This window comes from Pristiophorus japonicus, chromosome 20 (genome assembly GCF_044704955.1).
Source record: "Pristiophorus japonicus isolate sPriJap1 chromosome 20, sPriJap1.hap1, whole genome shotgun sequence".
Classification (NCBI taxonomy): Eukaryota; Metazoa; Chordata; class Chondrichthyes; family Pristiophoridae; genus Pristiophorus; species Pristiophorus japonicus.
Genome location: NC_091996.1, coordinates 31,003,089 through 31,075,177, shown reverse-complemented (window position 1 = coordinate 31,075,177; position 72,089 = coordinate 31,003,089). Strand labels below are relative to the sequence as shown.

The window sequence follows — 72,089 nt, the reverse complement described above, 5'->3', positions numbered from 1 at the left end:
TTTTGTTTTGCAACTCCACTGTGGGTTTTTGTCCTGTTTTTCTGCTCGCTTGATCGACCGTTCAATGGTGGCTAATTATTCAAATGTCGCTTCCAGATAGTTTGACTTACTCTTATAGCGCTTTCCAGTATGAGCACTGGCATATAGACTGTCAGGACATATCAGATTGCATGCCTTCTTCATGTGGTTCCGCTTACCAGCAAAGCTGCATCCCATGTCCCATATGCTCAGCCCCTGTGATATATTTACCTTACATTTGTTGGCTTCGATTCAATAACCAAGTGTTGTCGGACTGTTAATAAAAACAGCACACTGAACTGTTTCATAGAATGGGCGCTGCTTTATATCTCGTCCTGGACAAGAGATCTGGTGAAATCCATGCGAAAATAAAGGCACCTTATGCTTACTGCGATCTGCTGTGATTATTTTATCCTAAATTATGAAATGGGGATGGGTAAAGTTTTAAATGTAGCCACACAGAGCGCTGAAATAACATGTTTATAAAAACATACTGAGTTTCCCTTCCATTGTTTAACACAAATCATAAGACTTCGTTTAATGGACACACAATTGTCTGTTGTTACTGTATTTTATAACATTTTGGGATATTAAGAAATTTGTAATTGTTAAGAGCCAAGTATGATACCTAATGTTGTACTATTGGATATAAAACAAGCTGAAGCTAAAATAGTAGCGAAATTTGGATATATACAAGCTAAGACTAGATTGTGGACACTTGATTTAGTTGACAAGTTTATAAAAAGTCTTTCAAAGAGGACATCATCCTGTTGCAAACTCCTCTGAATTTGCACTCTGGTTTTGTAATAGCCCTAGTCTAACTCCATGTTAATGTGTTACTAAACCGAAATTATAAGCCTATGTATGTTTCGTACCATTAAGAAATTCTAAAATAACCTGAACACTATGAGAACATTTCACTCTTCCCAGTGGGATATTCAGTTTCACTCACAATAACACTCAGCGGTGTTGGTTAAGCTAGTTGGAATAAACAAAACGGACTATTCACATTAACTTTATGACATCCTACAGGATAATTTACATAAAGTAAAACAGAAATTAAACGTCTGTTTTCTTTCTTGATGTAAGTTAGACATCAGTCAAGCGATACAACTGCTTACAGGTTGCGGGCTATGTAACGGACAAATGTGTTAATTTCACGGATTATTGGATAACATTGCAGGCCTGGAAAGGCAGAACGAATCCAGGGCAGTTTGTGTCCAGTCCCTTCTCACAATGTGTCACAGACTAGGGCGATCGTTAATTTGATATACAAGTCAAGTGCACGTTCAGATAATTGGCTTTATATTCACTGCAGTACTAACTTTCTCCCGCATGCTCAGTTTCTGCAAATACCAGTCCATCATTCAATGCAAGTTTGGAATCAAGGGCCAAATTGACAAGTTAGAAGCGCGTTTGTCAGGTTTTCATCATATATTAGTTGTCATTGAACATTACACTAGATCACCGTATCTGCCCTCCCAGCGTATTTTCAATGATCATTACAAAGGTGTTTTTGTAGATTAAAATGCCATGATATCCCGTCTGTCCTCCAGAATTACAAAATACAGGAAGCCAAGAGGTGTACCTATCTCTGGCACCTTCAGTAGAAGGTTGGTACACGTTTAGGGTGTGGGTTGATTTCAGTCTCCAGTTTGTTGCATGAAATGGACATAAGCATCACAATCCTACTGATGGACAATGCTTCTTGTAAACGATTACAATAAGAGGTTTGAAATATACTGGATGCAAGAAGGCCTGTTTACTAGGTAGCTAACCCAAACTGCAGATTGATCCATAGACTTAATTAATGAATGAAGTGTGGAATTTATCGATGTCACAACTAAAGTGTACGGTATAGATCATATTTTCAGACAGTATAAGACATATCAATTGCTGACAGCTTACACTCGCGTTTTGATGGATTGGAAAGACATTATTCAACGTCATGAATTAACAAATATGATTGTAAAGCAGTTAATCAGCCAGAAGGTTGGCCTTCGTGCTGTAAACCTCTCCACCGAGTAATGGTTTAATTGTTGTATTGATATAAAGCGATAGTCAGTGAAGGGCTATTGGTTTTGGCTATGTACCAGATAGTCTGAATGTAACATTCCGCCTCTTCCCACAGCATCACAAAAACAAATATTTCACACGTGCTTTTACATTTTAGTGGGTTATGAGCATTACCAAGCAGACTAATCTAACAAAATAATCTAACAGGGGCCCAGCGATTGCCATAAGCACCAATACCAACATATCACCACAATCAGGAATGGTAAGAACATTGGATATATGACGATTTAAAAAGCTGGTGCTGAATCGCATCACACAACATTTACAGGTCTAAATATTGAGAAAGTAACTTTTAATTTGAATTAGTATTGAGTTTACTTGCCAAAGGGGCGAAAAGCCGCGGAACGTAGTAAGTGACACGTTTTACCAGAACAAGTGACAGCAGGTGTAGCGCACTAGGTGTCTTAAAGTAAATTACGGAGCACAATGTTTATAAAACTATTTCCATTCCTGAGTACTTTTCGAACTCAACGTTCGCCAGTTTTTAGTATTTGATAAAAGGGTTATCCCGTCAATCTGCAATTGAAGAGTTGGCTTCTAAATATTTATTCCTTTCCCCTCAATGTTTGCTATAAAATTAAATCGAGATTTATATCTTTTTTTAAATTGAAACGATCCAGATCTAGTTTAAATTGCAATGTTATTTCATCCATTGCAATGAATGTATTGAGTTTTGCACAAATCCCTCGTGTCTAATCCCATGGTCTACCTATAGCTTCCCATTGGCTAGCATCCAAACTTAAATCTATCATTGGCACAGTTGTGTTCGGTACAGTTGACCCCATATCACCCTCGCAATGTTAACAGACAGTATTAATTATTCTGGTTTACTGGGTATTAATGGCTTGACCGGTCAGGTCTACTCAATTGATTAACTAAAGTAACTAATGATTGTAAAGTCCAATATGCTTGAACTGTTTTATCAGCCCAGTCGCCTTGTTAGGGTAGAGAGGTAACAACTGGTCAACAGATGTCAGTCAGGCTGAATTAATGATTAATCTGTTGTACAACAGGGACCAGTTACTACAACAGACTGTGTTCACATCCAGGATCAGACGTCGTCAGCTGACCAGACATCTCCCAACACATAATGCAGCTGAGAACAGGGTCTGTCCGTGCTCCCTGTAACATCTATTTCTGCCTTAAACGGATATTTGAGCGGTCTAAATGAACCATTGGATTGACGTCGCGACCATAAAAAAATGAGTTGCGTTCCAAACAGCGGCTTGCAGTAAAAGTCACAGTGCAAATTTCACAGTGCACGTGGTCAGAGGTGTGAACAAGTCAATTTAAGAGATTGATTCCTGCGGTGGGTGTGCTTGTTTCAACTTCTTATTGAGCAAAATGAATAAACACGAGTCAGAAGTTTCTTGTACAAACAAGGGGCGATCCTAGTCTTTTCGAATGGTTTTCTAATGAAAAGAAATAACTTGAGCTGCTAAGCTGTCTCCCTGCAGTGAGGTATATTTATAATCCGTGAAATGAAAGCAGCATACTTTAATTTACAAAGAACTTAAAGTTCCAATGATGTTTAAACTTTCTCAAGCCCGAGAGATTCACCGCCCCAATAAATCTACAAATATGTCAGATTTCAGAACTATGCTTTAAATTGTGATGTCATCTAGAAAGACCCAGATTCTTTGTTTGATAATATAAAGTTGATTAAATTATATACTGTACTGAAGATATTTCAATTAATAGTTTAATCTAAAGAATAAGAATAAAAAGTTGGGCCTCGATAAATTTTCTCGAGATGATTGTTACCCAGTGTGTCTTGTGAGATGAAATACATCGCCCACCCTGGTTTATTAAAATAATTAACTTCAAAGCTATTCTTATAATTCGACTTATACAGCACAGCAAACATAACTTTTTCGCTAAACTGAAATATGACCTGAGAGTAGCGATAAGACATCTTTCGAAATAATCTGTCACCTTGTATTGGTGTAAAATGGATCAGCCCAAATGAAAATAACTACAGTTATGGAATATATGATTCGTCTCTTATCAGACTTGCATATTTTACCAGGTCTCATAAAAGTATGGCCGTCTCAGGTTAAAAAGTCTTTGATTTCAATCCTTCTAAGTTTAAACTTTTTTTCGCTGAGGTAAGTACATTGTGCTACACTTTATCCTGTTGAAATACTTATCAGCTCCACTCTAAATTGGCTCAGACATTTCTGCTAGCAACAGGATTCCTGTCCCAACAGCCCTTGTCAGTTTCATGAAATTTAACCAACCAGCAATTCACTGAAAGTCTCGCTAAAAAAAATTAGACACGAATTAAGAACGCCTCTGGTTGAATTTGTGAAACTGACAAAATCCTTCCATTTTAACACTCCCTGGTACTATATAAACAACACTTAAATGGTGTTGGAACGTGTGGCGAAGATGGGGAGTACTAAAATGGTCATAATCACAATCAACTCGTTTAACTGACCTTTCACCTTTTTATGTTTGACCTGACACTTAATTCATCTGCTTTCCTGTGGAAGATGTTGATTTGTTTGGGGATAAAAATTATTCTCGTCAAAGTAGCAAGATATATATTTAAAACGGAGTATCAGTCATTTGCCGCACTCCCTTTCTAGGTGTGAGAATTATTGAGTAAGTCTATATTCTTTCCACCTCTTCCTGCAATGGGGTGTAATAGCCTGTTCTCAGTAACATCTACCGGGAATGGTTAATTAATGAAACGACCAGCTAATTGCTACTTGAGTTGATGCGCAAAGATGTTAAAGCGCGTTTGGAATAAGGCCGGTTCAATGTGTGAAGTGTACTTTTTAATTTTGTTTGAAAGCGTTTATGTGTGTGGATCCTTGGACATTTTGGCTGTCTTCTCCCGATCATGAGGCAAGCGCGACATTTAAGTGTTCAATTGAGTTTAAATTAATGGCACGATTTAGTTTGACACGGAAGCTTTTATTTTCTGCAGGTGGCTAAATGTAATGAGAAGTGGGAGAATGAACCAGAGAGCGGTTAAAAAACCAAATACATTCAAAATAGGAATGGACAACTATGAAAAAGACACCAATTTCAACATGGGTGTATGAGATAAACATCACTACTGAAAAGAATGAAGGCATTTTAGAGGTTTATCTAACCTTTGCTGCCCTACATGTGTCGAAATCAGTTGCAGTAAACAATGATGAATGTTGAATGACCATTTTTACATTCTATTCCCTTACTTCACTGAACGTCTCATGGCGTTATAGAATTAATCGGACACATCTTGACGCTGTAATGAGTGCCAGTTATTTCTTTCTTTCAGATTTAAACCTTGATTTCATCATGCAGTTGCTAACTAGCTCAGCTATACATGAACACACACAATCGCATGTATAACAATATACGTGTCAATTTCATTTGGTCTATTTATTTTCCTGACCTGATCACAAAGTTTCAAATACTTTCAAATATTTGATCGGTAAAAGCATATTCTCAAAAAGTGTGCATTTAGTATTTAAAGCAATGTTTAGACCCGTGAAACAATTTATAGTGAAATCCCATTATATATGTAACTGTTTGGGACGGAAACAAGTGCCATGCAGTCTGCTGTGTATATTACCGCATTGACTATCCATTTGTGATGATACAAAAAGCGAAACTGAAACTCGGGGAAATGTGTCCACACAGCTCCAGGAATCTGACTTAATCGGGAATGAATAGATTCGGATCCGACTGAATCCTCAGACTGCAGTTTTAATTTATAACATTTGAAAATGTTTCATACCAAACAATGGGATCGAGGAATTGTGGCTCCCATTCTCATTAACTGGCATCAGTGCGTTTTTCAAACAGGGTGAAAATACAGACAACAGCAACATTCCGGGATGGAAAGGAAATAATATAATTTTGCTGTTCGTTGTTTTTTTTTTACAAAATAAAGCTGGTCTCCTGAGCTGGAAGCCGGGCCTGTGGAGTAATCAGATACTGTTGTTGTGCTGTTTTAACTAAAAATGCGGATACATCGAGCATTCCAGCAACACTTCTGCGTCTAAAAATTTCATTTGTAGACAGATTTCCCGCAGACGAATACCCCCTGCAGCTAACCTCATAACTCCGCTCATAAAAAAGGAAAAAGTGCAGAAACACATCAAATAAAAAGGGATTCTTTACTTAAAGAGCGACATAATATTTCCTTGAGAGGATACATTAAGCATCTTGCATCCTTTTGATGTGGAAAGGAAATTCTGAAATAGTCCACGTCTTATTAGGAGTTTCTTGCAGCCTACTGTAAACTCAACTTAAAGTTTAAAAAAAAATAAGTCTGCTCATTGTAGAAATGTAGTAAATCCCAGCTGAATATATCTCAGCAAGGATTAGATGGAAAGAATTGGATCGGCGTGAAACTGAGTACAGTTCGGAGGCTTGTTATGTGAACAGTTGGTCTGTGCTGCAAACATTCCGCAGTTACTCTTACAAATCTCCCAAACTGCATTTCTCAAATGAATTCAACGATTTTACTTTGTTGTTGCGACGGTTTCTTTTTAACGCTGCGTTTTTAGTTGCAAGGCTGACGCTGAGAAGAATTCGGCTCCCCTGATTAACCAAATTGCCCAGTTAGGACAAATCGTCACTGTCCAGATCATAACATTCGCATCTAATTAAATCAGACTGGGCGTTCTTTATTTTCCTGGCGCATGATAATTTTGAAGGCAGACTGTTAAATACCAGGGAGAGCTGAGGGGGGAGGGGTAGCAGGGTATTCGATCCAGTAAGATAGTGTCCCCAATGAATACACACACACACACACACACAGGCAGAGTTATATCGTATTCGGATACTCACGAAGTTGTAAACAATCGGGAGGAAACGGTTCGCCAAAACACATTAAAGTGACACGATAGCGCTTTAAACATGTAGACAGCATGTTTTCTAAAACATGTTTATCGCGACAGGAATCCTAGCGATGGGATACATAGGACATATAATTACAATCACCCAGCTTTCATTGTGAAACACGCAGTGCTCGGCAGAAATCTTTTATTTCCGACTATAAAGAAGCAGTTACAGGGGAATGGTTTGTGGAGAATAGGTTGGTACAGTATTGTCGGATTAGTGCAGTTATATAGCTGTGGTAGACAAGTGTAGTAAAACTCTGGCTGATTTGGCACAGGCCGAGAAATCAACGCCCATGAATCAATTCCATCACCACATTGAGAAAATGAGTTCACTGAACACTAAAATCGGGAATTGTGGTGATGAGAAGTTTCTGCCAACCGTTTATTAATACGTCCTTTACAAAATACCATAAATTACTCATTATTCAAGTCACTGACAAAGTTTGACCTGGCATATTCATGCTCAATGGAATCTATGTACCTGTACATGTGCGTTCAGAACACTGATGGAGACCCCGATCACTATTGCAAACTCATTGAGTTCTAGCTTAACACAAAGCACAGGAAAGTGGGACACAACTGAACTGAGATCTTCCATTCAAGACACATGGTCACATAGTCTTTAGTATAAAGTATTTCCATTTATAGTTAGTGATAAAAAGGAAATGCTTTATGGTTTATATTAATGTTTCATTTTGTATTTACATATGATATTGAGATCGTGGCGTATTGTACACTGTCACGTAGAGCTCCCATAACACGCGTTCCTCACGTCTTGGGATGCAGCTTCTGAAATGAAATATAGGCGCTGAAACCATGACAAATGAAGTTGTCAGTAGGCAGTAACTCTGTTCAATTAAAGCAGGTAGGTTTTACGCCCCTCCCATACATATCCCGACATCCACACGTTGTCTAATTTAAATTATGACGCTGAAGTTTACCAGGAGAGTACAGTCCAAAGTGTTTGTTTTTGCGGTTGCACAGTTTAAAAAAAAACTCCTCTCACATTTCTCTGGGATCACGAGGTCAAATGCTTACATAAGCCAAATTTCAACTCGAGACATTTGTATGAGAACTGGAACAGTTCTTAATTGTCTGGTGGAAGTGCTTTGGTCCCGCTCGCATGATGCATCCTTTGTTGGTCTCTGCAAGTTTGTGAGCGCCTCCTGCTGACTAACTTGAACGCTTCCTTACACTAGACATGGAAGGTGATGGAGAAGTGGGGAACTGTACGAGTGAACAGCGACTGCGTGAAGGCAGAAGGCCTCAGAGGTTCAGGACTCTGCGTTAGAAAATCATTTTGAGTTGCCCTCTCCCTCCCCTCTCCGATTATTAAATAAATTAAAACTGTGAATGAAATGGTGCCGAAGTGCTTTAAGGATGTTTCGGCGACATTATCACGTTGTTAAACTTTAGCCGTTTAGTCGACAGACATGTTTTGTGATACACACTAGAGTGAAATCTTTTACTCCTTTTCAGTGTTAGCATTCCTCTCCTCTCTCCTCCTGTGTATTTAAATTCAAACATACATATTCACTTTAAGTTTCCATTACTGGTAATCACGAACAGCTTTTTCCACAGGAAAATGTTAAGCAAAATAAAATGCAACTGAGCTTAACTAACCCATACATAGGAACAGGGAATTAGACAGAGCAAGAAACCCAAATAGTATTTACAAGCGTTTTCAGTCATCGAAATGTGGCACCAACGCACCATTAAATTACTAGTGTAAGCATATTTGTAATTTAATCTAATATCTTATCTTTTCATTTGGAAAAAAAACACACGAAAATAAAACGCCTGATTATTGTACTCCAGAAAATTACTGATGAGGGTTTCAAAATAAACCCATAGTTACAAGGGCAGTAACGATGATTAATTACAGCATGTCAATCACAGTGCATGAAGATATAAAACCAACATCAAGCAATATATTAGGCGCCTAGAGCAATTACAGGTTTTAATTCACAGTTCAATTTATATCAAATTAAGTACTTGCATTTTCTATTCAGATAAAATCATTTAAGTAGGGAGGAATATAGTGATAGTTATGTCACCCAATAATATCAAGAGATTTGCTAGATAATGGTAACTAATCTACAACCTGTCAGTTATCTGTGCAAACCTCGGTCCCGTCGATTAAGCAGTCTGCGATTTGAATTCTATTGTTAGGAGTTAGTCACGGTTGCTGGCTGGAAGCTGGTACCTTTGTGTGTTAGTGTGGTAGGCCGGCTGACAGCAGATGGTACTAGAGATGGTGACGTTTACATAGAGAGGCTGTTTCTCGCAGCTCCGGGCCCACGATTTGTTCACCTGTCACCTTTTACCCGGCGCAGGAAATCCAACCTGCATCCAGAATCTATACTATCTACATCAACTACCAACACACGCACGCACATACACACACACACTCCTGCTTTACCAGGATAGCCGAAGAGTAGCTTGATGACAATCCTTTTAATTAATACATTTCAACTGATTGTAATCTACCGGACCTGGTCTAGTTTAAATCTGATCCTTCTTTATGAGAACACGTAGGGGAAGAAGGGAATGCAGACCATACTTTTAATGCCATCAAATTACAAATATTAACGTTAGAAAGGTCTATTCCCTCAATTGGAAAACAGTGAGAATCCCCACCCACAGTTAGCGCTGTGGATTAAGTGACTGCAGAACACTGCCAAGGCCTGTCTATACACGTGGATTCCATGTAACCCTGACCTTGCAAATTGGCAGAGGCAGAACCATGGACAAATACGATTTGCAGGATAAATGCACATATACAGTATATACATTTTTGACTCCCTGAATTAGATCTGGCGCTGGATTGACTTTGCCTTTTGTCTGAGTTACATCTGTATCCAGTATGGCCCCCGGCTTCTTTGTAATCGTTGCGGAAAGCCTTGATTTCCAAGTTTAATCTTGTTCTGATTGGACACGCTCTTTTCCCCGGACTAACATGATTATTTCTGTTTTCTAAGGCGATCTGGTTGTAGTCTGTGTCAGACAAGGTACCCGACACCAGCCGTGCGTTATGTTTAAAGGTTTGGCGCTAACAGCTATATTTGCAATACATGTCGTGTGAATATTCCGATAGGAATTATTTTAATTACAATGCAAAAAAAAAGAAAGTTCAGACGTCACGCCTGGGATCCACGTACTGGGGATTTAATGATAACATGGCATGTGGCCAACGTTTGACTCATTTCACAGTTACCGTAGGATACAAAATCCTGACTGTGGTGGGAAATCACCGTATGAACGTATATGTTTATATCCTATTTGACGCTTTAAAATTGTAATTACTGCATACTTCAAAGACATTATTTCTACTGCGAGTGTTTAAAAACAATATCTAGTCCAGGATGTACTGCACAGGCACTGGGTAGGGAGGGAGATGATGCTACAAGAAGGACTCTCATCTGCACAAACTACAGCACATTCATTTGCCTCAGTTTAGCCCTGCGACGTATTTAAAGCTGCCCCACAGGCGCACACCAGCCCTTTGTCACAAACAGGGAATAAACTTTCATCTATCAGAAATGGAGGTTTACAACGGAAGCACATGTAAGTAGAAAAGTAATATACCGCCCGTTTATCTTTGGATTATTGAAACATGCTTTAACAACTTTTATAAATCACTTGTTTAATGACGAAATGTCTCTGCATTTATATTACGCGCATAGACTATAACCGCTGTGCACTACAGGTATTTGCATTTTAAGTTCGCAATATGTGGTCCCCGCCAATGACACACACACAGACACATATACACCTAGTCTTAAGTTATAGATGCAATAATTCAATTTGTTAATCTACGAACTGCTTTCCAATTGCAGTGAGAATCTTCTGAACTTTCCATATCTACAAACTGCCCCCTGGTTTTGCACTCAGAAAAGGAAACGATTACCAATTCAGAGGCTGTCAGCAAGCCATTGTAATTAGGACACCCTGTTGTATACGGGCAAAGGATTTGTTTTAACGGTTTTATAAAGCGGCTAATCGAGTAGTGCAGTTTTAACTCTGCAATGAAGCAAAATGCACAGGAAGGCCCTGAATAATCACTGCACGGTGTCTTCGAAATAGAGTGTGCTTTATGTGTTTTACTAGACTGTGTGCTGTCACATCACCATGAGTTTGTAAACTGCTCAATATTAAAGCAATACGATCATACAGACACACTTTCTCTCTCCGTGTCTCTTCCCCTCTCTCTCATACACACAGAATAGATATATAATGTTTGCTATGACGCACTGTATGTGTGTGTATATCTGTATACTGTTACTAGTCACAGATCTCTCGCTTCTTGGTCTTAACTAAAGCTTCATCACAATCCGTGGAGAGCTCAGAGTTGGACAATAATACCCCTACATTAAAAGAATAAACCCTCATGACCTCGTTCTCTTTCTTAATATATCATGTACACATACACACACACACATATATATATATAAAACATATAAACATGCAGTTAGTCTAGTTGGTTTTCTTGATTCTATGAGCTCAAATGATTGACTTGTCCAATACATGGCAATCAAACACCAGCATGCTCCCGGCTATTCGAAGCCGCATTTATCACAATCCATGAACCTTATGTACAAGACAAGCCGCCACCTGAAGTGGACCGTCCCTCTCGGGTGTTTGCGACCCAGAGTTGCATGTGAGCCTGCCGACCTTGACACCAGTGGGGTAAAGCCCATCTGTAGAAGCGGACCATCCATAGAGGTTTGTATTGTATTCATGGAGCTTCACAACTGAATGTGAATATAATTGTTCTTTGGAAAAAGAATCACGCGATATCCATTGGAATCACTATTAAATATATTTTAAGTATATAGCCAACCAATTAGTTACAACTTTTAATGAATACATCCCATAGTATAGCATTGATTAGTAGCCAGACTATATATTTTCCCTGCAATCATTTACATTTCTGACCATTTAACTCGTACTAAAATCGCTATTAATGTAGACAAGAGTTGTCAAGAAGACCTTTGCAAAAACAAATCTAGAAAATAGATTCAAGTAGTCTGGTATTTTAAATTGCTGCCATTTACAGAGTTTAAAATGTCCACAAAACTGCACGAATCATTAAAATGAAACAGTTGTATGCTGGGGCGTATTTGGTATAAAGTCTTCTCGTTGGGGTTAAAACGGCGCTGTGCGGGTTGTTTTATATCGGACACTGGCCATCTGAAATGTTGTCCTTAACCAATAGCAAACGACACTGGCCATATTTTGATGAAACTTTTATCTACTTTTCTTCAATTTGCCACCGTGGTCAAAAAATTGCTGACAGAAAATTGCGATATAAATACAGTTTATAACGTATACGATGCATATCCTCTTTCGGTGGTGAATATATGTCACTTGTCATAGGATATGTGTATTAAGTCAGCGGAATAAAACTGCAATGATAATGTGGATCTTCCTATTCAGCCCTATTGTAATGTGCTATCTTTTTAAAGGGAGACCCTGACAATGCGATAGCAGAGTGGGATTGGCTTTTGCAAAGGGACACTGAGCAGCGGATACGCCTGCCTTTGCTTGCCTCACTCATCGTGTTGAATTCACATATTGTGCCATTCTAATCCAATTTAAAGCAATTGATAATCGATAATTGTGTGTAAATCCCGGTTCTGTTCCGTACATTGTCAGCAAATGTGCAATCGATGTAAACTATTGCAAATGACATGATCTCCACAGCTCATGAAGGCTCTGCAAACACAGTTTCTGTTTATTATATATCACTTTCTTAAGTGATATAGTAGTAAAATGTATCTTTGGAAAGTAGCTATCTGGTGAAGTGGAGTTGCCCAGGGTAGTTCCTGCAATGAGCCGATCGAGTGTGGTATGTTTGAGATTGATTTAAAGGACAACAATGAGACTGACTAATTATGGCACTGCGCCTTTAAGTCTGTAAAAAAAAATGTTGAACTCTTAAAATGTTTTTTTTCATGGAACCTTAGCAGTCTCCCTTTAAATGCGAAAGCCCTCAGCACGCGCTGCTATAATAGGAAGGAGGCGACGTGCAGACAGCCAATGGAGAGGCGGGGAGGCGCCGACGTACGGTCCCGGTAGAAAAGGCGCGGAGTCCGCGCCGCTCAGAGCTGTCAATCAAAGAGAGAAAGAAAAAGCTTTGCAAGTCAGTGGCGTTAAAGGATTACACTAAATGCAGAGCGAACTCCTCCTCCCCAATTACTCACACAAGGCTTTGCTTTGCAGAAGAGTAACTTACTAAAAACAACAAGCCTTCAAGTCTGCAGCTTTTTGCATCGAGATCAGACATTGCAAAAAAAACCTGTATTTTTTTTCTCTCCATGTGATCAACTAGGCGACAACACATCTTGATGGGAGCTGTTTAAAGAGAACGGGTTCCCCCCACCCCCAAAAAACAACGGTTCCAAGAGACGCGATTGTTTTTTTTTGTTATTTTCTTATCCTTTTTAAGACCGAACCTGTGGTTTGACCTCGCTCTTTTTTTTATTGAGGGAGAGACTGAAAGAACTGTGGCTAAATGCATGGGTTAGGTCTGCGTCTTATGGAAGTTCTGGGCTCGAAACCTGAACAAGACACGTGTAATTTCCGTCAGTCAGCGATGCTTTTCCATGGAATCTCGGGGGGTGAGATGCAGGGAGTTATGGAAGAGATGGAGAGACGTTCCAAGAGCGAGCAAGCCATCAGTTCGGGGATAGACATGGGGGAGAGAGAAACGGTAGGCAATATAGCTTTAAAACAATCTATAGACGGCTGCGCTGGGATTAGGCAATTGTTATTTAAAAAAAAATATTTTATGCATCTACGCCTCACGAAGTAAGTTCTGTATTTTTTTATTCGTATTTGTATTAAGTATCTGTATAATTGAGAGCATATTACTGCAAAGATACCAACATGTCTACATTGAAACTAAAGTCAGTGATGAAGTCTTACCCATATCATCTGGAGTATTTATCAGATTTGTATGATTTAATGAGGCATTAAAATTAATCAGATTTTAAATGAAGATGTACTGGGGGATACAGCAACTTTCGAGAATGCTAACGAGTCTTACAAACTCTACCTAGCAGCAGATCCGACCAGTTTTGGAATATAAACAGGTTCCGACGTGTTTTTTAAATATTGCTCTCACAAAACAAACAAAAAACTTAATAACAATTCAAGGATAAGACGAGTCGGCGTTTCATTTGATAAAGTTTTATTTTTAAATTGAAGCAGCGATTAAGACCGATGGGCACGCCCAGCTTTAGTAGAAATAACTGAATAAAATCACAACACGGCTACAGAAGATAATGAATGTATTTGGCTTATATTCGAGCTTTTCTAGCAAACGGAAAGATAAAGTGGCCTGGTTTAATTTGGTAAAATGTATCAATTGAATCTGTTTGAAAGAAGTGTAACAAAACACAGTCGACAGCTAAATCGATCGAATGCAGTTTAAAGCGTTTCGCAGGAGGTGCGAGTATACACATATCTGATTTGACTTTATTCAGACGGGTTTATTTCACATCGCCGCTGTCTAGATTACCAGGAATTGTCCGTAATGGGCTGGTTCAATAGGTTGCTTAGACTTCAGGCTGACTGCAGCTCAGGATAGGCCTGTATCATAAATAATAGCACATGTCATAAAATAGCGACTTTAAGCGTGACAGTTATTACAACAGAATATGATTAATAGTTTGGGAAAGGAACTCCGATCCCTATATGTAAAATAAATCTGTCCGTTCCATAAAGTGAAATTGGTAGCAGGAATATTCTGCACTTCAGTGCTGACGAGATGTTTGAAACTGCAGTCACAGTGATGGATGTAAGCAGGGCTCTTTGTGTATAACGGAGCAGGTAGACCAGACTTACTTGTGCAATTGTTCCTTTGAACGCGTGTGAAAATTTGAAGTTAGGAGTGTATCAAGGACCGGCACAAAAAGTGTAATTTTTAACATGCGGAAAAGTGAGAGAATGAAAGGATTATTTGCAAATATGCCAAACTGCGTATATTAGCCATTTAGTTTACTCGTAATTTGATGTTAAACAGCACAGCTTCCGTTAGAACAGTCCCTAAAACTTTTAAATGCTGTGTATATATATTATTTGCAAAAAAAACAAAAAGTTGCAGTGGAATTTACTCCACCAAACTGGCGGCATAAACCCATGCATTATAATCATTTGAAAAATTATTTGCTACATGGTTGGTTTAATGGATAGTGTTCGCTCTTTCTCTAGCTGATGAGATGTAACCCTATATCTGGTGTGTTGCAAAGTGGGTGCTAATGGGGTGTATCCTGCTGGTGTTTTTCCAGACTATGCCGTCCATTAGTAGCGAGAGACCAGCTCTGTGTGCAGGCTGTGGGGGGAAGATCTCAGACCGCTATTATCTGCTGGCTGTGGACAAGCAGTGGCACATGCGCTGCCTCAAGTGCTGTGAATGTAAACTGGCCCTGGAATCGGAACTAACCTGCTTCGCTAAGGATGGCAGCATCTACTGCAAAGAGGATTACTACAGGTACCCAGACATGTTAAAACACACAATCAGAATGTCAACTGCAAGCTGCAGCAAAACAGAGGGCGACTATACTGCATGCAGTAAACAAGGCAGACTTTTACAATAACTAAGTGGAATAGTAGGACTTGGACTGATTAAACCGATAACTAACGTTAAACATTACTGCCATCCTTATCTGAACCCATGTGCGCGAATTAAATACTTTTTACAAGAAGTACTTCAGAATAAAACCATATTTGTTAACCTATTGAAGCCGAGGCAAAGTGGGAGCATTTCTTTCAGATGACGAAATGGGCTGGAATAATTTATTCAGGATCTTTACTTTAAATGTTTTACGCAATGAGATATCAAGGTTCAAGATGCATTTGCAGTCCTGTTACAATGCTCAGGTGTATAGTCGCAAAACAGAGTGAGGGGATTATTTACCTATAGGATTTTAAAAAATGACTCCGAACACTTAATACAAGCACCCAATTAAATTGTTTTAGGCAAGGCCGGAGTTGCTTGTAACCAGCTACTGGAGGCACTTAGCATATAACAAAATCAAAACATTGGCACTTAACACGCCGAAAGCAGAGTACAATGGAAACAATAAAATGGGACTTCTGCTAATATTCTAATTATGCCTAATTGTGTTCTAATTGTGTTAAATAAAATTTTATGCCAGCAACAATGATTCGTGCAGTTAAACATAATCGAACGAACAGCGTCCAGTCGAGAAAAGTCTGTTGGAATAACCTGGCAGAACACAGAATAAATTCCCAATGCATTGGGACGACAATAAAGAAAGGTAGCTGTTTTAGCAGGTTACAAGCAGGGACAAATCTGCGGTTAGCCAGTTTAATTCTAGTGTGCCGTTTTATGTATTTGAATGGACTTGGGGTATTCCTTAACTATTGTCTGAATTTAACATATGGCGAATGCAGAGCGATCTGCGCTGTTTTTGGAGCCTTAACCATTCACGCTGTGAGTTTTTCCAGCTACTGGTATTGGGTAGGAACAGAGAGAGAAAATAAACTCCTCTAAACTGGGGGCGGATCATACACGGGAGAGTTCAGCACAAGTTGCTATTGCCCATTACGGTGTTTCAAAATTGTTTTTCCGTATTTTTATTGCAACGCAATGAAATACTAGATGTTCCCGCATTAAAAGGCGAATAGTGGGAAGCCCAAGACCTTTCGAAAGTTGAGAAACACGGAAGTCTCTGGGTGAGAATATGGAAAAATGATCTAATCGACAAAATCCACATCCCGCGCGAATTAAGTGAACTCTTAGAGTAAGATGATACTAGTGATAAACCACCCCAAACGATCAGGACTGTTTAATCGAGATTTCACGCGTAACAGCCAGATTGCCCCGTGTGACATTTCTGCAGAATCCTCTTTTATTTACATAGTTCATTTAAATAGTTAATTTTTTAATGATGCGGTTTTGCACCGAGCGTAATGTTTTATGCATGATCTTCTAATTAAAGGACCGCGCCACGCAATTTAAAGCAACTCGCCAAATTAAAACACTGGTGTTTATTTCAGCATGCATGTCCTTTTACAGCAGGCACAGCATTAGCCAAAGATGTTTGACATGTCACACGAAACAGAATCAAATGCGCAGTGTTCATACATTTTATGGAAAATGGAAAGGAGTCACACATATTTTCAAGCTAAATACAGTGAGTGCGATGAAAGCTACTCACAACAATGCCATTAAATTATCACAGTCTTTAGCGGAAAAAGTTAAAGTTTGTGGGATATTGTGGAGAGCTCGGAGTTTTCCATTGGTACATTATATATACATTAGATTTCTACCTATTTTGATGGAAATCTTGTTTCGTTAGTTAACGAAAGTGCAACTGCAGTGCACTGAAAGGTTCGGGCGGTATAAGCCGAATCTGTACTTTAAACTAAACGTTATGTTCCCAGTGGGCTCCAGCAAGTACTTCAACTTTGAACTCTAAATAGGAGCGACTCATTATCGAAATAACAACGGATTGTAAAACCCTGCGTGGAATTGCGTTTCAATAATAATTAGATTTTTTAAAACAATAAAATGCTTATAAAAAGAATTACATAATCAGACATGTTCTTATGTAGGCGCCAGAGTGAAGCTGGTTTCGACAATATTTAGCATCCCACTTAACGCCAGTCAGAACTCCATAGATCAGGGTGGAATTACAGACCCAACCATGATTGGATATGATTTTTAAAATGAAATTTCAGACGGACAATTTAACATTCTGAAAATCGCCTCCACCGGACGATCACAGTTAATTCTGTCAATATATTATTACAAGTGTAAATAACAAGTGGCAAACTCCACACCGCCGCTGGTAGTAACTTTTAGCAACCAAAAAGCGACCTGGTGAGTGTCGGGCTTTGCTAGATGAAAAACCTGAGGGGGGATGGGGGCGTGCGCTGGTATCAGCGATATCCTATATGGATTCAAAAATAACCTGTTTATGATATTGTTACACACGGCACCAAAACATTCATAGTGACCCTAAAAAGCAGATGAGACTTTACAGGCACCGACATGTTTTAACGGTAATATTTGCCCCTTTTTTCCCGTCCCTGCCGCAGGAGATTCTCCGTGCAGAGGTGCGCCAGATGTCACCTCGGGATCTCGGCATCAGAAATGGTGATGAGAGCAAGAGACTTGGTCTATCACTTGAACTGTTTCACATGCACAACTTGCAACAAAATGCTGGCAACCGGGGATCACTTTGGCATGAAGGACAGCCTGGTGTACTGCAGGATTCACTTCGAGACTCTGATTCAGGGAGAATTCCAGGCTCACTTCCATCACTCGGACGTAGGCTCCAAGAGTGGCGCCGCACTGGGGCTGCCATTCTATAACGGGATGGGCACTGTGCAGAAGGGCCGGCCCCGCAAGAGGAAGAGCCCGGGACCCGGGGCTGATCTAGCAGCTTACAACGCAGGTAGGACTTCCTAAACTTTCACCAAGCACAACTAGCACTATAGTTGGTTACAGTGGCTCCTGATGGCACCAGTTGGCGTTTGTACTGATGCAGTGTCTTCATTTTTGGCCTGCCGACTTACAAACAAAACCATCACTTTTACAACTATGAAGCCAATACCCTGGAGATAGAACCTTTTTTTTCTTTAGAAATAGCATACAGTGCCATCAACTTTCGTGGTGACACTGTTGCTTTAACTCGCTAAGACATTGTTGTAATTGTGATGTACCCACTAATGAAAAACGTGGTTAATAACCGAGTCACTAACTCCTGTGTTTGGGCCGAGGGTATGTGGCTGAGAATTAATGACAAATGTAAGTAGAGAATGGTGTCTTTGGCCATTGTCAGACCCAGTGTTCCTTTTCCAATAACAGGATCACTGTCTGTTTGCCATCTGGAACACGGTGGCGTCCTCCCAATGAAGCTTTGGAACTTGCGGTATTTTTTTCCGCTGTTAGGTTTTGCACCCTCCAAATTCCAGAAACATCAGTTCACGTCTTGTTTACTGAAATTTGTTATTATTCTTAAAGAGACGCGTTCCCAGTTGAGGCTGGAACTCCGCAGCAAACCAAACATGCTAATGTTACGCTTGAAGAGATCTTCCTGTAGGCCAAGAGCGCTCTGGGAATGCAAGTTATTGGTGCCACATACACAAAACAGAAGCACCAACATCAAAAATCGTGTTAAAAACAAAACGGGACGCAGTTATTTGTAAAGGAGCCAGTGTATTTGGAAGTATTGGATGCAGGAATGATGGCGAGCCGATTGCAGTGGCCCATACCCTTTCTATCTTTCCCCTTCAGCCCCATTCAAACTGAGAAGGAACTGTTGATATGAAATGTGGATTTTAATGATTGGGTTTCACACACGATATTGGCATTTAAACAATAGGCGAAGTCCTTTCGTTTTGGAGGGGGCATTCATTTTATTGATTCCCAATAAGCAAGATGCGGCCCAGCTCGGTGCGTGCGGAAAGTTACAGAGTATGTTTTCATTCAATAATGGTGAAAAGGAGGTTTGGGAAACATTTCTGGAATGTAAACATGATTTCGTCCCCTCCCCCCCCGCTCCCTCCTCCCAGCACTTTGATTATTTTAACACGAATGGCAGAAACCTGTGAAAATATTGTATGTAGAAAACCCCTCGGCTTCCCTCTCCTGGGGCACGTGTTACTTTGATTCTCAATTGTGTCAGAAAGAACATTATAAAAGTTAGTTGAAGATGTGGCGCGATATTATGAATGAGAAAAAAAAGGGGTTCATACAAAAAAAGTGCATCTCCAAAATTGAAGGGAATTGGGATCCGACCAGAATGGTTGATGTGTTTGGGTTAGTGACTGCGGCGGTTTACCCTTGCTTTTTTGGTAAGAAATGCAAAGATGTAGGCGGCGCGGGTGTATCTTTATTTAGGGTTGCATGTATGTCTTAAATCCTGGGAACTGGTGGCGAACAGGACGGGCGAACAGAAAAGGCTGACCTTATGATTGACTCTTTTTAGGAGCCTTACAATGGGAAAACTTCCTACTCCCCCTCTCGTATTCTCTCCCCCAATAATTAAATGTTCTAGAAACACACAGTGCTGCTTAAAAACTTTGAAAAATGGGTTTGCCGCCAGTAAACCCTTAGGTATTTTATTCCCATTTTGTATTAGGTTCCAACAATGATCTGATTGGACGATTTGTAGTTTAGTTTAGTGAACTGTAATATCTACAGGTCTTGTATATTTTTGAAGTTTGCAGGAATCCGTGTTAAATCATACTGAGCACAAGAACACAAGAATGTCTTTAAATGCACACTTTGAAGCCTTGCGCTTAGTGGAAATGAAAAATAGCATGTATTTTTGTTACCTGAACATATAATTATTACAAGTGCATCCTCATTATACTGTGTACGGAATCGGCCCAATTGAATGGAAATCCTTGCATTAATTGCATCAGAACCCTTCACTGCTCTAAACGGCACCAATTCCCCTTCAAAGACTCTGGGAGTTTATTTGAGACTTTTACCACATTAAGCTTTAGTCTTTAGAGGGTTGCGGTTGAGGGGGGGTGGGGCGGGGGGTGGGTGGGGGGAGTCTGGCAGGACTTGGCAGATTTTAGACGAAGATGAAGGTTGACAAGTGGAAAGCAACCCAGATGGATGCCGGAACTTCAAACGCCTACTTTGCCAAAGTTCTTCTTTTATACTTTCATTTTTTTTTGCCCATCAGTGGGGGGCGGGGGTAGGGGTTGCATTTTCTGAGGGCTTTCCGGGAGGCCTACAGTGTTTGTGGGTCAGTAAATCAATGGGTGAAACCTTGTGGAACAAGCTTTTAGTTCAGAACTGAACACCTGCACAAAACTGCAATCCCTCGGTGGCTTCCCAGCAAATAAAAAACACACGAATTCCTAAAGAGCATCAGATTGGCTAGAACTCCATTGCAACGTTTGAAGAACATCTCTGATAAGATCCTTTTCATCTTTATGATAGCGTCACCAGTACGTCATTCCCCCAGCAAATCTGGACCCAACTGATTAAGATTTTAAGGAATTAGAATTAATGTATTCAAAATTCCATAACCAATTATTTATCAAATAATTATTTTGTGTCGAGTATGTAAGGCCCATTAAAAGCTGCCTCGATCACTGCACATTTAAACACTTTCAAGAGTAACCATTGGGGAAAGATTAGTGTTACAGAGAACGCAGATGCATTCGTTTCATGAACTATTAAAACGTCAACAAACATACTTAATAATAATTTTTCTAGTAGTCTGCAAGTTGCAAAAGTCATTAATAGTCATTTGCATGGTGCAGATAATCATATTCCCCGCACCACACCAGCCAGACACAATTTATTTTGCAGTAAGTGAACTAAGCATGTAACAGATCTTGGAGTCACTGTGTGTACTCACCGCCTCCCCCAAATCACCGCATCTAATTATTAGCTCCCGAAATCCTGGCCCCAGTTTAAATAGATGCCTGTTCCAGGTACATATATTTGTAGAGCCGCTATCCGTGGAGAAACTCTTTGTATATTGGTTTGTAAATATGCCATTTACAATTAGCTTCGTGGTTCTGGAATATCTTTTACCATTTTGTATAATGCTTCATTATCCTTTCATATTTAAAAACCTTTTTTTTTACTAAGCAGCGGTTTTCTGTAAATTTGTCAATATATTCATGCTTAACTCATTACCCAATCCACTCCTTCCCAGTAACAGGCTTCAATTATGCTAATTAAAGCCTATTGCCTAATAATTACGTATTTCCATCACTAAACACCTTGTTGGTACACATAAAACGGGGTATTACAATTCTGCAAAAAAAAGAGAAAAAAAACACCAGTTGGTTGGTTTAATACAGGGGAGAAACACTTTCAGCAAAGGGTTCGGAGAGATAATGACGAACAAGGTTGGTTAAGCTGATTTCCTCATAGGAATTTAATATTTAACAAACAGATGGGATTTTGGGGGGCTTGGCAGAAAATATGAAACGTGCGAGTATTGGGTTAGTGATTCCAATGAAATAGACGGAAAAGTTTGAAGAGTTGTAGTTGATGACATTAGTATTAGATTCCACAGGCGTTTCAAGCCCTGGCACACTGTTCGGGTTTCTCTCCTTACTTTACGGCGGTGATATATTTACATCTATTCCCCAATGCCGCAGTACAGAGCTAACTTTGGTTAGTTGATTTTAATTGAAGGAAACTGATCTGAAGTGGAGGAACAGATCTTGGGCAAAGGGAAAAGTGCTTTCCCCCCCCAAAATCTGTTAAATATTTATCCACATCAAGTCCACCCTCACGGTTACAGAATCTGGTTATGTATTTCTTTGTTTGTTAAAAAAATAATCCAGTTAATTTATTCTCAATTTTTAATGTGTTGCATTTACAATTCTGTTTTGCCATTGCACTGATTGGGTGTTAACAATGAACGAATTTCACCCCAAACACGCATTCTGTGCAATATTCGATCATGTCAGGCTCGGGAAGTCTAAAACCTGTGACATGAACCATTGCTTTTTAATTGTACTCACATTGCGGCGCCAAATCAACGCAAAGCGCGTTTCGAGCAAAAACCTAAATTTCGAAGAATGTAAGTAATACCTGCTGTGTTCAGCTTTAATGTAACTGAGCGGGCGACACCCGGGAGATTAGAGTTTAGCAATTAAAGGTTGCAATACTCTTGCCAGTTGTTCGAAAGGAAATGCAGTAGTAATAAAACGGTTAAGCAGAATATTGTTTCGTGTACAGCAGTAAAACTAATAAATATCCTGGTATTTTCCATAATTTGGGGGAAATGTAATTATAGATTGGCTGTCGGTATGATGTAGTGAATAATTCAGAAGTGGATTAGTGTAACCAGATTCTCCTAATTCAGCATTGTTAGTCGAGTTCGGGAGCTCTTAACCCTTTGAACTTTTCTAATTGAAAGGAAACCCCTAGATCACAGCGGTCCAAACACCTCCACTTGCTTTCTAACAGCAGGCTGTAAATTGCAAGATCATTATGTGGTGAACCGTGATTAATTTTTAAATGCTCGATCGATAATTGAACAGCAAAACTAGTTTTATATAGAGGTGCATCAAAAATGCAGAGCAATTCCTCAAAGCGGGGCCGTGAGAATCTGACAGCGATCGTTTATTAACTGTACACAGGGACTTTAGTATTGCGTTTTTATTTTGCCGCTACCTCACAATTGCAGCGAAGCTTTTAAATTCTTTCTTTCATTAATGTTTCCAATGGAAAGTTAGTGAAAGCAGGGCAGGAATCTGAAAGCGGCCACCGACCCTGGAACACTATCTCCCCCTTGAGGCTTTTCGAGTACCACTGCTGCCAGCCTCGTAGGACACTCACTCACTCACTTGCTCAGGCAGCAGACTGCGATTCAGTAACAAAATAGCATTTTCAAAATGTGGTTCCATTTCACTTTTTCCAACCAAAAAAAACCTCCGGCCCTTTTCAGCCTTAAAAATGAAGACTTGATAAGTCATAAGAAAGCGGATTGCTTTTGTGGTCCCTGATTAAAAAGACTGGTGAAGTTGCAAGAAATTTCTAAACAAGGCTCTGTGTAATGATGTGATCAGTTATGTTATGAGGTCAATATTATAATCTGGAATTGCAACACAATGCTTCTGCTGCCGTCCACTTTCCTTCCCTGGGAGTTTCTATCAGAGCAGATTGTTTGTAGCTGTGTTTGGAATAGACCTGCCTGACAACCCCTCAGTGTATAATTTCTATCTAAGAAGATTTGGGACTTGTTGAATACCGGGAGATACATATGAGAAGTGGGAAAACAATTGATTACAGTGATGTTTTAATTTCTGAAATGATGTAATGCTATTAAATTGTATTATTTGTTCTACATTTAAAAATAGGGTAATTATACCGTGAATAGCAAATGCAAGTGCATCACTTCTCCCTTAGAACCATTTGCCCTTATGAACGTTCTTCAGAACTGTGCTACATTATGTCTTCTCAAGTACAATGCAGCCCATCCTTGGGGCATGCTTGTGTCTCCTTGCTTTGTCCAATGACAGAATCTTTTTGAATCATGTCATTGCTTGTCATTGCACATGACGCAGAAATGAATGCCAGCAAATAAGAATGATGTAATATGTACACCACTTCTGATGAGTCACAGTCACTTTCCTAAAGCTGCGGTGCCCCAGGTTGACAAAATAACACTGGACATTGAAACAGCAGCGAGTATTCCCACAGAGTGGAGTGGTGCAAGTTTGAGCTCTCACTTGCCTGAGTTCCTGATCTCAGTGGTACTGCATTAGGACAATAAATTGGAAGGAGTATCATCGTGGTTATCACATGACCACTGGACCAAGCCTGCTGGCGGTGGCCTGCAAGCAGGTGGTCCATCATGGCTGTAGAGGCATGTTGCCTGGAGATGAACGTACCAGAGGGGAACATGGATAAAAGAATATTCACCAGAGGGTAATGTACTCTCAAAAACAGCCACGGTAATTACAATGCTTTTTTCCCATGTTATACCTTGGAATCAGGAATCTGACCAATCCAAAATATTGTTACCAGTGCATTTTGCTCCAAAGAAATTCACAATGTTGTAATAGACGTCAGTTTCAGAAAAGTTTGGCTTATGTATTCGTTTCATTGATCTTAATTTCTTACCTCTGGGTTCTGGCTCTGATTGGCAGGAACATAAGGGTGAAGAGTGGAGAGTGGAGATCGGTGTTATGACGATATAAACCATGACTTTCTGAAACTAAAACCCTCGCACAAACATAATAGGAAGCATATTTTTCAATAGGTTGCTTTTCTTAGTTCCTTACGATACACTGGGGTAAAATATGATGACTATGCATCTTTAGGAAATGCTTTTCCTTCAGTTCAAAAGTCATTATGGTCAGAAAAATCTCCACTGATTTCAGAGTAAACTTGAACTTGCAAAATGGAAAGGAATCACTTAAACCAGTAGCATCTAATGAAGATATAGTCTTATTGTTGAATTCTATTCATTTTCAAATTAATAAACTAAAAAAATTAGTTGTAATTTGTACTGGAGAACCACAGAAACAGGCCGTTCAGTCAACTAGCCCATGTTGTTTTTATCCTTCACACGAGCAGTAATCCTAATCTCATGTGTCCACCTTGTTCCCATAACCCTTTATCACTCTTTCCTTCAACCACCTATCTATCCTATTCTTAAATGTTGACATGGCCTCTGATTCAGTCACTCACTGTCATAGTGCATTCTGCAGCCTCACAACCCTCTGTGAAGAAAAGTTCTCCTGGTCTCGGTCCTAAATCTCTTACATTTAATTTAATCTCTATGTTTCCCTGTTCTAGACCCCCCAACCACCGAAAACCATTTGTTTCTGTCTATCCTGTCCCATCCCTTCAAATTCTAAACACATCTATTAAATCACTCCATAATCTCCTCTGTTCTGATGGTATTTTACAATATTGGACAAGTATTTGACCTCTTGAACAATTAACTCCCTACCTTGCATCATGTCCATCTTTGTAAGAAAGAAAGACTTACATTTATATATCACCTTTCACGATCACTGGACGTCTCAAATCGCTTTACAGCCAATGAAGTAATTGTGATACACTACCACCCACTTTTGAAATAGCGTGGATCTTAATTAATATTATTTTGTATGGGAATTGAAAGAAGGCTTTGAGACAGTGGATAAAACATGTTGCATAGTGGGCTTTAATTTGGAAATTTGTGAAATGGTTCAAGCAGAACAATGTATGTTGCTGACTGCACAGGATTAGAATGCATTCAAATTCTGCTGGAAAGGAAGGCTTCACGGAGGCTGCAATTTGAAGGTCTAAAGGCTTCAAAAATATATGTCTCTGAGAGCTAAAAGATTAAAGATAGGATCCGTGACTGGACATTTTAGGCCAAAAGACATAGTGTACAAGAGTTGATTTCCATTCAGGGTACCAGATTATGAAGATTTATTTTTGAAGTATTGATAAGTATTTTCTTTTAACACAAATATACAGATATTAAATATGGCAATATACAAGTGAGACAAATTCATTGCAAAGGTTTTCTGTTAACACAGCAGAAAGTTATAAAATTATGGAATTTCTATTAACACTTGATGTTATTAAAATAAAACAAACACGTTTTAGCAAAATATGTTCAATAACTAAAAATACAAATCTAAGCTGGCCACAATGCTTTGCTGCTTCATGGCACTGTATGGCAGAGAGGATGTTTCCGTTGATGGGGGAGACTGGAACTAGAGGGCACGATCTTAGAATAAAGGGCCGCCCATTTAAAACAGAGTTGAGGAAAAATTTCTTCTCTCAGAGGGTTGTAAATCTGTGGAATTTGCTGCCTCAGAGAGCTGTGGAAGCTGAGACATTGAATACATTTAAGACAGAAATAGACAGTTTCTTAAACGATAAGCGGATAAGGGGTTATGGGGATCAGGCGGGGAAGTGGAGCTGAGTCCATGATCAGATCAGCCATGATCTTATTGAATGGTGGAGCAGGCTCGATGGGCCGTATGGCCTACTCCTGCTCCTATTTCTTATGTTCTTATGTTCTTATGTAGTGATGGAAAGTGGCACTTTTCTAATCTCAGGTAAGACATTGGGAGGAGATATTGAATAGAGACATTACTGCAGGGAGGGAGGAAGCATAGGGAAAATGGAACGGCATGCCATCGCCCGGTGCTGCCTTGTACCAGAGTGACATTGGCAAAATCTTGGGTTTGCCTGCTCTCTTAACTGGGGAGCGCTGGGCAATGGTGTTGGGAATCTAAAATAGACTGTTTTTATGAATAGTTCCTTTCAGTCCCACTGTCGGATATTAATTGTGTCACTGTTACCTATTTGTCCAGTTCAAGTTCCTGAGAACTGGTTACAGCAAAATATTGTTGACATCTGTGTTTAGAAAAAGTTCCCGATTTATTACAATTTATTAGCAATCTTAAATACATTTATGTATTTCTGTGACGGTTCAGTTGTCAGGTCTTGAATTCAGCAAAATTCAATCACAGACATCAGACAGATTTTCTCTCTGTGCTCACTTAATTCATTGCAGTCATTCTTTAGAAAGTATTGTTGATATTGTCATCAATTTAAGTTTTGATATCTGGAAACTATCTTATGTAGTATTATAATGATAATTTAACAGAAAATTTAGATTCATAGTTTATGAATTTTTATTTATGAAATATTTGTTTACATTTGCACCATTTGTAATAGAATAAAGGGAAAGAACATAAAACCTTGTGTTCTCAGTTGTCTTGGTTCCTCATACACTTGTTAAAGATTTTTACATCTAAGTTGTAGATTAGCGAAAGCTTTCAACGTCAAAGTATCAACCGTCATTAAAAAATTGGAATCTGCAAAAATGTTAGCAGTTAAACAAGAAATAATCAAATTGGATAGAAATATTGTCAAGTAATGGAGACCTTGTTGTTGTTTTCGCATCTTCACACTCCTCCCTTAGAGATTAGTGTGAAGTAGTGCAAGGATTCACAGCTTGACAGGCCGTGATATGGATGTAATTTTACATCAGCCGGTAGGGTGGTTAATCCTACATGGCAGTCTCCCACAACCCATACAATGAGGAAGGGCTACCCACAACCACTGCACGTGTTTCCCACCGAATGTCAACCCAGCATTCAGAGCCAGAGTACCGGTTTCCACAGGACTCTCTGCAGTGGAGTTTGAATCCTGCACCATCTGACCAATGTTCCCCCTAAGGTCAATCGGGTGGTCCTGCATCGGCCGCTCACAAGCTGTTGGCACTGGAAAATATCACGCATGCAAATTTAAAGGGACAGCGGCAAGAAAAAAAATTAGAGGGAGCATTCTGACTCAAAGGCGAAAATGCTACCACTAAGCCAAAGGCTTGCTCCTATGGAGACTTCATAATTCATAATAAGTTGAAATTAAATATAATTATTTTCAATAGCAGTTGCGATTGCATTTTGAAATGATCTCTTCATCGTCAGAGATCTCTGTGATGATATTAAAGGGGAAGCCATTCCATGAAAAAAATGCTTTGCAAATTCTTTCTGTTTTGTTTATAAACAAACGCACAATTCCGTGATGTAAAATCTGTAATGTAATGTAATGTAATGTGTGCTATAATGTAAAACCTCATCCAGTTATGATGAAAATGATGCGGGGTTGTTCTGGCTCTTCTCTCTCCCCAAATGAAAGATGTGTCCAGTGATAATTTGGTGACGACAGTATTCCTTTAGTTGAGGAGATCACATTCGATGTTACAATAAACAGCTAGGCTGAACGAGAGAGCATACAAACCATGCCATTAGTAATTGCGCCTCTCAAATAAAATAACATACTTCCATTCTTTAATACTTTTAGACTTGATTCAACAGAAATACTATAGTGAGGCTCCTGGAGATGCATAGCTCTGATAATGATTTTATGGAAGCATGGCCTTTTGTTAGCATCTTGTTGTAATGGGATATGCAAAAGAAGGCCCTGCCTTTTTTTGGGGGGGGGGGGGAGTGGGTGAGGAGCATATCATTTTTATAGTAATATGGATTTTGCGTTTCCACAGAAGTAGGGTTTAAAATGAATGTAGAGATCAAAATTGCTGCTTCTTGTACTTTTAACATTTTATAAATGATACTTCCTTACTCTATTCTAATGTTTATTGTGGCTTATATCTTTGGAGGAACGTAAAAATAGTCATATTGCAATGTTACGACCACCAAAAAGATAATAATGATTCCTGTCTGTAGTTTGATGGGGCAATGTTTCGATCAAGCTCTAACTTGCTAAAAGTATAAGATCCAGCAGATTGAGGCACAATATGTATAATACTTAGAAAATAATTTTAGAAATAACAAATTCATTAATTTTATTCATATCTGATTTTTAAGGTGATATGACCATGATGATTAACCTGTGTGATATATTGTAATTTTACTGTTCAAGCATGGTGTTATATTAACAAATCAGCATGATGGGTGAGGACAGCTGTTATGTTCCTTGAGGTAGAATATTCGACTGACACTCAGGGAGAAATTCAACTTATTTTCACTCGTTTCTCAGGCCTAAAATGGTGGCGGGGCCTGCAAATTTTGGGTGACGGCCCCCTGCACCTGATCTCCCTTTTAGTTGTGTAGGGCACTCACCTGAAATAGGGACCTAACCCATTTGTAGGATCCCAATGTAAAATTCTGCTTAAAAATAGGCAGAGCTGGTGCTATGCAAGCTCCGCCTAGTTGTACCAGGTCTTAACTGGCTTAACCCAGCGATCCTGAAAGGGGTCATTACGGATCTTTCAAGAAATGGCCACAAAACGTTTTAAAAGTTACATTTCTGTTGAGCCAGAAGGATCAGGAGAGCTTCACCTGGTTCCACAAAATTACTGCGGACTGCTGCTGGCCCAGACTCGCTCTCCCTCCAACTTCTAATGTCCTTTAGGGAAGGAAATCTACACGGTCTGGCCTATTTGTGATTCCAGACCCACAGCAACATGGTTGACTCTTAACTGCCCTCTGAAATTACCTAGCAAGCCACTCAGTTGTACCAAACTGCTACGACAAAGTCAGCACTGTGGGAGTACCTTCAGCTCACGGACTGCAGCGGTTCAAGTAGGCCTACTCACCACCACCATCTTCTCAAGGGGCAATTAGGGATGGGCAATAAATGTCAGCCTTGCCAGCGACGTCCACATCCTGTGAACGAATAAATTTAAAAAATACTTTGCTTGACACCTCTTCCTCACAATGCCCCCCTGCCCCCCGGACCTACCCGTGGGCCGGCCCGAGCTCGCTTCCACTTCACTTCACCCGCCCTTCCACCCGCCTCCAGCTCCGGATCTACCCGTGGGCCGGCCCAGATTCGGAGCCAGCCAGTGTTTGTCAGGCCCTAGCTGACAAGCTGCATGGGGACAAACAATTGGTGCCTGCAGCCTGCTGGTTTTACTCAAATGAGGCTCGCAGACGAATTTGGCTTGGGTCTCAGGCCAGCACAGACTGGCATGTGGAGCAATCGCTTCACCAACTTTCTGCCTGTTTTGGACGCAAGTCCAATGTCTCGCCCTCAATGACTAGACTCAGACATGAAGCACTTGGGTGAGGTGTTGATGGGTAGCGAGTGCATTTCAGGCAGGAGAGGAGGGGAGGAAAATTAGACGGTCGAAATCATTGTGATATCTTTTACGTAATTATTTGGTTTCAATTTCATACAACTACTAAAATTTAATTTGCAACAAACTCTAAACCAGCCCATTCCTTTCATTTCAGAAACAGTGTGTCAGCGTAACGTTTGATAAATCAGACGAGTGTCCAAAGTCAAAGCTAATCACAAACCAAATGCATTTTAAGCAAACATTAGGACTTTAAATGAGTCAATGATGCAAAGAACAAAGTTTTTATGAAATCAGCAGTGGAATATATTTTTAGGCAGTAATCACATTTATTCAAAATTTCTTCTTAAATTTACAGTATATCTTCATAATATTTTGTAGCGTTAAGTTGTAATGAAAATGACGGTGACCACATGGACAGAGAGCAGCAGTATCCTCCCACTCAGAAGACAAAGCGCATGCGCACCTCTTTCAAACACCACCAGCTGAGGACCATGAAGTCTTATTTTGCCATTAACCACAATCCTGATGCCAAGGACCTGAAACAGCTAGCACAGAAGACGGGGCTTACAAAGCGAGTTCTGCAGGTAAGAGACCTCTATTGAGTGACAGTTCAAATTCTGTTTCTCAGGCAATCTGTCCTTTTTTACTCTCCCAATTTCACTCATTTTTAGAATAATAATGACATTTATATTTAAATCTACCATGACCGCACATATGGAACAGTTTTTTTTGAGCCAAAACGGTTATTTGGTTCAACTTCTCAGCATATCCCTCAAAGACATCTCTATGCAGAGGTACATTTCATTCCTTTAGATCCATTTTTACTGCCCACTTCAGTGATCGTCCTGTGTAACCTATTCCACAAGTCTATTACCCTTTCAGTGAAAAACTTCTGCCCGGCTTCTCTTCTGACTCTTAACTTCTTAATTTGTTTTCTTTGGTATTCAAATCCTTCGCCAGAGGGAGCAATCATTACTTTTGCACATAGGAAAACTCATAAGCTCCTCAAAAATATTAGATAACAATTCTGTTTGGTTCCTCCTACCACCCTAAAGACTCTACAAGTGAATGCACTGCATGGTGTGGGACTGAGCCACACAGATCCGGAAAGTCCAAGATCTGTTTTAGCAGGGCGGGCAATAGGAGTGCTGCAACTGGCATTGGTGGCCCCTACACCAGGGAATGGAACGATCAGCTTAAGTTCCCACTCCTGACTCTAAATGCAGCAACTGCTGTTGGAATGCATGTTGGATAAGGAACAGGTGGATTGCAGCTGTGATGTCCCCTGTGGTCAAATAGCCTTCTCAGAATCAATGTTTGGGCTCATGCATTAAGAATGGCAATGGTTGCCGGTGGCATCGAACCTTTGCAAGAGTCGCTGCCCTTGGCAGATTGGGGATAAGGGTGGGAAATTGGAGCAGGAAAAAAACTTCCATTTAATGTAAAAGCTATAACATTTTAAAAGAGCTGTGCTATTCAATAATCTGTTCTTATGTTTCTCACTTGTCCTACATGTATTTTAATTTGATACAATTTTGGGAGCTGCAACACGTCCATGGTTTCAGTGCGGAGTTGGATGGGGATGGTTTTAATGCAGGATACAGTGGGGCTGCTCTTGTGATACAATAATGACTTTGGCCAAGCTTCTGGTGAGACTTCCTGAATTCTGGCCTGTAGCTGTATAAAATACATGGAAAAGCAGAGTGCTGGTGGTTGACATGAGATCTACCATAACACTCTGCAGGTCTGTAAAGAGAGAAGGTGGGTGGGGGAGGGGTGGTGAAAGGGTTATGGGTGGTGGAGTGGTCAAACCCTGTTTTTTTAGGCTTTTGACTATTCTAGCGGGAGAAAAATAAACCAGTTAACCAAATGGATCAGATAGGAAGGTCCAAATTTCAGTCCTTGCTTTGTGCTGACTTTGTTACTTACCTGGAACGGGGAGCCACGACGGCTGACTTCAGCATTCCTGGTTTAGGGATTGGAATTTCCATCCAGGGTTCCAACTCCTGGTAGCTCTCCAAAGTAAAACTCATTTTTTGGAAAGCCTGCGTACGGACCAGGTCTGTTGTCTGCAAACTCTTTCCAGTTGACCCTTCGGGGCACTCAGACTGCTGTCAGTCTTGCCTTGGAACATTCCAACCAATGGTGTAAGTCCAGGACAATCAATCATGCAGGAAAGGGAAATCAGAGGAGTGTGCAGGCAGCTTGTGCCACATCCACTTGACATGGAGACTGGTGAACAACAACAAGTAGCCAATCGCAAGTTGTTCCCTTTTAACTGTGAAATATTAAAAATTCTGTTAGAAGTGGAAAATACACGGAATAGAAACATTAGAGCCATATGTTTACAATTAAAGCTTAATCTACACCCAAATTGCATAGGGATAATTCCTTTAAATAAAATAAATAGAGTTGGCCTTTATTCAGGGCGGGTGGGGAGGGATTGGAAGTATAAATCACTAAAGTATGCCCAAGTCCTGCTCCACTATATTGAAGTCCGAGTCCAATTTATTGATGTGCTGGTGCAATAGTCGACGGTCGTGGCTGTTTATATTTAGCACCACGTACGGCAAACTTAGTTTCTTTTTCTATTTTTGCAATCGCTTCTGCTATTATTACCCTGACCTGGTTACTGGTTGTTGTTCACCGAATTGTTCTTTCCCATACTGTGTCTGTCTGGCTAATCAGTGTAAGCCAGGTTTGGTTGTCAGCAATCTCTCCCTGGGAGCTAGTTTTAAATTGCTGTAGTCTTAACGATCCTCAGAAAAAAGGATTGTGCTAAAAAGCTGATCTCTGAGAAGTGTGTTTTTTTCTTATTAGAAACTAAACCCAGTGCCTATAATAACACAAGCCTGTATTCTTGATCTCTCTTGATTTAGTCACACAGTAAAAGACCAGAGAAGGTTAAGTCTTAAACAAACACTTTAGACATTCCTGATCCTGATCAATGCCAAATAAAACACCTTTGCATTTACATTCTAAAATATAACATGATATTTAATGAGCTAAAACGATGGGACCCTGCAGCTTTGAATATTTTTTTTCTAGGCATGCTCACTTGGTGTTTCATCTAACACAGGAGGTAAATTTTCTTGTGCAGGAACAGGAGTTTACACAGTGGTTCTCCCAGTTTTAGGAGACATAAGCGCCCCACTGTCTTTTGAATATATCCAAATAACTGGCCTCAACAACTTTCTGTGGTAGAGAATTCCACAGGTTCACAACTCTCTGAGTGAAGAAGTTTCTCCTCATCTCGGTCCTAAATGGCTTACCCCTTATCCTTAGACTGTGACCCCTGGTTCTGGACTTGCCCAACATCGGGAACATTCTTCCTGCATCTAACTTGTCCAATCCCGTCAGAATTTTATATGTTTCTGTGAGATCTCCTCTCATTCTTCTAAACTCCAGTGAATATAAGCCTAGTCGATCCAGTTTTCTTCATATGTCAGTCCTGTCATCCCGGGTCCCACTGCCTAGGCAGGTATAACCCTGCAGGTGACAATGAAGTAATGTTATTTATAGCATCTCACTGGCACCTGATATGCTGCTGTCACAACTGTAACAATAATGTCAAAGGTCTTTAAACTCATTATAAGTTTACTACCATCAAACACTGAATTACTACTTTAATACCAAGCTCATCTTCAAAGACTGTTTTAATAAATGAAGCCCTATATACACACACATTTTTTTTCTTGATTTGAACTGGGTTGCCTGAAAATCACAGAATTTAATATCCTTTGTGTGACTTGCATGCTTAGTGTTGTGTTGTATGTGCGTGCATGTTGTGAAGTTTAAGTAGATCTGTATCATTATAATTACACAGAGCACTGATCAATTGTTATGAAATGTAAAATGGTATTTATTTAGGGAGTTGCCTGTTAAAGGGGTTGTTCAGTGGTTCTTGTGCCAATGTGGCAGAATTTATTGTACCCCCGTTCCCTTTTCTGCTTGCAAAGTGCACCGTAGATGGAACTGACGGCCTGTTTCCAAAATGCCTCCAGTTCAAAAATATCAGGAGATGTTGCAACATTTAGATTTAACAATTTTGTAAACTTGAGACATATTATTGAAGCAAAAATATTCTGCATCAGCAATCCTCTGGGGGGCCCCAACTCTTCAACATGTAATATCAATTTATTAGGCAGTGTTTGTCATGCACCAAATTAATTTGGCATAAGCCATAAATATATAATTTATATGTGCTTTCCATACTTAGAACAAAGTGATATTTTACAGAGTCTGGCTTCTGTTGACTCTGAAGTGCTGTGGCCATTGCACTTATTCAAAGATTGAAAAGGACAACAGGTTACACATTTCACTTATGACAGAGACGTGTGAGGCCACTGTTAAGGTTTGTCACTGGATCGCAGCAAACAACATCTATGGCAAACAGATAACCTTTAAAATACCATAGAGGATAATAAGTATATTTTATTATTTAGGTGTTCTGGCATGGATTAGAAAACATCTCTTTGTGGAGGCCGCTTTCAATAGGAATGGAAGGAGATAACGGTACAGGCCGTCATTCCGGAGTTATTCCAAATACTTTCCTTTGGCTTTTATCTAAGTAACACCGTTTAAACAGAAATTAGCCATTGGATCAGTACAAGCTAAATAGAAAATAAAATTAAATCAGATAGAAGCTTCGCTATACACTTATCATTGCTGTAGATGCTAAGGTGCTAGTGGTAAATAAAGTGGTCAGTAATAAGACGGAAGAATTAAATACTGTAAGTTTGTGGAAAGTTGATCCCCATAGCTGTGACTCTGAGAGCAGGCTGAGGCAATGCAGGCCATTTTAATTTAATTTTGTAGCATTTTGATTTATAACATGGATAATCAGCTTAAAGAGACACATCTTCCTGAAGTAAGTGTGTCGCAATAGTAACTAGTGTTGTTTTGTAAAAAAAATCATTTGAATTTTCTTGGCACACTTTGCAATCACTGAGTGACCCCTGCAATTGTTCAATTCCTTTAAACAGTTTTCTGTAGAGAAAAAAACTCCTTTACAGACTCTAGAATTTTGTTGTTCTCCTTTACAAAATCGAATGAATGCATTTTGAGAATGTCCCTTAATTTGCTCGCCTTGTAAAAAAAAATACAAGAAACTAATCAGAAACATGAAAAAAATGGGTGACAGTATTTCAAAATTTTATCATAGCTGATTCGAATCTTCAGAAGGATAGTATCTATATATGTGACAGGTGCAATATATTTTCTGTTGCGATCGTTTTACTTACTTTAAACTCTATATGGGTACAAAACTGGTACAATATTACATCAAATTGGTTTGCAGGTTTGGTTCCAAAATGCAAGAGCAAAATTCAGAAGGAATCTTTTACGGCAGGAAAATGCAGGGGTTGATAAAGCATCTGATGGCACAGTACTTCAAGCAGCAACACCGTCTGGCCCAACATCAGAAATTTCCAACGCCTCTCTTAGTCCTTCAAGCACTTCTACTACTTTAACTGACTTGACTAACCCTACTATGCCAACCGTGACGTCAGTTTTGACGTCTGTGCCTGGTAGCCTCGAGGCCCACGAATCCCGAAGCCCTACACAAACTACTCTCACAAACCTTTTCTGAGAACTCTTTTACATGATTCCTATGGAAAAGAGGAAAGTCTTAGTTTAATTATAACTGTATTTTTATTAGATGCTTTGTACAACTGACTAACAGCACTATGGATCTGTACTGAAAACTGAGGCAAGTCAATGTTCTGGAAAAAAAAAGTTTACAAGCTGCGGACAACCTTTGCAGAGTTAACTTCGATGCCCTTTTGTGTAACTGTACAGTTTTGTGGACTGAACAAGGGAATGAAATCAAAGTCTGAACCATTAAATAAAGTTGGCTAGGAATTATGTGTACTTCAAAGTTTTCAAAGACTGTCATGTGCCTTATACATTGTCTTATAAACACACAACGGACTGCATCTGCATTCAATTCAGATTTATGAGGTTGATTCTTGCCAGTTGTCTTTCTGCTACATTGAAGGTTCCGAAACCTTTTAGAATGTCACAGTAAAAGGTCAGTTTCAATAAAGTTATGCTAACGTTATAAAAAAACAAAGAAAAGAACATTCTGGACATTGAAGGATTGCAGTTTGAGACTGAAGGTTAGGAAGAGTCTCCGTGTTTTGTATCACCCTTGAATTCAATTGGGGTAACTGTTATACCTCAGTGACCACCGAGAGTTCAGGGGTCTTTAACCGTTATTTGGAAGGGTAGCTTTTGATTTTATTGGGCTCTTTCAAAATCAAACCTCCACTCATTTCCTTTTGATGTTGATCTTCTGTCCCATATACATTTGTTTTGCATTATTTAATACATTCAGCTCTGGGGATTGTTAAATAACTAACTTTAAAACACTACAAGGTGCCCAGTTTAGATAACATAGCAGACCACAATGCTATCAGTGACAGCATATTCTGAAGGTCCTTTCATGAGTCCAATCTGTCTTTTGCCACAAGTGCAGGAATGTCAGCAATACATCATCTGTGATATAATTCTCTCTCTCGTTTGGGGTTTAATCTATTTTAACTTTTCACACTTTCTGCAATTGGATTGTTAACTGGTGGTTTGCTGCAGTGAATTATCTCAATGCTGGGCGATGAAATTATCATTCAGACTCACAACAGATAGCGATGTGAGTTTCTGAACAACTCCATATTGGTGCTAAATGCTAGGGAGACTGAGATTTGTTTGGTTCTTCCCAACGATGAACTTATTGGATTTTGTCTTTCAGTGGCATTACTGTACAGTAAATAGATAGCTTACCCAATTTCAAATGGATGATTCCACTGATCATTAATTATATATAAAACAATCTTGTAATCTGTTTATGAAGAAAGATAGCTACATGCAACTTATTGCATTAGTCTCTGAATCCGAGCCCTCATAAATCACTAAGCTTTTTACGAAAACATATTTTTTGGTTTAGAGAATAAGGACTGCAATGTGATAACTTTTATGCTTACAGTTTAAAATATCGTAGGATGTGATAATTAAATGTCACCAGCACCGACAAAGGAGAAATGGGAATTTAACATCTTGGAGCAGTAAATGCACTGTCTTTTGCCTATGACAGACGGTTGTAATTGTGTAAATCTTTGTTTCAGTTCAAAAACCTTACTGTCAAACTTTGCAGATTAACACTTTGCTGTACATCTACTTTGGCAAAAGGATTTTTTTAAACATGTAAAGCTCACAGAAGACCAATTTTGCATTTTTTCCCCCCCATTTTTGTTCTGCTTTTATTGACCACTGCAAATTCCGTCACTTGGGCTGGAGGGTACAATCTGGGTGCGTGAAGCTGCACAGTGATTCCTGTCTGTGCTGCTCCATGGTCAGCCCAGCAGGAGGCAAGTTCCAGTGGAGAGAGCTGTCAGTTTTCCGCAAACTCTGAGATAGACCACCTTACTATTGCTGTGCTTTCCTGTTGACCCTCCTCGCTCCAGGCGAGTTTGAGTGACAGGCCTGAACTCTTTTGTTGCCTGCTTGTGAATCTAGTGCTCAACTTTTTGAGTTCCTGAGTCATCTGAATGCCAACAATTTTGTAACAAAATGGTATTAGTGAGATATGACGCAAAATTAGGTGGTGAATACTCATTTTACAAAGCTGCTATATGAGAAACCTACAATATTATTTCAGTTTGAGTGTTGAGTTGGGTAATAATGAGTAAGAAGGGCTGCTTATGTTGGGGACATCGGCCACACCAGTTATTATTTTGGAGAGGAAAAAGCTGAGTGCTAAGCCACCGGTGCAGGGGAAGCTCGACATGTTCTAAATATATTAATTGCCGTTGAATCAAAATTAAAATCAGAGTGCAGCGTGGTTTCAGCAAACCAGTGCTTTAAGAATGCAGTGTTAGTGTTTGCTGGGATGGTAATCATTTCTAAGTGATCATTTTTCTGATGTATACAGTTGTTTTAACAGCGCACAGTTCACAAGAAAATAGTTATGGCAAAAGACACCAGGTTTGTATTGGATACCCAAGACATCAGAGGCCACGTTAAAGCCATGTGCCTAACATAGGAATAGCTCTGGACTGTGAAACAAGGATTTGGTTTGAACCAAACTATCATTAAATACAATGAAGCCATACAATGATTCCTTTTGGAGTATCTTAAATGCATACCAAGGAAAATCTTGCTGCCAATAGATAAATAAATGTACAGCTTCACCTTTTCATTTTAAGCAGAGGTACAGATCACCTTATAGACCAGGGCCGTCTGATGGTGGGATGTGGCTGCCACTGATCACGTGGCCCTGACGAACTCGGTAGCAGACAACGTCTTCAATTTTGAATAATTAAAAATAATATTAGTTAAAATGAAAAGGAGCAGAGTTATAAACAGAATATATTGTGGGAAAAATAATAGTTTATAAAGAAAATTCTAGTCAACAGTGTGGGTGTCTGAGATACCACATTGTGGAATATATATTTTTATTATGTGAGTGTGATTGGTAATTTCACTGTCCAGGGCACATGTGTAAAAACCCAACGTGCCATTTCCTATCTGTGAGATAACATCCATTTGAAGTCCCATTTACCTTTTTACCCACAAACATTGATTGTAGAATGAAGAGGCTACTCCCCCCCCCCTCCCCCAGTGACACGAGTGGCAAGGGTTGACTCACTTATTTTAATGGCTGTCAGGAGTTACTAGCATCAGCAGCACTCGTAAGTCCTGGGTCTTCCACATTGGTGAACCAGCTGTCAGAATTCACCATGGTGCAGCATGTAAAGTGTACACTATAGGAATTCATGGTAAACACAAGTTCATTTACTAACAATTGACCGTGCACTGGGTAGCAGTATTTCATGATAAAAAAGGAAATAATGGATTGGTTAAACATGCACCAACTACAGAACGGATCAGATATTGAAATTTTTTTTCACATCCTTAAAAAAAAGGAAATAAATTTGAAGAAGCTGGATATAGTAGAGATGAAAAATATTTCCTTTTCACGTTGAGGGAGATGGAAGTATATTTAGAGCAGCAAATTACCGTGATACATGATCGAGAAGAAGTTTATTACGAGACTATGGAATTTCAGACATACACTTCAATGAACTTTGCTGGCCCTTTTTATTGTTTTGATGCTGTGGTCTTGTCTGATTGTGAAAAGCACGCTGGCTTTGAATGCTGTACATTATACCAGTTGTACTGTCCTGTACACATTCTTGTACAGTTGAATGTGATGTATTAAACAGTCTCCATTGTTGTTGATACGTATAAATTAGCATAAAGTAGTTCTAATTTTTAAAGTGTTTTCTCGGCAATGAATTTAATCTCCAAATTCATGCAAATTTATACAAAAGGAAAGTGACGGACATGTTTCCTACTGCAGAAAGGCACCCCCCCTGGCCACATGGCTAAAAGATTAAAGCAACAAACCCAACCCAGTGTACGTGATATAATTAACAAGAGAAAAAAAGATTATAAATCCCATTCAATTAGAGTCAATGCATTCTTTCTTGAGATATGAAAGCTCTTAGGTTAAAGCAAAAGATTAGAAATTATTTAGGGGTTAACCAATTTGTAAATATGATTTTTTTGCAGGTAGAGCAAGTATTTGGGCCAATTGAGACTGCCATTCCCGAAGTTTGAAATGTCCTATCGTTAAAAGAATGAAAATTATAAGACTGGAAACTAGGTGACTTCAAGACAAAGGTCATTTGAAAAGTGAGCTGCTTATATTAGTTTACTATATTGATGTTGAAAAAATGTAAAATGCTTGTTGGACATTTTTTCAATTAAAAGAAAAGACTGATACAAAGATACAATACTTGCTCTTCATGCAAAATAGAAGGTAAACAATGCTCCCAAATGGGAAATGTGCTATCAAATAATAACAACAATGAATTCATGAATAATAATAAGATAGACTCGTTCACAGTCTTCTGCAGTTAGATCCAACCAACGGCATAATACAATAAGCTACCTGTGGCACAGCTCTGCGATTGTTCTTTTATCAAAAATACTGGAATATGTTTTTTTTTCACTGCTTCTGTAAAATAACCTGATTTTAAATCTTTCCTCATTAAAACAGGTTCAATCTTCAGTGGATGAGGTAAATACACTCAGGCAGCTATTTGATTAATAAATCAAAATCTTAGTAAATGTTTATCATGGAAGAGTTCCTATTGTCTGAATTCAGTTGGCTTTAATATCTTTAGATTCCTGGCTGCTTTGAAGAACTGACTAGAAGTTTTGCACATGTGGAAATCACATTATTTATTACACTATTTTGAGAAAGCTCCAACGAGTCATGAAGGAAATGCATATAAGCTGGTCCCTTGATACTGCAATGCAGCACTGGCATATGTATTGATCTGCCGTTAGTTAGCAAAAGCTTTTGTTAGTATGGCAGTAAACAATGCTGTTGGATACATTCTTCATTTCTGTGTTTTGGTAGATATTAGATGAAGGGATAGTTAATCTTTGCAGATGCATTGCTTTTTGCCAATTGATGTTTCCTCAATTCCTGTCTCTTCAGCCTTACCATCACACCCTCTCCTTCATCCTGGAGAGCAGTGTGCTCCAGGCTACCGGTTCGCTCCGTGGTCTTGGCCAATGGGCCTCCATGACTGCTATTAATGGCACTCGGTGACTAACCAACAGGAAATACATTTGTAAATGATATACAGTGCTGCTTTCTTTCTCCCGTGAGCTGTAATGATTTATTATTATAAGCTGCTCTACCTATCAGTCCAGTCAAAACTATATCATTTTAGGTGGTCTAAAGAGCCCAGTAGGACAGGCACTTGAACCTGTAGCCGGCTGATTAATTCTTTGAGAGTTGAAGTAGCATTTTTGAACCAGAATCCAAATAAGAGAAGATAACGCCGGGCCAGTTAATGCAAGTTCTTAGTGCGCTAAAATCCAGAGCTGGGAAGTAATTGAGCATGGGTTTCCCCTTTGACAATCCCCCAACAGAGGGTCCTGCATCTGACTGGTACCATCTCCAGAGGCGATCTATGTTGGCAAGGTGCTTCCTCATAGGTAGTGATAATCTTAAGGCAAGTCAACTGGGCAGCTCTTCTGTATCTCCTGACAGCTGGTTCCAAATGAGACTGGCACATTGGGAACAGTTTACCTGGCCAGTTGCCCAGTTGGAATAGCCGCATGGCACAAAGTGAACCGTGGAACCAGAAACTGAGAGAAAGTCATTGTAGAAGAAAGAGAGATGTTGATGGGGTGGTGGAAATAGGGAAGGAAAGAAACATCAGGCAACAATTCAGAAACATTTTGTATGTTTCTATAATTCCATTTTTGTAATATTATTTTGCACTGGAAATTGGAAACTTATTCTTTGCTGGAGATTACACAACAATACAAAAGATGTGTATATTAAGCTAGAAATATCAATTCATTTTCAAAAGGATTACATTTTTGTGATAATTAAAATTAGTGCTTAGATAATTTGAAGAAAATAATTGAAATTCTCCTGAGGAGCTTAACTCTAAAAGAAATGGGAACACCCCCCCCCCTCCCCCACCCATCCCTCCCTGGAAATACCGACACTGTGGCACTTGAAAGTCTCATTTTACCTACAATATGAGCCACTTGTGGACCAACAAACATCTTCTAGGTATGTTCTGCATAATATTCCAGTGCACTTCTGTTATCAGATGCATGCCTAATGCTTTATTTATAGCATTTAGCTAAAGTCAGTAAAATAACATGAATGAATTGGATAATTTAATCTATTTAAACCGTTTAAAAAAATAAAAGATCAGAAATGTACATATGAACTCCAGTGATGCATCATTTGAATGGTTGTATTTTGGTTGTTATTTGATGTCTACTTTCCCTCTTGAATCGCCTTTAGCCCCATGTACCTGGACTCTGAGTCAAACTGTTGGGGGTGGGGTTGGGCAGAGCTGGTTGACTTCAATGGCCATCATAACCTTTGTAGACTGAAAGTGGGGGAGGGAGGTGAGTTGCTGAATCCAACCTGAACTGGAACTTGCCAATATTACCCTGTGTTCCCTTTGCTCAAAGACCCAACTGAAATGAGTAACTTTCTATCTGGTAAAGCCTTCTCTCAAATAGAGGACTTTGAACTGTAATGACCCTGCAACAAATCCACAATATCGCAAGATTACAATTTATTAACCCATTGAAAAAAAATCTCAAGAATCAAGTGTTTTACATACTTCTGTCCATTTTTCTAATTTGATCGGCTGGCCTGGGAATTCGGGTCCTTTGCACCATTCAAGCTGCAAACTCTGCATTATAGAAAGGGTCCTAACTGGACCACTGGGGAGCCGGGTTGCCGTGCCAACAGCCCGACCCTCAAGCAGAATGCCAGGCCGACCAACCGTGGCACGAACCCCTCATTCAAAGCGCCAACGGGTGCACCAAAAAATCGGACCTTTTTAAAAAATAAAATACTACACCTCCCCTTTCATTATCGCCCGCGAGCAGCCGATAGCTTTATTTTGCGCTTCTCTTCCTTTCGGAGGCGGTAACCCCAATTTCTCGTGAGAGGCGAGACATCTGCGCCTAGCGAAAGTCTCGCGAGTGTTATCGCCCCCTACCCAATTTTTCCCCTTAAATGTTTTGCAATGGTTTACAAACGAAATAAATAACCAGACACAGACCCTGATATTTACGGGGAGTTGATGGGGGGGGAATCATAGCTGCCTGGAAATGCGGTAGTTCTGGCGATGTTAGGCACCTCATTAGGATTTTTGAATCTCCGTTTCCCAGCCGGCAGCCAGCCAGATTGAGAGGCTGTCTGACTGTCGGATGGCAAGGCCTGCGCTGGAAGGTCGCGGCTGGGGAGCCGAGAGCTGGGAAGGTCGGGGGTTGATCGTGGGTCGGAGTGGAGATGACCAGTGTGGGGTTGGGGGTGTGGGTTGTTGAACAGATCGTGGGTCAGGGAGAAGATCACAGGAGGGGGGGAGATCGCGGGGATATTTCAACAGATGGCGGGTTGGTGGGGGTGGTGGTGGGAGGGAAGAGATCGCAGGTGGGGTTGAACTGGTCGGGGGGAGATCCAAAAGGTTGTTTAACTGATTGCGGGTCAGAGGCAGATGGTGGGAGTTGGGGTTGAATTAATCGCTGATTTGGGGGGAGATCCTGGGGGGTGTTGAACAGATCTCAGGTTGGGAGACAGATCGCGAGAGGTTTGAACAAGTTGTCGGTTGAGGGGGAGATCATGGATGGGGTGAGGCGGGGGTGGGGGAGATCGCTGGCTGTAGATCGGATTGCGGCTCGAAGGGCAGATCAAGGGTGAGGTAGGGAAATTACAGGGGCTGGGGTTGAACAGATCGCCGATCAGGGTGGGAGACTGTGGGGGAGCTTTGGATCGTGAGGGGAGGAAGCAAGTTTGTTTGTAGGGCTGGTGGAAACACGCCTGCTCCTCCTGGCGTACTAGCAGTGCTGCAGAGGCACTTACCTGCTGGATCTGTCCTTACTCGCCTCCCAGTTAAATCTGAAAGTCTGTTATAATTTGAGGCACACAGCCTCATTAGCATAATTAAATGACTGACCCGCCTCTCGAGAGCTGGTTAGTCACCCGCACTTTCAGCCCGCCTGTTAAACCAAAAAGTAGGAGTTCTCGAGGCAGGTTGGGGTCGGGATTCAGATTTTTGAAATTTAAACGTCTCTTGCTCCCACTCCCGCCTGACAAGGAGTGTTAACCCCCCCCCCCCCGCCCCGCCACCCCGGTCATGTTTCATGGACTTTAAGAATACAAACTTTTCTTTATACTTCAAGAAACTTATTTTTTCCATGGCTCTCCATGTGGTTAGGTGTTAGTCGTGGCTCAGTGGTAGCACTCTCGCCTCTGAGTCAGAAGGACTGTGGGTTCAAGTCCTACTCCAGACACCTCAAACACATAATCCAGGCTGACACTACAGTGCAGTACTGAGGGAGCCCTGCACGGATGGAGGTGCCATCTTTTGGATAAGACGTTAAAATGAGGCCCTGACTACCCTCGCACATGGAAGTAAAAGATCCCAGGGCACTATTTCAAATAAGAGCAGAGGAGTTTTCCCTCGCCAATATATTTTCCTCGACCACCATCACTAAAAAACAGATTATCTGGATGTTATCACATTGCTGTTTGTGGGACCTTGCTGTGCACAAATTAGCTGCCACGTTTCCTACATTACAACAACAACTTGTATTTATATAGCACCGTTAAGGTAGTAAAACGTCCCAAGGCGCTTCACAGGAGTGTTATAATACAAAAAGAAATTGACACCGAGCCACATAAGAAGAAATTACGGCAGATGACCAAAAGCTTGGTCAAAGAGGTAGGTTTTAAGGAGCGTCTTAATGGAGGAAAGAGAGGTCTAGAGGTGGAGAGGTTTAGGGAGGGAGTTCCAGAGCTTGAGGCCCAGGCAGCTGAAGGCATGGCCACCAATGGTTGAGCGATTATAATCCGGGATGCTCAAGAGGACAGTATTTGAGGAGCGTTGATATCTTGGGGGGGTTGTGGGGCTGAAGGCGATTACAGAGATAGGGAGGGGCGAGGCCATGGAGGGATTTGTAAACAAGGATGGGAATTTTGAAATCAAGGCGTTGCTTAACCAGGAGTCAATGTAGGTCAGCGAGCACAGGGGTGATGGGTGAATGGGACTTGGTGTGAGTTACGACACATTACAACAGTGATTACACTTGAAAACAGAACTTCATTGGCTGCAAAGCGTGTTGGGACATCCTGTGGTTGTGAAAGATGCTATATAAATGCAAGTCTTCTTTCTTTTACTAAATTCACAGACTCACCTGGCTTGTTGTGGGGGAGGCCGTCAACAGAGATGAGTTGTTGCCCAAAAGAGATAGAATTAGAAATTAATCAACCTGCAATTCCTATTGCCCATCTACAGTGTGGCCTTGACAGAGGTTTTGGAATAAACCACTGCCCACACTCCCAATCAGGGAATAGTATAAGACATGGAAGGGATGTACAGCAGATGCAGCATGGAATGAGAGAGCAATAAAAAGAAAGAGTAAATAAACTTGGGGATAAAGAAACAGTTTTAAAAATCACCAACACGTTATCATCTGGGTAAAAAAAAAGGAATCTCGAACTTGTTATTTTGTCATTTGACTTGCACTGAGATTCAGATACAATAAAACCCTCATTATCCACCATATTGGACAGGGCACCATGAGTCCCCTGTGCATAATGGGAGTTGTTGGATAATTGACAGTTCCATATTTTGGACTTACCTTAAATATGGGAGTGAAGACAAATACACAGTCAATAACAGAAACTGAAAGTAATCTTTCTTGGGCTGTGAGTTTGATTTATGGAGGTTACATTTAGGACTGAGATGAGGAGAAACTTCTTCACTCAGAGAATTGTGAACCTGTGGAATTCTCTACCACAGAAAGTTGTTGAGGCCAGTTCGTTAGATATATTCAAAAGGGAGTTAGATGTGGCCCTTACGGCTAAAGGGATCAAGGGGTATGGAGAGAAAGCAGGAATGGGATACTGAAGTTGCATGATCAGCCATGATCATATTGAATGGTGGTGCAGGCTCGAAGGGCCGAATGGCCTACTCCTGCACCTATTTTCTATGTTTCTATGTTTACCTTCATGTCCTGGGTGGTTATCTGGCTGAGCAGAATGCCTGTCCATTATAGAATCTATCCCATTGGTTTCAATGGGAGTGCAGGTGAAAGTTACCTCCAATGGCTCACTTCAAGGCCTTGTTTGTGAAAATTCCATTGAATAATTGCATAATAGATAACAGAGGTTGCAAAGTATTACGAAGTATTTACAGCACAGAAACAGGCCATTTGGCCCAGCTGGTCCACGCTCCACACGGGCCTCCTCCCACTCCACTTCATCTAACCCCATCAACACATCCTATTCTTTTCTCCCTCATGTGCTTATCTTGCTTATGAATGCATCTACGCTATCCGCCTCAACTGCTCTCTGTGGGAGCAAGTTCCATATTCTAACCACTTTCTAACATAGAATACTTTTGAAAATATTAATTTCAACAATACTGAAGGGTCAATGCGAAATAATACAGTGGAGACATATTACATCCTTCTGCTGACTTCCTCAGCTGGAAGGTCACAGTAGGTGTTTTGATATATAATCACCATCACTAATCCTATTTCGGTAAACGCATTTGTATGGGTTTCTTAACCTTTTTGTTTGCTGCTTTGTCATAGTCACTGCAGTTTTAGTCTAAGGGTGTTGTTAATTTAATTAACCAAGGAAATTATAATTAATTGCAGTGGAATATAAAAAGCAAAGTATTCAGAATAAATTTAAACACAAATAGAGTGAACTCACAGATTAAATTAGCTATTGCACCATTAATAGTGAATTGGTGATGGTCTTTCAACTTACATCATACCTACAGAGCTTGCAATTTATAAACCTTTCACACTCATGTAAGAGCTTCCATAACAGATATTTATTGGTACAATATCCTATAGATTATTCCTTCCATATTTGTAATAATATTTAGGATAATACACCAATGACTGCTATGTTCTTACAACCTGAACTGTGAAATTTGTTCTGCGAGTGAAAGGACAGCAACAACAGAAGCCTTTAATTGATTCTATCAATGATCAGTTCTCATGGGCGTTCTGGAGTGTGGCACATGAAGCTGACATCAAGAGATAATTCCATGTAATAAGTAGCCATTTTCATTCAGTTATATGTGAGGCCCAATGATAATCTGAACCATGCATTTTGACAATACAGCGAACAGTTCAACGGATTCTCTCCTAGAATAGGTGACGAGACAGAGAATTAAAAAATGACTCAAGTGCTGAGCAATGGCCCCTGATCCAGCTCAAAATCTGCGTGATTTTTCACTAAAATCATCAGAACTTGGTTCAAAGAAGAGCTATTTTTTCATTTATTTTATTGAAAGGTTTTTTTTTCTGTTGTCAGTTAGTGTTGAGATTAATCTCCCAATCTTCTATGTACTTGCCTCTTTTTTTTGATGGATAAAATGTTTCCGTTTATTTTTTTTTGATTTTTACCCTTTTTTAATTCTGCTTTCTGGAACGACTTCTTAAGGAATTTCATTTTTTCTTTAATATCCAGATTTAGTTACACTCAATGAACGAACCCTTTGGTGAGCTAGCTTGTGAGATTTTACAAAAAGCTGTGCATATACCAAGGTGTTTACTGCCGCATGGATTATGTTGGCATCAGATGAAGCTGTGGACTAAAATAATTATCATTGTGCTAAAACTGCCATTTGAGAATCTTCTTGTTTATTATGAACATTAGATCCTTTTGTGCATTTCTGTTACCTGTTGTAATAATAAATTATAATAAAGCGCTAGTGCCTATCCACAGAGGCACACAGATACGACAGTGACAGAATCCTAATGTAATATTCTTGGTGACTATAGTAGTGAGTTTTACACACTGTGATAGCACTGTACCTGATCTTGCTGTGATCTACTGAACATTAGATTCTTATAGATAAAGAGAAATGGCTGCTAATAAAAAAAAGAGAGAGAAGTGAGGATACATTCTAGAGCAGCAGTCAGATGATGGTGAGATTGAGAGATGATGAAACAGGAGAGGGGACACCAAGAATTCAAAGCAGCAAGTGTAGAACTTGAAGTACGCCTTGCAGATTGATAATTATGGTGATTATGTCATTTTGTTCAGACATTGTGGCCATTACTAGCCCTGAGGGTCCCGCCACTACCTCGTAATGGGGCACGCTAATGACAGCACGTTGATATAATAGTGATTTTAAAAAGCTTAATTAGCAGCAAGTGAATCAAAGGATAATAATGAAAAGATCAGGGCTGTTAATGACCATAAAATCCAAACAAGATTACATTATATTACATCACTGCTATTATTTTGCACTGGTGTGACTGATGGAATCTGAAACAATGAAATTGTAAACGATATTCATTGAACTAGTTGGTGTTTACCACAATATTATGGTACTGTGTTCGTAGCATAGACTGTGTCAAAGCCATTAAAACAGTGCATGCGTCTGATGGAATCTCCAGTTTCTACTAGTTTAAGCAACAAAGCAGATTGCACAAAAACTATAGTGCAATAATTATTGAGTGGATGTGTAAGAAATGCTTCAGAATGGTGACAGCCAGAACAGAACGAGAAAGACATTTTAGAGAATGCTATATTAATGTCTTCACTTTTGGATTTTTTTCATCTTGGAATCTTTTGGTTATTTTCATATTGTTCTGCTGACATTCCAACATTTACGTGATTGCTACAACTTCTTTCTGCCACTCAAATATTTGGAGAAAATGTCAGTAACTCAACTTTCAGACGGTTTATTATAAAAATTCAAAAATAGAAAAAAAATGAGACTCAACACAGTGGCAAATGTTTTCATGAGATTTATTTTGACTAATTTTTTGAACTGAGACTCTGTTTAAGGTGAAAAGACAACTGCAGACTCTTGTCAGGTACATGCAGTCCATGAGGAAATATCTATACAAGGCATCTTTCAAAATTAATTTAATTGCAGCATATTGATTTGAGAAATAGTATTTATCTGTGTTTTAAAAAAAAATGAAGTAATTCAGCCAGACATGGTTCTTTTTATTTATCAGTTTAATACAATCAAAAGGAAAGTCATACTGTTACAGCCACAAAGTAATCAGCATTTTATGCTCCACTTCGATGTGCAGCAGTATGAATTTTCCTTGCTTGTCGTTCATTGAGTATTGTTTGTGAATTATCAGCACACTAAGTCCCAGCTGATATTATAGTGGATTATACAAATCTATGGAAAATAATATCTAAATTTTGCCATTTGTTGGTTGTATGTGTGTGTGTGTGTTTATGTGTGTGTGTGTGTGTGTGTTTATGTGTGTGTGTGTGTGTGTGCATGTTTATGTGTGTGTGTGCGTGTGTGTGTTTATGTGTGTGTTTGTGTGTGTGTATGTGTATGTGTGTTTGTGTGTGTGTGTGTGTTTATGTGTGTGTGTCTGTATGTGTATGTGTGTTTGTGTGCGTGTGTGTGTGTTTATGTGTATGTGCATGTGTGTTTATGTGTGTGTGTGTGTTTGTGTGTGTGTGTGTGTGTTTGTGTGTGTGTGTGTATGTGCATGTGTGTGTGTTTGTGTGTGTGTGTGTTTATGTGTGTATGTGTGTGTGTTTATGTGTGTGTGTGTGTGTGAGTGTGTGCGCTTTTCCTGCCATGCAGATGTGAAGAAACTAAAGACTATTTACACTGGACGTGGGAACAAGTTGCTGTATCTTTATGTCATGAAGGAACAATCTTCAGAAATAAACAACATTTTCATACTATGCAAAGTGCCCTCCATTTTGTATTTGTGTTGTGTTCCATAATTAGAAACCAGTCATTTTCATCTTTTAATCTAAACATTTATTCCATCATACAACTCACTGAAGGAGATCATTGTTTGATTTAAAAAACGTTTTGAGACACGTATCAGCAGTTTATGCCGAAAATGAAAAAGATAACGATATTTGACTTCTCTTAACAATATGTGATTTCCCCCCCCCCCCCCCCCAACATTTTCCACTAAACACTTTTGGATTTAAAGGTTTTGTTCCTTCAAGAAGAAAAGTGCTGTTGTGGGATTGTTAAAGATTTGGTTGCATAGATGTAGAACCAATGTCAGGTGAATATAATACAGAATGTGTAAAACAGGGTTTGCAGCTCTAAAATTTTACTCCAGCCATACTCCCGCAAATCGTTGAGAAAATAAGTCATACAACCAGGAAACATCTTCGTGAGGGGTTTGCAGTCCTGGAAGCATACGATCTTCCCTATAGTCCCTTTTAGACTGCCTTCTAGCTGTGCTGTTTTAAGTGCTCTGTGTTCTGTCGTTAGCATTGTTTATATTCTGAGCTGGTATGAGGAAGGTAAGTATTTGTTTTTAGAAGATTTTATTTTAAGATTGGTATATACGCTTGTAGCCATTTTCTCTGGTGTTTTGTGGCCACCTAATCTTAAGTATCGCACATTACCTGGCCTTGTGCATCGGCACAGGATATTACGGACCCCTGCCCAGATGAGGACAAAGGCAGCAGATTCCACGGCGGTCGGAGAAGAGAACATGGAAAACACTAGATAAGGTATGCAGTTGCTGTTGGATCTCTGGTAAATCTTATTTGCTGAGCTTGCTCTTAAACAAGCCTCACACCTCCACTTAGATATTCCAGCTGCAAAGGAAGCTAATGACAGCCTACAATCTCACTGAGAAAAGTTTGGAGGAGCATTGGTTGTGTCATCAATGTTGCAGAAACGTTAAGTTTGCAGAAAATCTCAACAAAAATGTTCCTGTGCTGCCCAGAATAGGCACGGTGCATTGAATCCTGAGTGGGCCTTAGCTGTCAGTAACCAGCTCCGTGGAGATCATAGCCTCAAACCAAGTTCAAATATAAATAAGAATTTCCCTACAGGTATAGACTCTCCATTCCTGGAAACGGAAGAAGGTAAATTGAATGCTGCAAGGTGAAAATTGTACCTTCGTACAACAGTACATTGCCACATACACTGTGCTTTAGAAAACTGTTACCCAGCAACAAACAGTATAGCTTGATGGTATATTATTTACAACCTCCAGGCTGGCACAGGGCTGCTGTGCTTCTTATTGACTATATAAGGCAGACTGCTTGCTTCCAGATAGAATAATCTGGTGATGAATGTGACCTGGTCATTCTGGCTGGATATTGTAAATAATGTTGCCAGCTTACTTGTCATGGTAAGAACTATTTTGGGGAAAGGCTCGGGGAAAATATACTTTTGGAAGATAAATATGAAAGAAATGTGTTACTCAAGGCAAGTTATAGAAATCTGTACCTCTGCCAGGGCTCCGGATTCTGAGCACCAAGGAGACATCTATTTCATCCCACAGCACCCTCATTCCCAGCAGAGTTTAAGGGACTACATCAGGGAGCCATTCCCCAGTCTCTGTCTTGGCACTATACAGTGTCCCAGCCATTCAATCAATGCAGTGATGCAATACAGCAATCATCTGTGGCACTAGAGACAGACACGCTAGTGAGGGGACTGGGTGTGTGTTTTTCTCAGATGATAGTTTTAACGTTTTAAATTACACACAGATGTATGCAGTCAACCATAACAGGGACAAGTGCCTTGCAACATCTCCACATATAAGGGGCAGAGTTCCAGAGGCAGGAAAAGTAGTTTGTGAAACGTTTGCTCTGGAAACTTTGATCCTGGCCAGTATTTATCCCTCAACCAATACCTAAAAAAACAGATTATCTGGTCATTATCACATTGCTGTTTGTTGGACCTTAATATGTGCAAATTGGCTGCCGTGTTTCCTACATTACAACAGTGACTACGCTTCAAAAATACTTCATTGTTTGTAAAGTGCTTTGGGACATCCTGAGGTCATGAAAGATGCTGTATCAATGTAAGTATTTTGTTTATTTTGTCAGAACATGTTGCACTATTATAGTATCTACTAGGATCCTAGTGCTTACTAGGATCATAGAAAGTCGGAAATTCTGTACTTGGGTCCCAGTGGAACATAAGAACATAAAAACATAAGAAATAGAAGCAGGAGTAGGCCATGCGGCCCTTCGAGCCTGCTCCGTCATTCGATAAGATCATGGCTGATCTTCTTTCTCATCTCCACCTTCCTGCACTATCCCCATAATCCCTCGGTTCCCTTAGTATCCAAAAATCTATTGATCTCCATCTTGAATATACTCAATGACTGAGCATCCACAGCCCTTTGGATTAGGGAATTCCAGAGATTCACTACCCTTTGAGTGAAGAAATTTCGCCTCATCTCAGTCCTAAATGGCCGATAACCTTATCTGAGACTGTACCCCCTGGTTCTAGACTCCCCAGCCGAAACATCCTCTCAGCATTTCCCTGTCAAGTCCCTTAAGAATTTTATAGGTTTTAATGAAATTATCTCTCATTCTTTTAAACTTCAGAAAATATAGGCCTAGTCTACTCAATTTCTCCCCATGGGATAATCCTCCCATCAGTCTAGTGAACCTTTGTTGCATTCCTCTAAGGCAAGTATATCCTTCCTTAGCTAAGGGGACCAAAGTAGGGAAGTCACACATTCTCACTAGCTGCAACATGAGACTCTGCACTTGAAATTGTGCATAGAAGGGGCAGAGTTCTCGACAATGCACCATCTAACAGAGAGTTCCGCAGGAAGTGTACGAAACATTGCTGTCGGTATTCTGTCGGACTCTTTAGCTTGGGATATACCCCCGCTAGTGAGGCAGTAGACCCAACATTGGAGTGTGTGCAGGAGGAGAGAAAAGTGGAGAAAACAGAGCAACATGAAGAGAAAGAGACAGAAGCAAAGGAGCAGTTTCAGACAGAGAAAAGAAAGACTTGCATTTATATAGCACCTTTCACAACCATCAGTTGTCTCAAAGCGCTTTACAGCCAATGAAGTACTTTTGGAGTGTGGTCACTGTTGTAATATGGTAAACACAGCAACCAATTTGTGCACAGCAAGCTCCCACAAATAGCAGTGTGATAATGACCAGATAATCTGTTCATTTAGGTATTGGTTGAGGGATAAATATTGGTCAGGATCGAAGTTTCCAGGAGCAAGGTTTCACAAGCTACTTTTCCTGCCTTTGGAGCTCTGCCCCTTATATGTGGAGATGTAATAGGCACCTGTCCCTGTTACAGTTAACTGAATCCATCTGTGTGTTATGTTGAGGGTTAAATATTGGCCAGGACTCCGGGGATAACTCCCCTGCTCTTCTTTGAAATAGTGCCGTGGGATCTTTTAAGTCCACCTGAGAGAGTAGAAGGGGCCTTGGTTTAACGTCTCATCCAAAAGACGGCACTTCCAACAGTGCAGCACTTCCTCAGCACTGCACTGGAGTGTCAGCCGAGATTTACGCACTCAAATCCCTGGAGTGCGACTTGTCTCAGGGGCGAGAGTGCTACCCACTGGGCCACAGCTGACATTTAGGAACAGAGAGAGGAACAGAAACTAATAAAGCGAGTGAGAGACTCAGAGGTGAAGGATTGAAAGTGAGCAATTTTGTTTAGCAGTCTTATCAGTACCAATGCCATTACTTAGAGAGCTGTGAGGGGTTATACGAATTGCTTCATATTGGGTTCCAGTTTGCAAAAGTTTAAATGATGGACCTGACCCAAAAGAGTTTCAGAATCACTGGTATAGAATGTAGTGGGTGATATTGAGGCTCTGGAAAGGGTGCAGAAGAGGGCCTCTAGACTAATTCCGTCTAAAGCATCTTGGTTATCAAGATAGGTTAAAAGAGTTGGGACTCTTTACCTTACAGCAGCGCAGACTTAGGGATATATTATTGAGGTTTATAAATTAATGAAGGGAATAGATAGTGTTCCAGCTGACCATTTATTTCAACTAAATAAGTTAGGCAGGACCAGGGGACACAAATTTAAGTTGTATAAGGCTAGATCTAGGTTAGATGTCAGGAGGTGGTATTTTTCGCAGAGAACAGTAGACCTCTAAAACAAACTGCCGTTTCATGTGGTGGATGCAGATTCACTGAACTCCTTCAAGCAAAAGCTGGGTTTGTTTCTGGCTGCGGCGGTGATTAACTCTTACAGAAGGTAGGTACTGCAGGGAATTCAAGGCCAGAGTCATCTCCTGGAGTAGCTTCGATCGCCTCAATGGGTCGGAGAGGAATTTCCCAGATTTTTTCCACAAATTGGCCTGGGGTTTTTAATCTGGTTTATTTTTGCCTCTCCCCGGAGGTCACATGGTCACAGGGTTTGGGGTGGGGTGGAGTGTCTATGTTGTGATACACAAGGTATCGCGATTGTGTAGGACAGGCTGGATGGACCAGATGGTCTTTACCTGTCCGTCATTGTTCGTGTGTTCGAATTTCTTGCATTCAAGGCAAAAAATAAAAATCTTGTGTTAATTGTTAACAACTTGTGAGGGTCTACTGTGGTAATAACGTTGCAGAAGACTGATAGCTTCCCCATATCTCTCTCGCAATCATTAAATCTACTTATTCCAAGGGCAGCTTCTGGATTTCCTCTGACACCCGCTAAAACAGGCTATAATATTCCATCACAGGCAGATATGTGGCTTTTAGTTGTCAATGTTTATAAGTCGGTTGAGATTTTCCCAAATTCCACTCTGCTGTCCGTCTTCACCTTTGCCCAGCAATAATCATGTGATTATCAAACCAATGCCTGTAATGGAATAGAGTATTCAACCCTTATCGAGATGGTCACTATCAGAGTGAATCTTTCTGACTTGGTACACTTTTTTGTTCAACTTAGTACCCAGAGAAAACACAGCCTGTAGAAAGACGTAGAACTGGAATTTTGTCAGCTTTCTGGCACGTTTTTTGGGCGGTATTTCTTTGCTTTCGTCAGCATTTCATCTGACTTAATACCATGATGATACACTGTTTATATATTACTGCTAGCTACTAAATATCGCTCTCCAGAACAAACAGGTGGCTGAGGAAATAGGGTCTCTGCTCCCATTTGTTAAATAGACAACCATTTTATTGATAAATAGAAGAGGCAGTGACCCCAATGAAAGATAAATATACAAGACACCGTGTCTTGTATGACATATCTTACTGATCCAAGTGTGATGTGAAGAGAATGGAAATAATTTTCACCTTCACTGCCTGGGCGTTAATCTAGTGACGTGGATTCCCTGCCCATTGTAGAACTGCTCTGACTTTTACCCAGCGGTGAAGGTGAAAATTTACCTTAATGCATCAAGCCATATCAGGTCTGTTCCACACCATATAGGAGCTGTATAGATTATATAAAATAAGATGCATTATTGTTAATAATTTAAAATAAGATGTATAAAGAGAATCACCTGCAACTTCTCTTCCCGCCCCCGCTTTGCTACCTCTGGTGTTCCCCAAGGATCTGTCCTTGGCCCCCTCCTATTTCTCATCTACGTGTTGCCCCTTGGCGATATCATCTGGTTACACAATGTCAGTTTCCACATGTACGCTGATGACACCCAGCTCTATCTCACTACCATTTCTCTCGACCCCTCCATGGTCTCCAAATTGTTAGACTGCTTGTCCGACATCCAGTTCAGAATGGGCAGAAATTTTTACCAGTTGAATATTGGGAAGACCAAAGCCATTGCTTTCGGTCCCCGTCACAAACTCCGTTTCCTAGCCACTGACTCCATACCTCTCCCCAACTTCTGTCTGAGGCTGAACCAAACTATTCTCAACCTTGGTATCATATTTGACCCTGAAATGAGCTTTCGACCACACATCTGCAGCATAACTAAGACCACTTATTTCCACCTCTGTAACATCGCCCGTCTCTGCCCTTGCCTCAGTTCATCCGCTGCTGAAGCCCTCATCCATGTCTTTGTTATCTCTAGACTTTACTATTCCAACACACTCATAGCTGGCCTCCCACATTCTACCCTACGTAAACTAGAGGTGATCCAAAACTCGGCTGCCTGTGTCCTAACTCGCACCAAGTCCCGCTCACCTATCACCCTGTGCGCGCTGACCTACATTGGCTTCCAGTTAAGCAACACCTCGATTTCAAAATTTTCATCTCTCCATGGCCTCGCCCCTCCCTATCTCTGTAATCACCACCAGCGCCACAACCCTCCGAGATGTCTGCGCTCCTCTAATTCTGCCCTCTTGACCATCCCTGATTATAATCGCTCAACTATTGGTGGCTGTACCTTCTGTTGCCTAGGCCCCAAGCTCTGGAACTCCCTGCCTAAACCTCTCCGCCTCTCTACCTCTCTTTCCTCCATCAAGACGCTCCATTAAACATACCTCATTGACCAAGTTTTGCGCTAATTTCAACTTACGTGGTTCGGTGTCAAATTTTTATCACATAATACTCCTGAGATACCTTGGGACATTTCACTACGTTAAAGGTGCTATATAAATACAATTTGCTTTGTTAATTTCCAGTAGACAAGGGAGATTTTTGAAATATTTTTGAGTTATTTGAAAGGGAATTTTTCCAGCAGACTCTTGATTCTCGTGGTTAAATTAGGATTTTTTCTATTTGCATGAAACTATTGCACATAAATATTGCGCATTCCGTGGTTAGATTACCATCATTCCATCAGTTGTGCTGGGAATCAGGGGACGTGGGGATAGTGCAGGCAAGTGGAGTTGAGGTAGAAGATCAGCCATGATATTGAATGGCGGAGCAGGCTCGAGGGGCCGTATGGCCTACTCCAGCTCCTATTTCTTATGTTCTTATGTTCTAAATGGCAATATAGCTGCCTGAGAAATGTGGAGTGAGCATGATTTTAGGTATGTTGGGATTGGCTGGTTTTCGGTTATTTTTGCTAACAAATTCTTGAATCACAAACTCGCCCGCAGAAAAATTGTGCTCAGCCATTTTGATTAGTGGTCATCAGATTTCTAGTGAGGATTTTTTTCCAGCATTTCAAAGATATGAGTTGGTCATCCATGGAGATGGAAGAGGACATAACAGTGGACCAGTGGCGTTTCCTACTTTGCTAAGATATCTCTCAGAAAGAACACATGACACATCAAGATAACGTCCTACCGTCAGTAAGAACAAAAAAAAGAATCTGCATTTTTGTGACTTCTGACCAGAAAAATATTAAAAGCAGCCAGCATTTCTCTCATTTTCTTGATTGCAGAGTTTGCCTTAACCATTGGATGTGGCTTCTGATCTCGGGTCCACAAATAATGATTAGTCAGGCTTTTTATATTGGTGTTGGTGCAATGCTACCTAGAACACTTATTGCCATATCTCCTTCCGTGGGGCTAGAGCCACGTACAAAAATATCTCTAGCTTGTGCACGTCACACGCCATTACTTGTGCAAACTGTATGTGGTACGAAATAAACAAAGCATGTCGACAATGCTATGCAATATGACTGCACAGGTAGCAAAACCATCAACGAGCAACCAGCAGACACTACACAACCAACCAATAAAATGCCCCATATTATTTTTTCAAAATGATTTGTGGTTTCTCATTGAGCCTAAACTACACAGATGAATACGTCAAAAATTAATGTATTCATAACAAATGTACCCAGTGTGCAATAACCTTCCCATCACAGCCTCGTCTCACTTTCGATTTCACTCCACAGCTATCGTTGTGCATCTGGGGCTTCCCTGACAGAAGAGTGTATTGTATTTGCTTCATGGGTTCTTTGCTTACGAATTCATAGCAACACATTGCTATTAAGAACTAGTTGGTTTATTAGCAAAGGTTTAACAATCACACTACACGTTACCAATTCATCCACCAGGCTCACAACCACCTGCCTCATCATGGATTCCCCAAACTCAACTGGCTGGGGTTTTATTGAGTCTTGTGAATATCACGTGACTGGCTAAGCCACCATCAATTCAACAGCGTTACAACTATTTTAAGTTGTAATCAGTTACCCCCTGATTAAAGGGGGAGACACACTCCAAAATCTTTTCAAGTGCCCCCTTGTTTTTTTTTGAGGGCACTAAAACACAAATATTACATGTGCCCTCTGGCTAAAAGGGGGTGGGGGGGGGGGGGTGGCACTAAAACCGGCAAATTAAAACAACTTAAACTTTAACCATTAAATTAAAATTTGGTTGCCGGAGGTGATGATGCACTCCTGTCCCTCTGGCGCCCACTCTCGCGGAAGGCCGCGAGCATACCGGTGGACACCGCGTGCTCCATCACTAGGGACATCCTGGCTCGGATGTAACCGCGGAAGAGAGGCAGGCAGTCGGGCTGAACGACCCATCAACAGCTCTACAACTATTTTGTTGCAAAACAAAAACAATTAAATCAAGTGTCCACAGATTAAAAGGGCGAGGGGGAGTGGAGGGAGGGGGGGAGGCACTCCAAACACTTTTCAAGTGCCCTTTCTTTTTTGTTTTTTAGGGGTTTTTTGGGCACTAAAACTACAAATTATACAAGTGCCCCCTGGCTAAAAAGGAGGGGACACTAAAACTCAGCAATAAAACAAATTAAACTTTAAAACATAAAATCAAATTAAAATTTGGTTGCCGGGGGTGATGATGCACTCCAGTCCCTCCGGCGCCCACCTCTCGCGGAAGGCCGCAAGCATACCGGTGAACACCGCGTGCTCCATCTCCAGGGACACCCTGGGCTCGGATGTAACCGCGGAAGAGAGGCAGGCAGTCGGGCTGAATGACACATCAACAGCTCTACAATTCTTTTGATTGCAGATTACTGCACTGCGGCATCTCACAAAGTAGGCGGGTCACCACGAGGGCGACCTATACGCGCTCAAAAATTCCTCTCGCACGAAGCAGCAAGGACCCAGGCATCACCCCGGACCATTATTTTCCTTACTTGTTAGTTCAAACCTGTGAGCATACTCACAGCTGCATACATCACAAAGAGGTTTAACCCGGGAGCGGACTGCAGTACACTGTGCGGTCACTCTGTGATTTACGGCTGCAGATTGAAGCTTGAGCCTCCCAGCCCCTGACGTCACACCATGCTCTGTGAATCGCTGTTTTTGATGTCACTCATGAACTCACTGCTTCCTAAAATGGCTGAAAATTTTAAAGTACACTTCGCAATAGTGGAGAGATTAAAACATCGGGATTTAAAACAAAATGATGGACGTAAAATTGCACATCCACAGAGAAGATCAACTTCCTGTTTGTAAACCATGTGGTGGAAGAGGCCTGATAGCACTAACACCGAGGGGCAATGTTGTTAGGTTGGACGACTACTTTGAAGGCAGCTGTCAATTTAAAAAGTATATATAACAATGGAATAAAGTATAAACTTTTCAACGACATCAAATTTTGACAGAAATAAGAATGTAACTATATACCAGGGCTTTTTTTTCATTCCCGGGTTGGCCGGTATTTATTGTCCAACCCTAGTTACCCCTAGTTGTAATATGTAATACAATAATTTTATGTCTATAGTGTACTTATGAATGACTCCACGAGGCAATGTGTTGTACTCAAACTGTAATGACCTTGGTCCTTTATTCCAAACTCCAGAGCGCAATACAAGCATGGTGTGCAGCCTTTTATACAGGGCCCTGCCACCAGGGCAGGAAACCCCAGGTCTCCACCAGTTGCACCCTCTAGTGGTGCCAGCATGTATGTACATTGTGTGACCCTTATTGACAGTACATCAGGTAACCAAGTCTCCATCTTATGCAATCACACAGTGACTACACATCGAGTACATCCATAGCCTGCATATACAACAAATAATAGCACATTTTGTTATATGGAACTGACCAACCTGCTTTGAGCAATCTCTGTCTTGACCCCAGAACTAACTCCATTCCCTGCCACCCTCACTAACACTGTAGCCTGGTCCGGACCTTTCACTTTTAGTCCCGATTAAAATCTCTATTTAAGCACACAATGGCCTAACCAAATATAATTTACCGCCTGTCTTTTTTGTAACAAGTCTCCATTTTCATCATCATCATAGGCAGTCCCTCGGAATCGAGGAAGACTTGCTTCCGTCCTTAGGTAGCTGAACAGTCCAATACGAGAGCCACAGTCCCCGTCACAGGTGGGACAGATAGTCATTGAGGGTAAGGGAGGGTGGGACAGGTTTACCACACACTCCATCCGCTGCCTGCGCTTGTTTTCTGCACTCTCTCGGCTCGAGGCACTCAGTGCCCTCCCGGATGCACTTCCTCCACTTAGGGCGGTCTTTGGCCAGGGACTTCCAGGTGTCGGTGGGGATGTTGCACTTTATCAGGGAGGCTTTGAGGTTCCTTATAATGTTTCCTCTGCCCACCTTTGGCTCGCTTGCCATGAAGGAGTTCTGAGTAGAGTGCTTGCTTTGGGAGCCTTGTGTCTGGCATGCGAACTATGTGGCCTGCCCAGCGGAGCTGATCAAGTGTGGTCAGTGCTTCAATGCTGGGGATGTTGGCCTGGACGAGGACACCGATGTTGGTGCGTCTGTCATCCCAGGGGATTTGTCGGATCTTGCGGAGACATCGTTGGTAGTATTTCTCCAGTGATTTGAGGTGTCTACTGTACATTTTAAGCATCAAAAGAATACCCTCAATGCTACAATTTAACTAAACAGGGTTTATTAGACTTTTAGACCAGGTGTCATAGAATCATAGAATCTTACAGCACAGAAGGGAGCCACTTGGCCTGTCATGCCTATGCCAGCCCTTTGAAAGAGCTGGCCAATTTAGACCCACGCCCCAGCTTTTTCCATAACCCTACAAATTAGTCCTCTTGAAGTACGTGTCCAATTGTCTTTTGAATGTTCCTTTGGAATCTGATTTCGCCATCCTTTTAGGGAGTGCGTTCAAGATCTTAACAACCCTCTGTGTGAAGATATTTCTCATTTTCCCTCTAATTCTTTTGCTAATTATTATAATTCTATGGCCTCTGGTTACCGACCCACTTGCCAGAGGAAACAGTTTCTCACTACTTGCCTTATCAAAACCCCTCATATTTTGAATACCTCTATTTGGTCTCCCCTTAATCTTCCCAGCTGTAAGGAGCACAATACCAGCTCCTGCAATCTCGCCACATAACTGGAGATCCTTATCCCTGGAGTCATCCTGGTAAACCTCCTTGTGAACACTCTCCAAGGCCTTGACATCCTTCCTAAAGTGTGGTGTCCAGAATTGTGCCCAGAATTTAGCTGAGGCCTAACCAGTAATTTGTAAACATTTAGCATGACTTCCTTGTTTTTATATTCAGTGCCCCAGTGGTCTCCAGTAGTTATCCCATCACTGACGTTAGACTCATTGGCCTGTAGTTAACAACTTTATTCCTCTCCCCTTCTTTGACAACAGTGTAACATTTGCAATCCTCCAGTACCACTCCTATATCCACTCCCATATCCAAGGAGGATTGTGGTCAGAGCTTCTGCTATCCCACCCTAGCTTCCTTAGAATTCTAGGATGCATCCCATCTGGACCGGGTGACTTGTTAACTTTGCGTGATGCCAACCTATTTAGCATTTCCTTTATATCTACTTTTATCCTATCCGATATCTCTACTCCCCCCTCCTCTACTACGACATTAACTTCATCCTCTTTTTTGTGAAGACATAAGAACAAATTAGGAACAGGAGTAGGCCATACTATCGCTTGAGCCTGCTCTGCCATTCAATAAGATCATGGCTGATCTGATCATGGACTCAGCTCCACTTTCCCGCCCGATCTCCATAACCCTTATCGTTTAAGAAACTGTCTATTTCTGTCTTAAATTTATTCAATATCCCAGCTTCCACAGCTCTCTGAGGCAGCAAATTCCACAGATTTATTACCCTCTGAGAGAAGAAATTTTTCCTCAGCTCTATTTTAAATGGGTGGCCCCTTTACTAAGATTCTAGTCTCCCATATCAGTGGAAACATCCTCTCTGCATCCACCTTGTCAAGCCCCCTCATAATCTGATACGTTTCGATAAGATCACCTCTCATTCTTCTGAATTTCAATGAGTAGAGAGAGGCCCAACCTACTCAACCTTTCCTCCCCCCTCATCCCTGGAATCAACCTAGTGAATCCTCTCTGAACTGCCTCCAAAGCAAGTATATCCTTTTGTAAATATGGAAACCAAAACTGTACGCAGTATTCCAGGTGTGACAGATGCAAAGTACTCATTCAGTACCTCAGTCATACCTTTTGCTTTCAAAAGGAATTTTCCTTTTTTGTCCCTAATCAGCTCCACCTGTCCTTTTGCTCATAAAAGATTTTTGGGTTCCCTTTTATGTTACCCGCAATTCTTTTCTCATACTCTCTCTTTGTGTCCTTTTGCAATTTCCTCCATAGTCTCTGTATTCTGCCTGCTTTTCTACTGAATTCTGTACTTGACATTTGTCAAAAAAACCCTTTTACTGTTTTATTTTAACCTCAATTTCCTTTGTCATCCAGGGAGTTCCAGCTTTGGATGTGCCATCATTCCTCCTTATGGGAATATGCTTGGTTTGTACCCAAAGTACAATGCCTTGAAGGCCTGCCATTGCTCATTCACTCTTTTCCTGGCCAATTTTTCCTCCAGTCCACCTGTGTTAGATCCCTTCTCAGGTCACTGAAATGGGCTCTCTTCCAGTTGGGGATTTTCACTATTGATTTTTCTTTGTCCCTTTCCATAACTACTTTAAACCTAATTATATTATGATCACTATTGCCGAGATCTTCTCCCACTGTAACATGCTCCACTTGCCCAACTTCATTCCCCAAAACAAGATCCTGCACTGCTTCCTTCCTCATTGGGCTAGAAACACACTGATTAAGAACAGAAGAACATAAGAATTAGTAACAGGAGTAGGCCATCTAGCCCCTCGAGCCTGCTCCGCCACTCAACAAGATCATGGCTGATCTGGCCGTGGACTCAGCTCCACTTACCCGCCCGCTCCCCATAATCCTTAATTCCCTAATTGGTTAAAAATCTATCTATCTGTGATTTGAATACATTCAATGAGCTATCCTCAACTGCTTCCCTGGGCAGAGAATTCCACAGATTCACAACCCTCTGGGAGAGGAAATTCCTTCTCAACTCAGTTTTAAATTGGCTACCCCGTATTTTGAGGCTGTGCCCCCTAGTTCTAGTCTCCCCGACCAGTGGAAACAACCTCTCTGCCTCTATCCTGTCTATCCCTTTTATGATTTTAAATGTTTCTGTAAGATCACCCCTCATCCTTCTGAACTCCAACAAGTAAAGACCCTGTCTACTCAATCTATCATCATAAGGTAACCCTCTCATCTCCGGAATCAGCCTAGTGAATCGTCTCTGTACCCCCTCCAAAGCTAGCATATCCTTCCTTAAGTAAGGTGACCAAAACTGCATGCAGTACTCCAGGTGTGGCCTCACCAATATCCTGTACAGTTGCAGCAGGACCTCCCTGCTTTTGTACTCCATCCCTCTCGCAATGAAGGCCAACATTTCATTCACCATCCTGATTACCTGCTGCACCTGCAAACTAACTTTTTGGGATTCATGCACAAGGACCCCCAGGTCACTCTGCACCACAGCATGTTGTAATTTCTCCCCATTCAAATAATATTCCCTTTTACTGTTTTTTTTCCCAAGGTGGATGATATTTTCCGACATTGTATTCCATCTGCCAAACCTTAGCCCATTCGCTTAACCTATCTAAATCCCTTTGCAGCCTCTCTGTGTCCTCTACACAACCTACTTTCCCACTAATCTTTGTGTCATCTGCAAATTTTGTCCCCTCTTCCAGGTCATCTATGTATATTGTAAACAGTTGTGGTCCCAGCACCGATCCCTGTGGCACACCACTAACCACCGATTTCCAAACTGAAATGAACCCATTTATCCTGACTCTCTGCTTTCTGTTAGCCAGCCAATTCTCGATCCATGCTAATACATTTCCTCTGACTCCACGTACCTTTATCTTCTGCAGTAACCTTTTATATGGCACCTTATCGAATGCCTTTTGGAAATCTAAATACGCCACATCCATCGGTACACCTCTATCCACCATGCTCATTATATCCTCAAAGAATTCCAGTAAATTAGTTAAACATGATTTCCCCTTCATGAATCCATGTTGGCGTCTGCTTGATTGCACTATTCCTATCTAGATGTCCCGCTATTTCTTCCTTAATGATAGCTTCAAGCATTTTCCCCACTACAGATGTTGAACTAACCAGCCTATAGTTACCTGCCTTTTGTCTGCCCCCTTTTTTAAACAGAGGTGTTACATTAGCTGCTTTCCAATCCGCTGGCACCTCCCCAGAGTCCAGAGAATTTTGGTAGATTATAACAAATGCATCTGCTATAACTTCTGCCATCTCTTTTAATACCCTGGGATGCATTTCATTAGGACCAGGGGACTTGTTTACCTTGAGTCCCATTAGCCAGTCCAGCATTACCCCCCTAGTGATAGTGATTGTCTCAAGGTCCTCCCTTCCCACATTCCCGTGACCAGCAATTTTTGGCATGGTTTTTGTGTCTTCCACTGTGAAGACCGAAGGAAAATAATTGTTTAAGGTGTCAGCCATTTCCACATTTCCCATTATTAAATCCCCCTTCTCATCTTCTGAGGGACCAACATTTACTTTAGTTACTCTTTTCCGTTTTCCTATACGCATTTTAGGAATTATTCACTCTCCTTGCCCTTTACTCTATTTTTATCCCAGTCTATATTAGGGTAATTGAAGGTCTGTACTATTACTGCTCTATTTTTACATTTTTCTGAAATTTGTCTACAGATTTACTCCTCTATCTCCTTCTCACTATTTGGGGATCAATAGTAAACACCCAGCAATGTACCATTCATAAGAACATAAGAAATAGGAGCAGGAGAAGGCCCCTCAAGCCTGCTCCGCCATTTAATACGATCATGGCTGATTTGATCATGGACTCAGGTCCACTTCCCTGCCCACTCTCCATAACCCCTTATTCCCTTATCGTTTAAGAAACTGTCTATTTCTGTCTTAAATTTATTCAATGTCCCAGCTTCCACAGCTCTCTGAGGCAGTGAATTCCACAGATCCACAACCCTTTGAGAGAAGAAATTTCTCCTCATCTCAGTTTTAAATGGGCGGCCCCTTATTCTAAGATTATGCCCCCTAGTTTTAGTCTCCCCTATCAGTGGAAACATTGTCTCTGTATCCACCTTGTCAAGCCCCCTCATAATCTTATACGTTTTGATAAGATCACCTCTCATTCTTCTGAATTCCAATGAGTGGAGGCCCAACCTACTCAACCTTTCCTCATAAGTCAACCCCCTCATCTGTGAACCTTCTCTGAACTGCCTCCAAAGCAAGTATATCCTTTCGTAAATATGGAAAGCAAAACTGCACGCAGTATTCCAGGTGTGGCATCACCAATACCCTGTACAACTGTAGCAAGACTGGGGTACTGAGGTGACTGATCAGCCATGATCTTATTAGAAACTTAGAAACATAGAAAATAGGTGCAGGAGTAGGCCATTCGGCCCTTTGAGCCTGCACCGCCATTCAATGAGTTCATGGCTGATCATGCAACTTCAGTAACCCATTCCTGCTTTCTCGCCATACCCCTTGATCCCCCTAGTAGTAAGGACTACATGGTGGTGCAGGCTCGAAGGGCTGAATGGCATACTCCTGCACCTATTTTCTATGTTTTTATGTTTCCCTGCTTTTATACTCCATCCCCTTTGCAATGAAGGCCAAGATTCCATTGGCCATCCTGATCACTTGCTGTACCTGCATACTATCCTTTTGTGTTTCATGCACAAGTACCCCCAGGTCCCGCTGTATTGCAGCACTTTGCAATCTTTCTCCATTTAAATAATAACTTGTTTTTTGATTTTTTTTCTGCCAAAGTGCATGACCTCACACTTTCCAATATTATACTCCATCTGCCAAACTTTTGCCCACTCACTTAGCCTGTCTATGTCCTTTTGCAGATTTTTTGTGTCCTCCTCACACATTGCTTTCCCTCCCATCTTTGTATCATCGGAAACTTGGCTACGTTACACTCAGTCCCTTCCTCCAAGTCGTAAACATAGATTGTAAATAGTTGGGGTCACAACACTGATCCCTGCTGCACCCCACTAGTTACTGGTTGCCAACCCGAGAATGAACCATTTATCCCTACTCTCGGTTTTCTGTTAGTTAGCCAATCCTCTATCCATGCTAACATATTACCCCCAACCCCGTGAACATTTATCTTGTGCAGTAACCTTTTGTGTGGCACCTTGTCAAAGGCCTTCTGGAAGTCCAAATACACCACATCCATTGGTTCCCCTTTATCCACCATGTTCGTTACATCCTCAAAGAATTCTAGCAAATTTGTCAAACATGGCTTCCCCTTCATAAATCCATGCTGGCTCTGCCTGACCGAATTATGCTTTTCCAATGTCCTGCTACTGCTTCTTTTATAATGGACTCCAACATTTTTCCAACCACAGATGTTAGGCTAACTGGTCTATAGTTTCCTGCTTTTTGTCTGCCTCCTTTTTTAAATAGGGGCGTTACATTTGCAATTTTCCAATCTGCTGGGACCTTCCCCAGAATCCAGGGAATTTTGGCAAATTACAACCAATGCCTCCACTATCCACTTCTCTTAAGACCCTAGGATGCAAACCATCAGGTCCAGGGGATTTATCCGCCATTAGTTCCATTATCTTATTGAGTACCACCTCCTTATTGACTGTGATTGTGGTAAGTTCGTTTCTGTTCCTTAACTCTAGCCAAATAGGTTCAGTTCTTGTGCCCTCTTGTATATTGCCCCTCTGTCGAACTGTAATATTATCCTTGATCAATGCTGCCACCCCACTTCTTGTCTTCATTTCTTCCCTATTCCACTTGTATATTGTAGCCAGGGATGTTTAATTCCCATTCTGCCCATGTTTAAGCCAAGTCGCCATTATAGCCGCTATATCATTAACCCCTTGTGGCAACTTGCACCTGTAGCTCAGAAACCTTATTAGTAACTCTCCTTGCATTAACACATGATAGGCGAGCTGGCTTCCAGTCGGGCGGGGAACGCAGGCTGGACGCCGTAGCAATGGGTAAGTGCTGGGTCCAGGTGGGGGGGGGGTTCCAAGCCTGTGGGAGGGCAAACCCGGGGGGCGGGGGGATTCGATCCCCCACCCAAGGGGGTCCATTCTCGGGGAAGGGTCTGATCCCCCACCGCAGGGTGTCCGTTCCCCAGGAGGGGTCTGATCCACCACCGCAGGCAGTCTATTCCCCGGAAGGTGTTCAATTCCCCACCCCAGTGGTCCTTTCCCCAGGGAGTTGTCCGATCCCACACCCCAGGGGGTCCGTTCCCAAGAAGGGGTCTGATCCACCACCCAAGGGGGTCTGTTCCCCAGAAGGGGTCTGATTCACCACCCCAAGGGGGTCCGTTCCCTGGGAGGTGTCCGATCGCTGACCCAAGGGGGTCCGTTCCCCGGGAGGGGACTGATCCCCCACCCCAGGGGGTCTGTTCCCCAGGAGGGGTCTGATCCCCCACCCAAGGGGGTCCATTCCCCGGGAGGGGTCCGATCCGTGACCGCAGGGGGTCCGTTCCCCAGGAGGGGTCTGATCCCCCACCCAAGGGGGTCCATTCCCCGGGAGGGGTCCATTCCCCGGGAGGGGTCCGATCCCTGACCGCAGGGGTTCTGTTCACAGGAGGGGTCTGAATCCCCAACCCCAGGGTTCAGTTGCAATCCCCGGGAGGGATTCTATCCCTGTCCCTGCGGGGTGGGGAGTTGTGATCCTGGGGGGTGTGGGGGTGGGCAGTCCGTTCCCTGACCCTGGGGAGGGGTGGGCTGCTGGTGGCTGAGCTTGGGGGGTTGGGGAGGAAGCACTCTTGTTCCTCCTGGCCCACAAGGATTGCTTCCTGAGGATGTGCCAGGCTTGTTGCTGCTGCCGGGATCCCCAGCCGCCTGCGGTAAAACCTGCAAAATCGGTTATAGTGGCTTCAGGCCTCATTATCATATTTAAATTGCCAACCCGCCTCCTGATAGCAGGTTGGCTGTCCTCACCCCCTTGTTCCACCTGAGTGAAAGCTGGAAATGGGTGGGTTGGAGGCAGCTTTTAGATCTTTCCATCTTTCATTTCCACCTTCCACTCCTCCACTTCCAAACCACATGCTTTGTCTTTTGAAAATTCCCCCCAATGTTTTAGAAAGTAGTTTGTTTTTTTAAACTAAAAATTGACACTTTTAGTAAGGATTACCCTCAACTGATATTGCCTTTGGTCTGGAAACTATTTTTCCCCATGTAGAGAGTTTACAGGTTACTCTTTAACTCTATACGTTCCCAGTTTTCTGGTGCAGACCTTTGGTGAGTAATAAAAAAAATTATAGTAACAGTACAGGACTGATTGTTAGCTGCTATTAATACTCTGCCTCTGGAATCTGCCCTGATACAGCACCTATCATCAATCAGGCCCTGTGAACAATAGGTTTATTCTTAGCAAGCAGCACTTAAAGGGTTAAGTTACATTTTAATGTGGCAGGGTGGGGGCGGAGGAGGGTGCACGGGGTGGGGGGGGGGGGGCGGCGGGGAGAAGAGAGAACAAATTTTCCTTCTCCAGAAGCCAAATAAAATTGCATTTCTGTTCCAACCATTAAATTTTCTGATGTGGTTGCCCCAAGGGGCTAAACTCAGCATTTAAAGTTTTGATTAAAACCATTTCCTGGAGTAGTGCACATATTCTGGTACATTGCTTGCGTGCAGTTTTAATTTAGGTTCCTACTAACTGTCTTTTTTTACTTTGTTACTACACATGTTAAAAAACAAAGTGCCATGTGGTACATTAAAAGCAGAGTGTCTGTTCTTAGGCCAGAATTGATTTCATCCCATCAAATCTTTAAACTCGACAAGCTAGTCGGCCTTGGATCAAGTTATATTGCTTAACCTTAAGCATCACACGCACAAAATCTCCATTTAAGCACACAGTGGTCTACCCAAATATGTTTTACTGCCTTCTGTTTTCAGAACACATTTTAAACACTTAAATACCCTCAATGTTAAAATTGAACTAAATCGGGATTTATTAGGAATATTAATATGCCTGACAAGTATGTTTCATTTCCTATCTGTTGCTAAAAAATGACTTTGTAAAGTATATCATGAATTGACGGTGTCTGTTGGTATCACCAATTAGCCCCCACTTGCCTGACATGTCACAATCAAAATACATATAAAATGATGACCTCATGCCTGGCTATCACTAACTGTCTCGCAAAGCTGTGGCATGTCTTGTGATGTTTTGCGTGAGATGGACTGAATGGGATCAACGTGTAGAGTATATTATGAAGTGAATGGTTTATAATAGAGGGCAGAAAGCGTAGAGGTCTTACAAAACTAAGAGTACCAGTGAAATACAGAACTGAGGCCTTAAAAATTCCTGTTTGAAAAGTTTAGGAATTCCGTCACTGCACTTTATACTCTAGGAGCAACATTTTATTTCCATAATTCTCAGCAATACAGCGCAAAAAAAATTTTTTGTTCAGTGGCATATAATGTTGGGTTGTGATTTATTAGTATTGAAATGGAAATCTTAGCGCTTACATTTACAGCAGTTTTGCTGGAGTACTGGGAGAAGGAATAGGCTCTGGACATTCTTCCAAAACACACAACAGCTCGTGCTTAACAAGAGAATGTGAAACAGGCACAGAAGATACCCATCAGAGCCCCATCAGCTACAGAGTTTACATTATCATTCTTCATCACCATCATCATCATAGGCAGCCCCTTGGAATCGAGGAAGACTTGCTTCCACTCTTAACGGGAGTTCTTAGGTGGCTGAACAGTCCAATACGAGAGCCACAGTCTCTGTCACAGGTGGGACAGATAGTCATTGAAGGAAAGGGTGAGTGGGACTGGTTTGCCACACACTCCTTCTGCTGCCTGCGCTTGATTTCTGCACGCTCTTGGCGACGAGACTCGAGGTGCTCAGCGCCCTCCCGGATGCACTTCCTCCACATTCTTATTATATCATGCAATGAATGAAGATGGTGTCATTGAGCCAACTCTTAGGCGCCAAATGCTATTGAAAAGTATTTTAGAATGTTATTGCCGCAAGCTACAGTAAATGAGGATTGCCTGACACCCCACAATAAAAGGAAGCTTCTGACCTTTTACATCAAAGCCTGTGAATTAGGACCGCAACTTGGGCGGTCATGTAGTGGGAATAGGGGCTGATGGAGAAAGTGGCAGTGCAGTTGGTTCTGGGGCTGGAGACAGCTGAAGCTGCTCACTGTCGAATACCATGGCTGCAATGTTTTTCTGGGATTTTTTACGAGTAAAATGATCAGTTCAGAACTTCATGTTGATTAATATTTAAAAACAGCACCCAATACAGATTTGTTCAAGTTGGCGTAAAGTAAAGGAAGAAATGAGAATAAAGAAGCTGCAAAAAAAATCTACAGTGATTTACATTTTTGTTTAAAGAATAAAAGTGTGAAACGTCTCAGTTCCACATAACAGTTGATTCTGATTGAGCATGAGGTTGAATAGAGAACACATGGCTTTTAAAAAAAAACTAGACATGCACTGCATGAAATAATTTTTAAAATGCTGTTAGCAAAACACAAAATCTCATGACTTTTATTCTATTTTCACATTCAGCACATTCTGTAATGTGTTTTCTTGCTTTGACAAAATAAGTGGGATTCAAAATTACTTCCCCACTCACCCCTCCTAACGAAAGAGCACTATTTTTCACAGCTTTTATGAGCCACTTGTAAAAAGCAGTTTCCTTTATTATATAAGCTGTTAGTTGGCTAACATACGATTCTAAATCTCTTCCTAGCAGCCAGAGCCTAATGCCAGACTGGTAGCTTTATGCATTTATGTTTTACTGCTACACATTCTGCTCCTTTCATAATGGCTGTCTGTATCACATTAAAAAAAGATAAACTAGAAAGCAAACCGGTTTAAGGATCTGCTGTCAAAATCTTAATGACGCTCACTGTCGAATTCAGTAGAGATACATTGGAATATATATTTTACTGCATTTTTGCCACAGTATTTCTGAAAGAGATTTCACCTCCTTTGTTTACAAACACACAATGTGAGAAAGTCCTTGACTCATTGAAACAGTCCATCACATCACTTGCCTGTGTTGATTTTGTAATGAAAGTATCACTCTGTTTCTCTGGCTCTTTATCCAAGCACATTTTTCTCTCTCGTGAAAGTGGTATCTCCTTAATAAAAATGGATTTTCAGAAATAGATTTATTTCGTGTGAACGGAAAACTATACTTCGTATCTGGTTGAAGTATGTAAACAAAATTAAAAACATTAACAGACCACAGAGGAGTGTTCTTTTTATTTTTTGTTTAGTTACCTGTCAGTACCTAGATTTGCTGAGGTGGGTGATGGCCAGTTTCTTTCATCATCTTAATACATCCTATTCCTGATTAGAATCTCTAATTCAGGCACAGCTGACCCGGCTCGTCGTTGCGCTTGGAAAAGGAGGAATTACAGGAACTATAATGCATCCAGGTCTGGGATTGAGGGGCCCAAAGGAGCTATTAATATCTCTGGAGTTGTTGCAGAATGCTTAGTTCCTCGATGACGGTTCCCGCTGTTGCTCTAATGACTGGTTCTGCCGAGACTCTTCGTGTGCTCCAGGCTGCTGCAAGAGCTGTGTTTGTGATCAGTAATTTATGACGATAAGTGTGAGTTCTTTCGCCAGCTGCCTTGAGTTTCAAGTGAGTACGAGTGTGCGGTACACTGGGAGTGAAATTCCTGCCTTCGCTAATTTTAGCAACATAAAGAAGTAGGCATGAGAAGAAAAAGTCATGGCACTGAGGTGGAAAATAATATTCAGCCACGCTTGGTGCTTGACTGACCATCCTTAATGAAAAGTCTCACTGGTTGGCAGATTGTTCAGGGAGTGTACCGATCAACAAATGTTTCTTTTCTACTTAAATTTTATGTCGGATTGGATTTGATATATATTAGATTTATGGATCTATAGAATCTGAGAGTTCAGCACAGAACAAGTTCATTTGGTGTATTATGCCTGTGCTAACTCCACATTGGAGTTATCTACTCTAATCCCATTCCCCTACTCTGTTTCTGTAGTATTTTTCATCTTCAAGTGTTTAATTCACTCTTAAATGTTGTGATTGACTTGACTTCAAGAGTCATTTATGCCAATGTATTCCATTTCCGAATAATGTTTGACATGCAAACATTTTTCTGACCTCCGCCCATTATATTTTTAATACTAATTCTAAACAAATGTCTGCCTGTCACCAATCCACTGACCAGTGGAAATAATATTTCATTATTTACTCACGCAGACTTTTAAAAAACTTATATTAGGTCCCCTTTAACCTTCTGTACTCTAGTGAATACAGCCCCAGTTTTTTTAAAGTTTCTCATCATAATTGTATCTTGTTATTCCTGGTAATGTAGTGGTTATGTTCCTAGACTAGTAATCCAGAGCCCTGGACTAATAATCCAGAGAACGTGAGTTCAAATTGAGAATATGATTCAGTTTAAAAAATCTGGAAATAGGGTATCAATAAAGGAGTCTATGAAGCTGTTGGATTAAAAACCCAACGTTCACTAATGCCTTTTAGAGAAGGAAAACTGCAGTTCTTATCTGGTCTGGCATATATGTGACTCCAGTCCCATATAAAACATGGTTAACTTTTAATTGCCCTCTGAGGTGACCTAGCAAGTCACTCAGCAGTTCAAGAAGGGCAACTAAGCAATGGGCAATAAATGTGGCCTACTCAGCAATGCCCACATCCAAAGAACAAATTTGAAAAATTGCACTTTTTCCACGGCTCCAATATTAGACCTGAATTTGCTGGGAAAATATTAGTGTGTAAATA

At 40.9% G+C, this 72,089-nt stretch overlaps 1 protein-coding gene and 1 non-coding gene across 3 annotated transcripts; one reads left to right on the top strand and one right to left on the bottom strand.

The window, feature by feature from the left end:
* Nucleotides 1-13,521: 13,521 nt before the first annotated feature.
* LOC139232901 (LIM/homeobox protein Lhx2-like) lies at nt 13,522-35,558 on the top strand. 2 transcript variants are annotated; one of them, XM_070863397.1, is made up of 5 exons: nt 13,522-13,653; nt 15,233-15,435; nt 18,012-18,370; nt 30,347-30,552; nt 35,319-35,558. In XM_070863397.1, the coding sequence occupies exons 1-5, from the start codon at nt 13,537-13,539 to the stop codon at nt 35,556-35,558; spliced, it is 1,125 nt and encodes a 374-aa protein (XP_070719498.1). In that variant the 5' UTR covers nt 13,522-13,536. The 2 variants fall into 2 exon arrangements, with proteins under 2 accessions (XP_070719498.1, XP_070719497.1); XM_070863396.1 differs by having other exon boundaries at nt 35,268-35,558.
* A 22,499-nt stretch (nt 35,559-58,057) lies between these two features.
* On the bottom strand, nt 58,058-58,208 carry LOC139233252 (U12 minor spliceosomal RNA). The gene has a single exon (XR_011588171.1). It is a non-coding gene; the product is annotated as a U12 minor spliceosomal RNA (small nuclear RNA).
* Between the last annotated feature and the right edge of the window lie 13,881 nt (nt 58,209-72,089).

Excerpts from the sequence above, each read along its gene's own strand:
- LOC139232901 (XM_070863396.1), top strand. The coding sequence starts at position 13,537 with ATGCTTTTCCATGGAATCTCGGGGGGTGAGATGCAGGGAGTTATGGAA. Across the intron at positions 13,654-15,232 it reads ACATGGGGGAGAGAGAAACG|ACTATGCCGTCCATTAGTAG; the intron begins GTAGGCAATATA and ends GTGTTTTTCCAG. Across the intron at positions 15,436-18,011 it reads TGCAAAGAGGATTACTACAG|GAGATTCTCCGTGCAGAGGT; the intron begins GTACCCAGACAT and ends TCCCTGCCGCAG.